Source organism: Apodemus sylvaticus, chromosome 2, assembly GCF_947179515.1.
Source record: "Apodemus sylvaticus chromosome 2, mApoSyl1.1, whole genome shotgun sequence".
Classification (NCBI taxonomy): Eukaryota; Metazoa; Chordata; class Mammalia; order Rodentia; family Muridae; genus Apodemus; species Apodemus sylvaticus.
Window position 1 is genome coordinate 159,177,192 of NC_067473.1, and position 72,089 is coordinate 159,249,280.

The following is a 72,089-nucleotide window of genomic DNA, read 5'->3' on the forward strand; positions in this document are numbered from 1 at the left end:
TCAGTCCAATGGTTGGCTGTAAGTATCTGCTTGTGTCTTAGGCAGCTGCTGTTAGAGCCCCTCACAGGACAGCCATGCCAGGCTCAGTCTGTAAGAACGTTTTGGCATCAGCAATAGTGTCTGGGTTTGGTGTCTGTGCTGGGATGGAACCCAGGGTAGAGTTGTGTCTGGTTGGCCTTTCCTCGGTCTCTCCTCCACTTTTTGTCCCTGCATTTCACTTAGAAAAAGAACAATTCTGGGTTAAAAATCTTGAAGATGGGTGGGTAGCACCATCCCTCAACTGGTAGCCAAGTTTCTCTTCATTTAGTTTGATGTTGGCTACCAGTCTCCTATATATTGCTTTTAATGTGTTTACCTATGGGCCTTGAATTCCTGTTCTTTCCAAGACTTTTAGCATGAAAGGATGCTGAATTTTGTCATATGCTTTTTCAGCATCTAATGAAATGACCATGTGTTTTTTTTTTCTTTGAGTTTGTTTATGTAGTGGATCACAATGATGGATTTCCATATGTTGAAATATCTCTGCATCCTGGGGATGAAGTCTATTTGATCATAGTGAATAATCATTTTGTTGTGTTCTTTGATTTGATTGGCAAGAATTTTATTGAGTATTTTTGCATCGATATTCATAAGGGATACTGGCCTGTAGTTCTCCTTCTTTGTTGGATCTTTGTGTGGGTTTGGGATCAGCTTAATTGTGGCTTCATAGAACAAGTTGGGTAATGTTATTTCTGTTTCTATTTTGTGGAATAATTTGAAGAGTATTGATGCTACATCTTCTTTGAAGGTCTGATAGAATTCTGCACTAAAACCATCAGGTTCTGTGCTTTTTTTGGTTGGAAGACTTTCTATGACCCATTCTTTTTCTTTAGGGGATATGGGAGTGTTTGTAGTTGATCTATTTGATCCTGATTTAATTTAGGTATTTGGTATCTGTCTAGGAAATTGTCTATTTTCTCCAGATTTACCAATTGTGTTGAGTATGGACTTTTGTAGTAGGATCTGATGATTTTTTTCAATTTCCTCAGTTTCTGTTGTTATATCTATCTTTTAATTTCTACTTTTGTTAATTTGGATACTGTCTCTGTGTTCTTTGGTTAGTCTGGCTAAGGGTTTATCTATCTTGTTGATTTTCTCAATGAACCAGCTCCTGGTTTTGTTGATTCTTTGTATGGTTCTTTTTGTTTCCACTTTGATTGCTTTCAGCCCTGTCTTCTACTCCTCCTGGGTGAACTAGCTTCTTTTTGTTCCAGGGCTTTCAGGAGTGCTGTTAAGCTTCTAGTGTATGCTCTTTCCAGTTTCTTTTTGCAGGCATTCAGAGCTATAAGTTTTCCTCTTAGCACTGCTTTCATTGTGTCCCATAAATTTGGGTATATTGTACCTTCATTTCCATTAAATTATAAAAATTCTTTGATTTCTTTATTTCATCTTTGGTCAAGGTATCATTGAGTACAATGTTGTTCATCCTCCATGTATATGTGGGCTTTCTGATGTTTTTGTTGCTATTGAAGACCACTCCTATTCCATAGTGATCTGATAGGAGGCATGGGATTATTTTGATCTTCTTATATTTGTTGAGGTCTATCTTGTGACCAATTATATGGTCGATTTTGTAGAAGGTACCATGAGGTGATGAGAAAAAGGTATATTCTTTTGCTTTAGGATGATATATATATGTTAAATCCGATTAGTTCAATGCTTCAATTAGTTTCACTGTCTCCCTGTTTAGTTTCTGCTTTCTTGATCTGTTCTTTGGGGGAGTGGAGCATTGAAGTCACCCACAATTATTGTGTTAGGAGCAATGTGTGCTTTGAGCTTAAGTAAAATTCCTTTTACGAATGAGAGTGCCCTTGCATTTGGAGCATAGATGTTCAGAATGGAGAGTTCTTCTTGGTGGATTTTTCCTTTGACCAGTAAGAAGTGTCCTTCTTTGTCTCTTTTGATGACTTTAGTTTGAAAATCAATTTTATCCAATATTAGAATGGTCATTCCGGCTTGTTTCCTGAGACCATTTGCTTGTAAAATTGTTTTCCAGCCTTGTACTCTGATGTAGTGTTTGTCTTTGTCCCTGAGGTGTGTTTCCTGTAATCAGCAAAATGTAGGGTCCTGTTTATGTATCCAGTCTGTTAGTCTATGTCTTTTTATTGGGTAATTGAGTCCATTGATGTTAAGAGATATTAAGGAATAGTGATTATTACTTCCTGTTATTTTTATATTTGAGTGGTTACCTTCTTTTGGACTTGATGAAAGAAGTTTACTATCTTGTTTTTTCCAAAGTGTAGTTTCCCTCCTTGTTTTGGTGTTTTCCACCTGTTATCCTTTGGAGGGCTGGGTTTGTGGAACGTTATTGTGTAAATTTGGTTTTATCATGGAATATCTTGTTTTCTCCATCTATGGTGATTGAGAGTTTTGCTGGGTATAGTAATCTTGGCTGGTATTTGTGTTCTCTTACAGTTTTCATGAGATCTGCCCAGGATCTTCTATCTTTCATGGTCTCTGGTGAGAAATCTGGTGTAATTTTAATCAATCTTCATTTATAGGTTACTTGACCTTTTTCTATTACTGCTCTTAATATGTTCTTTGTTTAGTACATTTGGGATTTTGATTATTATGTGACAGGAGGTATTTCTGTTCTGGTCCATTCTGTTTGGAGTTCCTTAGGCTACTTGTATGTTCATGGGCAACTCTCTCTTTAGGTTAGGGAAGTTTTCTTCCATAATTTTGTTGAGGATAGTTTCTGGCTCCATTATTTGTAAATCTTCACTTTCATTTATACCTATAATCCTTAGGTTTGGCCTTCTTATTGTATCCTGGATTACCTGGATGTTTTGGGTTACAAGATTTTTGCTTTTTGCATTTTCTTTCACTGTTGACTCAATGGTTTCTATGGTATCTTCTGCATCTGAGATTCTTCCATCTCTTGTATTCTGTTGTTGATATTTGTGTCTGTGGCCCCTGATTTCTTCCCAAGGTTTTCTATCTCCAAAGTTGTCTCCCTTTGTGATTTCTTACTTCTGTTTTTAGATCCTGCATGGTTTTGCTCAGTTCCTTCAGTTCCTTTACCTGAACTGAAAACTGACAATTGTACAATGAATAACGTAGACATGAAAATAACTGCTTAATGCACAACAAAGGAATCAACACAAAGCTTACACTGAGGCTTCCCTCTGGAGAACTGCAAGTAAGGGAACATGCTTGAAGAATGGGAAAAGTGGGCTGGAATCATTATAATATTTCTTATGGAATATGGTACAAAGTGATTGTTTATATAATGAAACTTCTCTAAAGAATTTATGAGGTTTTAATACATTATTCCTCCATGTACTTAAAAGTCAAAATCAAGCAGTAAATTTATATTGCTTTTAAGAAATTACTGGATGATGAGTAGTCTCCATTAACCATACAGTGATTGACATAATGTAACAATTTACAACATAATTGAATGTCTAAAGATTTAGTTAGCAACATATATTTGATGAACAGTTACATATTCTTTCAGATAACTTCAGCCAGGATGTGAGCTTCCTGCGATCCACTTGGAAATGCCCCTGGGCTGTGCTTGGCTTACAATGCTATGGTACATGGCTTCAAGAGAGGAAGTGGTTCTAGGAAACAGGGATTTCTTTACACTTATAGTGTCGATATGCCTGGCAGCTTTTCAGAGTGGGATGTCTTCCACTTTAAGGTAGTAAAACCCCATTAGTGGACAGTTTGAGACACTTTGAATCCAGGTATCTATGTCCATTAAGTAATACCATTAAGTAATATCTTTGGAACAAACTTTACTATACCACTATCAAACAAAATTCCCATGGGATCTTATGTGCTGCTTTTATTGCCAAATAAAAGCAACTCAGTCTAGTATGAAATAAATTTGCCTAAGTCAAAGATAAGCAATAACTGAGAGAAAAGTTAGACTTGAAATAACCTAAATATTTCTTGATCTTAAGATGGTAATGTATCCAACATTACAGAGTGCAAACACACTCTTGATTTTAAAACTAAGGAAGACATAAATAAGCTTTGTTCCAAAACATAATGAAAACCACATTGGCCAAGTAGTCTTTTCTGTGTTGCATTCTAAGGATGGTTGAGCAATAATTCCTCCCAATGTTGCAAGGTGAACTTTAGTTTGAACTGGACTTGGTCTGGTAATCATGTTTAAAGCATGTCCTTGGCTAGATAAAAGAAAATACCTGAAAACTCCATGGTCTAGGATATAAAATTCTATGATTCGCCAAGTCCTGCTGAATCCCTGGCCTTATACCTCTTGCCCATGCCCACATTTACCATAAAATAGTCTCTCCTTGAGAGTAGATTCTAATGATAGTAAATGATATCAGTTTTCACTCTGTGAAGACAATGTGAAACTCCTAACTCTGACAGAGAAAAGCACTTCCCATGGTGGCTGTTTACTCTCTCAGGAGACCTTATCCACTGATCTTTTGGATATACTCAGGATAAAACTCTGTGTGTTTCCCCTGGGACTCTTCCTAATCTTGCATCCATGTTGTTTCACCTGGGCATAGAGAAGACCACAAAAACATCCCAGAGCTGTGAAACTTACATGATAAACTGTGTTCTTTGTGTGTTTCTTTCTTCAGAAATGAGAAACAGCAACCATGAGATTTCTGTTACAGAACTCATGATTACATTGAAATTAACCTGTATGGAATATAAAGAGTAAGCCTGCATATGACTAACAGAGAAGAATCACATTTTAAAACATCTGTTACTTTTATTCCACACAAATGATGTGCTCTCATTCTTAAACTTAACATTCCCAGTCGTATTACATTATTTAAAAAATAAAAAAAATGAAATAAAATAAAAAACTGTGATTTAAAAAACATCTACTAGGCATACCTACAGTCACCACTAGTAGGCAACTATCTAACTTTTGGTGGATGGGTTCATTGTATCTTGTTGGCTCAAAGGATTGCAGGGACAGGTGATTAAATTGCAGATACCATTCTTTGGTGAAATGCATTGGCTTCACACCACTCTTTTGTATATTCTGATATGATTCATTTTACAAAAATCACAATAAATTCCTTTGACTTAAAGAATTCATTTAAAGAACTTCTTTCTGGAATGGCCACCTGACCTCAGTAGAATCATATAGCATTTGGGAAGAAACATACATCCTAGTAAACCAGCACTGGAGGCCAGAATTGAAAAGATTTCCACAGCTACCATGTTTTTGCCTGTGGAACTCAGGTAAGTGGGTATAAAAGAAATCCACACACTACAGAAAACCATCATGCTGAATGTGATTGTTTTTGCTTCATTGAAGGTGTCAGGTAGCCTTCTAGCCAGAAAAGCAATAAGCAAGCTGAGACTGGCCAGAAAGCCCAAGTACCCCAGAACACAATAGAAAGCAAGGGTGGAACCCTCATTACACAAGAGGATGATTTGCCCATACTCTGACTGCATGTCAACATCAGGGAAGGGAGGATATGTTCCCAGCCAGATTGCACAGATGCACACTTGAATGATGGAACCACAGAAGACTATAGCAGTTGAGATTCGGGTCACCATCCACATTTGTAAAGTGCTTCCTGGTTTGATGGTTTTGAAGGCCATTACCACAATGAAGGTCTTTGCCAAGATAGCAGAAACAGCAACAGAAAATACAACCCCAAAAATCATTTGTCTCAAGACACAAGTAACTGTTCTGGGTTTGCCAATGAATGTCAATGAGCAAAAGAAACAGAGCATTAAAGAAACAAGGAGGACATAACTGAGATTTCTGTTATTTGCTCTGACAATGGGTGTGTCCCGATAGTGAATGAATAATCCTAAAATCATGGCTGAAAAGGCAGATAAACTAATGGCCAAAGAGACCAAAACCACTCCCAGAGTATCTTCATGGGATAAAAATGCTATAATTTTAGGGAGACATTGATTCTTCTGCTTATTTGAATACTGATTTTCAGGACATTTGAAGCATTGATCCATACCTGAAAATGAGGCAGATTGTTTTATTACACTCAACCCTTAAATTTCCAAATATACCTTTAAGACCTATATTTTGCACAGAGAAATAGTTGAATTCTCTAGAAAATGTCTGTGTATATATTCACTGAAACATGATATTGAAAAACAATTAATGAATAAGTTATTTTTTTCTGAGAGAAAATACAGATATACTGTACACATAATATATTTAGAACATGAGTGGACATGAACAATATGAGAGAATGAGAAATGTTGAATTGATGTTGAGGGGAAATCAGACAATATGAAAATCATATTTGTTTATGAAAGAAAGTAAAAGTTGACTTTGAGATTTTAATTTTTTCTCTTTGTTCCATTTGTTTAGCAAATATTGTTTATTACTTGAGAATATCATATATATGCATATCATGTATTTTAATCAAGATTACCTCAATTCCTTCACCCTGCAACTCCTTCTCTTTGTCCATCCAATAATCCTTTCTCCCAACTTTATTTCTATTTTGTTTTTTCTTTTTCCCTACTGAGTTCACTTCATGCTACCTGTATTCATAGCAATATAGAGCCATCGACCATAGCATGGACAGGACCACATATTTGAAACAAACAAACAGATGATGCTGATAGAGGATTTCAAGAAGGACATAAATAACTCCATTAAAGAAGTACAGGAGAAAAATCGACCATATAATTGGTCACAAGACAGACCTCAACAAATATAAGAAGATCGAACTAATCCCATGCCTCCTATCAGATCACAATGGAGTAAAAGTGGTCTTCAATAGCAACAAAAACAACAGAAAACCCACATACACGTGGAAACTGAACAATATTCTACTCAATTATACCTTGGTCAAGGAAGAAATAAAGAAAGAAATTAAAGACTTTTTAGAACACAATGAAAATGAAGACACAACATACCCAAATCTATGGGACACAATGCAAGCAGTGCTAAGAGGAAAACTCATGGCCCTGAGTGCCTCTGAAAAGAAAATGGAGAGAGCATACATTACCAGCTTAATGACACACCTGAAAGCCCTGGAACAAAAAGAAGCTATTTCACCCAGGAGGAGTAGAAGGCAGGAAATCATCAAACTCAGGGCCAAAATCAATCAAGTAGAAACAAAGGGAACAATACAAAGAATCAACAAATCCAGGAGCTGGTTCCTTGAGAAAATCAACAAGATAGATAAACCCTTAGCCAGACTGACCAAAGGGCACAGAGAAAGTATCCAAATTAACAAACTTAGAAATGAAAAGGGAGATATAACAACGGAAACTGTGAAATCCAAAAAATCATCAGATTCTACTACAAGAGCCTGTACTCAACACAACTGGAGAATCTGGAGGAAATGGACAATTTCCTTGACAGATACCAAATACCAAAATTAAATCAGGACCAAATAGATCATCTAAACAGTTCCATAATGCCTAAAGAAATAGAAGGAGTCATAGAAAGTCTTCCAACCAAAAAAAGCACAGGACCAGATGGTTTCAGTGCAGAATTCTACCAGACCTTCAAAGAAGAGTTAACACCAATACTCTTCAAACTATTCCATAAAATAGAAACAGAAGGAATCCTACCCAATTCCTTCTACGAAGCCACAATTATGCTGATACCAAAACCACACAAAGATTCAACAAAGAAAGAGAACTTCAGACCAATTTCCCTTATGAACATCGATGCAAAAATACTCAATAAAATTCTTGCCAACCGAATCCAAGAACACATCAAAACGATCATCCACCATGATAAAGTAGGCTTTATCCTGGGACTGCAGGGTTGGTTCAATATACGGAAATCCATCAACGCAATACACTACATAAACAAACTCAAAGAAAAAAACCACATGGTCATTTCATTGGATGCTGAAAAAGCATTTGACAAAATTCAGCATCCTTTCATGCTTAAAGTCTTGGAAAGAACAGGAATTCAAGGCCCATACCTAAACAAAGTAAAAGCAATATACAGTAAAACTGGTAGCCAGCATCAAACTAAATGGAGAGAACCTTGAAGCAATCCCACTAAAATCAGGGACTAGACAGGGCTGCCCCCTCTCTCCTTATCTTTTCAATATTTTACTTGAGGTACTAGCTCGGGCAATTCGACAACATAAGGAGGTCAATGGGATACAAATTGGAAAGGAAGAAGTCAAACTATCATTATTTGCAGATGACATGATAGTCTACCTAAGTGACCCAAAAAACTCCACTAGAAAACTCCTACAGCTGATAAACAACTTCAGCAAAGTGGCAGGTTGTAAAATCAACTCAAGCAAATCAGTGGCCTTCCTATACTCAAAGGATAAGCAAGCTGAGAAAGAAAGTAGGGAAATGACCCCCTTCACAATAGCCACAAACAGTATAAAGTATCTTGGGGTGACTCTTACCAAACATGTGAAAGACCTGTATGACAAGAACTTCAAGACTCTGAAAAAGGAAATGGAAGAAGACTTCAAAAAATGGGAAAACCTCCCATGCTCATGGATCGGTAGAATCAATATAGTTAAAATGGCCATTTGCCAAAAGCAATATACAGATTCAATGCAAAAACCATCAAAATCCCAACTCAATTCTTCACAGAGTTAGAAAGAGCAATTATCAAATTCATCTGGAATAACAAAAAACCCAGGATAGCTAAAACTATTCTCAGCAACAAAAGAAATTCTGGGGGAATCAGTATCCCTGACCTCAAGCAATACTACAGAGCAATAGTGTTAAGAACTGCATGGTATTGGTACAGTGACAGGCAGGAGGATCAATGGAACAGGATTGAAGATCCAGAAATGAACCCACACACCTATGGCCACTTGATCTTCGACAAAGAGGCTGAAAACATCCAATGGAAAAAAGATAGCCTTTTCAACAAATGGTGCTGGTTCAACTGGAGGTCAGCATGCAGAAGAATGCGAATTGATCCATCCTTGTCTCCTTGTACTAAGCTCAAATCCAAATGGATCAAGGACCTCCACATAAAGCCAGACACTCTGAAGCTAATAGAAAAGAAACTGGGGAAGACCCTTGAGGACATCGGTACAGGGAGAAAGTTTCTGAACAGAACACCAATAGCGTATGCTCTAAGAGCAAGAATTGACAAATGGGACCTCATAAAATTACAACGTTTCTGTAAGGCAAAGGACACCATCAAGAGGACAAATCAGCAACCAACAAATTGGGAAAAGATCTTCACCAATCCTACATCAGATAGAGGGCTAATATCCAATATATATAAAGAACTCAAGAAGTTAGACTCCAGAAAACCAAACAACCCTATTAAAAAATGGGGTACAGAGTTAAACAAAGAATTCTCGCCTGAAGAACTTCTGATGGCGGAGAAGCATCTTAAAAAATGCTCAACTTCATTAGTCATTAGGGAAATGCAAATCAAAACAACCCTGTGCTTTCATCTTACACCAGTCAGAATGGCTAAGATTAAAAATTCAGGAGTCAGCAGGTATTGTAGAGGGTGTGGAGAAAGAGGAACACTCCTCCACTGCTGGTGGGGTTGCAAATTGGTACAACCACTCTGGAAATCAGTCTGGGGGTTCCTCTGAAAACTGGGCACCTCACTTCCAGAAGATCCTGCTATACCACTCCTGGGCATATACCCAGAGGATTCCCCACCATGTAATAAGGATACATGCTCTACTATGTTCATAGCAGCCCTATTTATAATAGCCAGAAACTGGAAAGAACCCAGGTATTTCTCAACAGAAGAATGGATGCAAAAAATGTGGTATATCTACACAATGGAGTACTACTTAGCCGTTAGAAACAATGAATTCATGAAATTCTTAGGCAAATGGATGGAGCTAGAGAACATCATACTAAGTGATGTAACCCTGACTCAAAAGGTGAATCATGGTATGCACTCACTAATAAGTGGATATTAACCTAGAAAACTGGAATACCCAAAACATAATCCACACAGCAAATGAGGTACAAGAAGAAAGGAAGTGTGGCCCCCTGTTCTGGAAAGACTCAGTGAAGCAGTATTCGGCAAAACGAGAATGGGGAAGTAGGTAGGGGTGGGTGGGAGGACAGGGGGACAGAAGGGGGCTTGCGGGACTTTCGGGGAGTGAGGGGCTAGAAAAGGGAAATCATTTGAAATGTAAATAAAAAATATATCTAATTAAAAAAAGAAAAAAATTGAATGGCTTTAAAAAAGTTTATACTTTTCTGAACATAAATATTCTGTGTTTATGTTAAACATGGTATAAATTTTGTTCCAACTGTCCCCTCCAAAAAAAATACCTCTTTTAATAAACATTTTACATCTTAAAAAAAAAAAGTACAGGAGAACATGCGTCAAATAACCCTATTAAAAATGGGGTACAGATCTAAGTAAAGAATTTTCACCTGAAGAAATTCGGATGGCTGAGAAGCACCTTAAGAAATGTTCAACATCATTAGTCATTAGGGAAATGCATATCAAAACAACCATGAGATTTCACCTCACACCAGTCAGAATGGCTAAGGTTAAAAACTCAGGAGACAGCAGGTGTTGGCAAGGATGTGGAGAAAGAGGAACACCCCTTAACTTCTACTGGGATTGTAACATGGTACAACCACTATGGAAATCAGTCTGGCGGTTCCTCAGAAAACTGGACATGACACTTCAGGAGGACCCTGCTATACCTCTCCTGGGCATATCCCCAGAGGATTCCCCGGCATGCAATAAGGACATATGCTCCATTATGTTCATAGCAGCCTTATTTATAATAGCCAGAACCTGGAAAGAACCCAGATGTCCCTCAATGGAAGAATGGATACAGAAAATGTGGTATATTTACACAACGGAATACTACTCAGCAATTAAAAACAATGAGTTCATGAAATTTTTAGGCAAATGGTTGAAACTGGAAAATATCAGTGAGGTAACCCAATCACAAAAGAATGCACATGGAATGCAATCTCTGATAAGTGGATATTAATTAGTCCAGAAGCTCTGAATACCCAAGACAGAATTAGCTTAACAAATGACTCCCATGAAGAAGTAAGGTGAGGGCCTTGATTCTGGAAAGGCTTGACCTAGCATTGTAGCGGAGTACCAGGACAGAGAAAAAGGAGGGGTGTGATTGGAGAATGGTTGGAGAGAAGAAGCCTTATGGGACATATGGAGAGGGGGGAACCAAGAAAGGGGAAATCATTTGGAATGTAAACAAAGAATATGGAAATTTTTTTAAAAAGAAAAAAAAGAGAGAACATGAGAATTGCTGGTATAATTGTAGATGGAACAACCACTATGGAAATCAGTCTGGCTGATTTCTGGTTCCTCAGAAAACTGGACATGACACTTCCAGAGGACCCTGCTATACCTCTCCTGGGCATATACCCAAAGGATTCACTAGCATGCAATAAAGACATATGCTCCACTTTGTTCATAGCAGCCTTATTTATAATAGCCAGAATCTGGAAAGAGCCCAGATGTCCCTCAAAGGAGGAATGGATACAGAAAATGTGGTATATTTACATAATGGAATACTATTTAGCAATTATAAAGAATGAATTCACAAAATTTTTAGGCAAATAGTTTGATCTGGAAAATATCATCCTAAGTGAGGAAACCCAGTCACAAAAGAATACACAAGGAATGCAATCTCTGATAAGTGGGTATTAATTAGCCCAGAAGCTCTGAATACCCAAGGCACAAATAGCTTAACAAATGACTCCCCTGAAGAAGTATGGAGAGAGCGCTGATCCTGGAAAGGATTGATGTAGCGTTGGAGGGGAGTATAAGGACAGAGAAAAAGGAGAGAGGCGATTGGAGAATGAGTAGATAGAAGAAGGTTTATGGGACATAAGGGGATGGGGGATCTGGGAGAGGGGAAATCATTTGGAATGTAAGCAAAGAATATATAAAATAAAAATATGTTTTAAAAAAAGAGAGAACACGAGTCAACAGGTAGAAGCCCTTAAAAACAAACACAAACATAGCTTAAAGATATACAAGAGAACATGGGTCAACAGATAGAAGCCCATAAAGAGGAAATAGAAAAATCATATAAAGACATATAAGAGAACAAGAGTCAACAGGCAGAAGTCCTGATAGAGGAAACACAAAAATCCCTTAAAGAATTAGAGGTAATAGCACACAATGGAGTACTATACAGCCATTAAAAACAATGAATTCATGAAATACTTAAACAAATGGAAGGAACTGGAAAATATTATCCTTAGTGACATAACACAATCAGAGAAGAACACTCATGGTATGCATTCACTGATAAATGGATATTATCCCAGAAGCTTGGAATACGCAAGACACATTTCACATACCAAATCATGCCCAAGAAGGAGGAAGAACAAAGTATGGATTTTGGGGCCCTTTACAGAAAGAAGAAAATGTACCCACAGAAGGAGATACAGAGACAAAAGTTGGAGTAGAGTCTGAGGGAAAAACCATCCAGAGACTACCCCACCCAGGTATTCATCCTATATACAGTTACACAACCAAGACACTATTGTGGCTGCCCACAAGTGCTAGCTGACCAGAGCAAGATATACCTATCACCTGGGAGGCTCTCCTAGTGCCTGACACATATAGAAAGGGACACTCTCAGCCAGCCATTAAATTGAGAACAGGATCCCCAATGGAGGAGCTAGAGAAAGGACCCAAGACCTGAAGGTGTTTGCAGTGCCACAGGAGGAATAACAATATGTGTCATCCAGTACTCCCAGAGCAACCAGGGAGAAAACCATCAACCAAAGACTACAAATGGAGTTATCCACAACTCCAGATGTAGGCAGCAGAGGATGGTCTTGTTAGACACCAAAGGGAGGAGAGGCCGTTGGTCCTGGAAAGACTTAAAGCAGCAGTGTAAAGGAATACCAGGACAGGGAAGCAGGGGAGGGTTGATTGGGGAAGAGGACATGGCTTATGGGATTTTCAGGTGAGGGGGGAACAGGAAAGGGGACAACATTTGAAATGAAAATAAAAAATATATCTAATAAAAATCATGCATTTTAAATTTCAATGAACCTATAGTGCTAAAGACAGATAAACTATGTTGCATTTTAAAGGATACATAGGTAAACAATCTCTGTTGTAAACTTCTTATTCAAATGGAGATTTTAATTTATGTTTGTACTTTAATGAACTTTTAAAAAAAAAAACGGACTTAGTTGAAAAAAAAACATGTACTCTATTTGCTTAGAAATATTGCAAAACACTAGGAAGGCCAATACTACATCAAAGCAGGAGGTGAGAACAAGATGGGAAGGAGAAGAACAGCACAGTAGAATAACTTAGAAATTATAAGTGTACTTAGAGATTAAAAAGGAAATTAGAAATTGGGAAGAATTTTTTAAAGAGAGCTTTTTTGAAGTAGAGAATTATTTGGAAAAGAACTTCGAAATAAATATTAAAATCACTTTTCACAGTGTCCCTTTTTCTTCCAGAGACTTTCCTTAGCAGGCTCCAAGTCTCAGCCTCCCTTCATGCAGAGATAAGAAGGAAGGCTACTTTACATAATCCCCAATTGTTTTATTATGAGGTTCTAAATGCCAGAGGCTATAGTTTCTGGCCCCTAGAAGAACTGAGAGACAGGCAAAGTACTGCAAAGTAACTTAGAATTAAGTCAGGTAAATGTTTCATTATTGAAAAGCATCTATAAATATCTCACAAGACCAAGATTTGCTCTCCATCCACCACTACTGAACTCTTTACCACCTCAGCTACCTCCAAGGGAGAACTAGACTGTCAGAGCAGGTCTCTAACAGGAACACCTAGAAACTAAAACTTTCTAACATTTACTGACTTCTATGTTAAGAACAGTGATATTTTCTTTTGATTCTTTCATTTTGTTTTTTATCCAAGGATGTATCTAGAAATAATGCTGAAGCCAATACATTTTAGCTGAATAGTTTTCCTTAGGGTGAAAAACACTTGTTTTGGACGAGTTCCTTAATATCCTGGATTAAACTCTGATTAGAAGTTTATCACTGGAAAAAATTTTATGGTGACAATGGCGTGATCTGTGGATACATCTGAGTCTAGGGCTGCATATAAGACTTTAGGTTCTATTCCCAGCACAAAAATGTGTTAAACATATGATAATGATAGAAATATTATTCTCAGAATTTTTAGTAAACTAGAATCATATCACCCAATTAAAATCCTGATTTTCAGTATATGTAAACTTGCAAATCACTCACAGCCCTCCCTGCACATGACTCACATCCCCACACATCACTCATATCCCCACACATCACTCACAGCCCCACACATCACTCATAGCCCCACACATCACTCATATCCCCACACATCACTCACAGCCCCACACATCACTCTGAGCCCCACACATCACTGACAACCCATTCATCCTCTGGGATCTCTCAGTACTTGGTTCTGCTGTGGCCTGAAGCAAGCTGACCATACCAAGGACTGCATAATGAGAGCCCCCTCAAGAATCAAAATATTTCAAATGGAAATGTTTAGTTCATATAGGAAAAACTTATTTAATCATAAAGAAATAGTTATGGAGTTTCTACAATTCACCAAAGGAAGTAAACCCTGGGTCCAGTGCCCCAGGGTTCCAGAAAAGGACTGCTGTATCTGCCATCATGTCACTCTGATACATTCTTTTTAGCAGTTGCTCTCACTTGACAAGTCTGTATCTTGTCTCAACAGTCTCTGGGTTTTATGACCTGAGCATTTTATATGGTTTCTCGGAAGTCTTATTTCCATTTAAAGAAAAAAAACATTGCTTATATTAATATTTATTGTAAGCATGACATAAGGCCATGCTCTATAATGCATCCCATATGTTAGGGTATACAGGGAGCACTAACTGTTTACAGTATACACAGAACACTAACCTTATCCATTAATACTGCTATAGCTGTAATAGAACCAGTAGTGAAAATCAGGGAACCAAAGAAAAGAAACTTAAACTCAAAGCAGATGTGCAAAAGACAAAGCTGGACCAGATACAGGAGAATACTCCTGTGGTCATAGTCACCCAGAAGGCTCAGCCTGGAGGATTGCTGGAACCCAAGAGTTTGAGATCAATATACACAACATAGCAAATAAAACAAACAAATAAATAAATATCAGTAACAAAAATGACTGGGTTGAGATCAATGTGTTTGTTTGTTTGTTTGTTTGTTTGTTTGTTTTTAAGACAGGCTTTCTCTGTTCAGCCCTGGTTGTCCTGGAACTCACTCTGTGGATCAGAATTGCCTTGAACTCAGAGATCCACATACTGAGAGTTGGCACTAAGAACTTTGCCACCTCCACCCAGCATTAACTTGTTTTAAAGTACTGATAGTCAGCTACATAAATATAACTGTGTTTTCAGGTGTTGTTTTTTCACCCCTATCTAGTGGTACATCATTTGCACATTCAGAACTATTTCTAGAAATTTCCACATTTAGAACCATTTTATAAATACCTGTTTCATTTGTAATCTCTCCATCTGGACATGCGACACAATCATAACAACAGAATGCATACAAACTGACTTCTATTTTCCTAAATCCAAGTAGACAATTTCGTTTGCAACCAGACAAAGGAATCTGTATAGGAGACATGAGAGGAGCACAGGCAGTCAGCTCAGGACATTCAGAATTAGCATCAAGATGGTAAATTTCAGCAGAACATATGTGTACTATATGAAAGAAGTGCCAGACTATAAGAGAGTATGAAGCCAAATTGCCTGTTTCTCCCTATCCCTAATTCTCTTTTTGAATTGCTGCTTCATTTCATTTCTTTGTTTGAATGATTGTCTTGCTTTTATTTATTTCATTTTATTTATTTCATATATTTTGATCATGTCCTTCCCTTCTCCCATCTCTGTCCAGGTCCTCTCCCTCTCTCAACCTGCCCCAATTTGAGTTCTTTCTCAAAGAAACAGACTGAAGTCCCCAAAACTCAACTAAGCATCAAAACCTTGAAAATAAAATACAACAGCACAAAAAGCAAAAGAAATAAAAACAAAACTGTAACCAAATAAAAGTATGTAAATACTATGGATTCCCTTCTTGTGCTGCCCAACTACTCCTGGATATGAGACCTGTCTTGGGGTACTTGATGTACCCAGTGTTTTGCATTGGAAAAAACTTATCAGGTCTCCTGAGGACCATAATGTTCCACATTACTACATATCACCTATTTTTATCACATCACAGAGATGTTCATTGTGAACAGTTACAACAATAACAATATGACTGTGCATATAATTTTACACTGAAATACAGAAATATCTGTCACATGATATTTAATCACACTGTGAACCCTGAGATTATATTATTTACTGAAAAAAATCTATTTCTAGTTGTGGTACGGCTCAGTTCCAGAATATATCCTTAATCCCAACTAAAGAAGGTAAGTTCCTTTGTAGAATAAAGCACCCATGATTGAAAGTAACTTCTAACTGAGAGGCAGACAAAGTGACAAATCAGAGAATGATTTGAAAGAATGAGTCAGAGATAGGAAACACCCAACTCTCATTAGAATAGACAAGAAAGAAAGGCAATTTGCTTGGGGGCTAGCTTCTACAATCAGGTACTGAGGTGGGACAAAGTGACAGATGAAGAGCAAAGGATGAAGGCCTCTGGCCATTAACACTCTCTTATTGTTCTGGGGCCCAGAAACAGATGGCTTCTGACTATTTAATTATCTCTATTCTGGTGGTAGAAGCTGATGGCTTTGGACAATTAACTTGGTTTTGCTTATCCTGGGGCAAAAGCTGATGTCGTCTTGCAATTTACTCCTCCTGCAGCAGAATTTGATTAAGAAAAGACACTTAGTAACTTGGACTCACTAGACATTGACTCAGTAACCTCTTGCTGGGCAGGCAAGAGGCTCAAATTTGATAGCACTTTCCTAGCCAGAAAGAAGGAAAGAAAAAAAGAAATGAAAAAAGGAAGGAAGAAAGGAAGGAAGGAAGAAAGAAACAAAGAAACAAACAAAGAAACAAACAAAGAAACAAACAAAGAACAAACAGAGGGAGAGAGGGGAAGAGGGAGGGAGGGAAGGAAGAAAAAGGAAGGAAGGAAAGTAGGAAAGAATTGGTGAAGGAAGGAAGAAAAGAAAAGAAAAAAGGAATGGAAGAAAAGAAGAGAAATTAAGAAAGTCAAAGTAAGGGCACAGAAAAACAAACACATTGGGAGAAGCACAAAAAGGCTACTAAAAGTCTTTATTATTGCATTCAGTATTTTTATAGATTTTCTGTAACAAAAATCTAGGTAAAAAAATTACCTCATATACAAAACGTAAAAAAAAAAAAAAAGGAATTACAGCAGAAAGGATATAAATTCAAAGCACTTTTTCATTGTATCAGTTCATTATGAGTTAAAAGTAACAGTTTCATATAGCCTTGCTTTTCCACAGTGAACACCTATGGAATATTTCTTAGATCTATAATTGAATAAATGTTTTCTCATTGATCATTAATTTTTTTCCAATCCGTTTTTTTTTAACTAGCAAAATTTATCCAAGAAACAAGAAGGTATAAAGAGCTCTATTTGCAACTTTTATTTTATAGGGCCCATGAGAATACTTATATCAATTTAGGAGCTCTTTAAAATCATGATCAGCAATTAGAAAATCATCAATTCATCAAAACAGCTTTATTACATGAAAGTGTATCTTCATATTGATTCTGAAGGAAATGTACTCTATAAAATGAGTAAATATACAAGAAATTAAGCTACATAATACTGTGAGTAAAGAGGAGCAATATCTAGGTCAAAGTATCTACGTGCACCCAGATGCTCTCAGAGTACACCCATTACAACCACTCAAAACTGTGGACTATCTCCAGAAATTTTACTCACTTGTCATAGCATTTCCTAGATGGCTTCTGTTAGAAACATAAAGGAATAGTGCATGAGGTTTGGGGGGGGGCAGGTGAGTTTTACTTGCACAACTTGTACAGAGACAGGTTGTAGAGAGTACAAGCTAGACACAGGTAATGACAGAACCAGGAGAACTTGAGAAGGAGTCAAAAGATTAGAACATATTGCCAAAATTAGTATGAAGCAAAGCAGAGCAAATTCAGTCAGAAACTGAGAGAAGTCAGATTGAAACAGTCAGCTTGAAGAAAACATTGAGCCAGAATACCTGAGTTGAACCAGCCAGCTAGTACTCAGAAAGAGGTAGAAATTGGGAGCTTCTTTAGCTTTAAGTCTCAAAGGCTGTAAATGTTCTAGAACTAGAATAGACTATAGGAGTCTAGAAACATCCTGAAGTAGAATTAGGATAGCAGGTGGAGGCAGTAAGCCTCAGAAATGACAATTAACTTCATAAAATCAAATTTGTATTTATAAGTCCTTATTTGGGGAGACTGGATTCATCCACTTGTGTTTATTTTATTTATTTACTGAAGGCAGTTACTTCCACTAAAGCCTTGACCACTATGATCCATTCAAATAGCTGTCCAAGATGTTGTTTCTTTTTTCGTTTTTCTTTCTAGATAAACCATGGGTGCATCTGATCATTACAAGAATGAAACCATCTGAAGAATTAATCCAAAATGAATCAGTAATTCTTACAGCGATTTGTAGGCAGAAAGTTCTGGTATTCAGCATTACAAAGGACAAAATAAGGGCACTCTCAGCCTGATGGCACTCAGCATTCCCTGAACCCTATTCTCTGAGGAATTCCACTCTGAGAACAACATACAGTGCTTGTGGGACCATGGTGTGTGTAGCTTAGCTGGGCAAGGCTACTCTGGAGACTCAACTCCATAATCCTGTGGCCATCAGTCACATGTGGCATGCCCTACTCCCTAGTGTTCTGGCTGGACTCCACCTCTGCACTCACCTGGCTACAGGCAGGCTTTCCCTACCAGGTAACCCTGCTTACTATAAATGGATACTTCCTGCCCCTCCTAGTTCTCTTTTATCCTTCCCCCTCTCTCATCTCTCTCTCTCACGTGGTCATGGTCATCCCTCATCTCTCTATCTTTGCTTTTTCCTTTTCTCATTTTCATCTTTTAATAATAAAACATAAAACTATGAACTGTCTCTTTTATTAAACCTGCAATGTAAAAGCACAGAGCAAGCGTCAGCATTTCCAGCTGACATGGGAAAGAATCCAAGCCAGACTCCACTCAGCCTGCTGAGCCCCCTCACAGCTAAATAGCTTCACCTATAACAGGTATTCAGGGCTGGGCTAATGGCCATGCCCACTAGCCCTGCAGCTCCTGTCCTGTCAGCCTTCAGTATGTTTGGTCCTGCTGGTGTTCCTATCCCCTCAGGATCTGCATGCCAGAGGTCTCCTATGAAGGACCTCCTGCCGCCATCACCTCCACAGTCTCTTCCTTTTTTTCTCCACAACTGCTGACTTTAAAGATACTCACCTGATTGTTGTATACACCCAAATTTATGAGTCTGTCATTTAGGGAAAGATGCTGAACACTGTGAGATTCTAACAGAAACTCGCCAACTTTCACTTGAGCTTTGGTACCATTCTGCTGAGGATGGTAATTAAAGATATCAATCTTGGTTGCTGAATTTTCCTGGTTCACAGTATTCTCCTCATTGATGTTTCTCCCAAGTTTGCCCTTTTGTAAGAATGGATGGAGCTAAAAGAGAAAATAACTGTCAGAAGTTGCAGTATAACTCACTGGGATGCAAATAAACCTGGTTACTATAATTGCCCACTTTTTCCCAAACTGTAAGTTCCTGTAGCTTTGAATTTTGTTTCATTTGTCAAATATTTATCATAAGCCTAGTGCATGTAAGGATATATGAAGACATTAACATAGTTATATGCTTTTCACCAAATCTATCACCACTATTCATGTTTTATTTCTGAACTTTTCTCAGTCACTCAGTGATGACTCTGGCAGACAGATTCTAAATTTTGAAATCTACAATTTGAAAAATTATAAAAATAAAAACGATTTAAATGTGTTTTAAACTTTTACATAAGAGTTTTTCAGAGAAGAAAGAAGAGGCGGCAGCGGCAGCGGCAGCTGCGACAGTGCAGCAGTGGCTGGTCCAGCTGAAGGGCCATCATCAGTGGAACCAAGGCGACACAGGGTCCAGTTAGCCCCTGCGCCCACGACCACTGACCTTCGCTGACCAGCCGGGCTGCAAGCAGCTGCGGTTTTGTGGCGCCTTTCACTGCACGGAAGCCACTTCAGAACTCGGCCTCCCGCCAGTCAGGAGAGGCTCACCTCCATCTTGGTTTAGGACTCCAGAGATATCGGACAGACTGTGGTACACAAACATAATCCGAGGCCAATACCACAGGGGTCTGAACCCGACGGCGTTGGCCTGCACCCAGGCCCTGGGCTGTTCGGGGGGCCATCGGGGTGCCAACCCAGCCAGGAGGTTTTTTGCCCTGGCCTGCGCACGCGCCGCCATTTTGCCTACAGGACAACAGAGAGCTCTGGCGAGCAGAGCTGTAACAGGCATAGCCTGAGGCTAGCAAAGCGGGGGTCTAGGCCCCAAAAAGCCCAGGACCGACCCCAAGAACTGGGTGGCTTGGTGGGCCATCTGTGTGTCAACCCGCTCAGGAGGTTGTTAGCACAGCAGACTCTCCCAGCACTTTCGGGGCGCGCGAGCAAGCACGCCCGACATCCTAGTCACCTGGCAGACCCAATTAACAGTCATAGCCCTAGGGGAACTTTGCTCGGACCTTGGCCTCCCAGGCTTTTGCCTGGACTCAGAGCCTGGGCAGCAAGGCTAACCTTGTGTGCGCCAGCCCGGTTGGGGGATCGGCTGCCCAGCGGAGTGATCAGAACACAGGGGAGGTCCCGGCAGCATACACTGTCGGCGCTCCCTGGGGGTGCACACGGGCTCCATCTGGTCCACAGACACAATCTGGGGCAAGGCCTCAGGAGGGAGCCCTCAGCTCAACTCTCTCTGCTTCCAGATCCAGATCAACCTGGGCGGAGGCAACACATCTCCAGGTCCTGCAAGAGGCTAGAGGGGCTTCCAGGCGGTCAGCTGGGAGAAGTCGGTGTGCTCTGGTGAATCCAGCAGGCCCCAGCAGGAACCTTCGGGTGACTGCTTCGGGATCTGAACAGCCTGGGCAGCAGCACCCTGTCTACAGGCAGTGCAGGAGGTAAGCTGTGCACCAGAGGCAAACTGGGAAGGGGCAGCTTGCACTGGTGAGTCCAGCACTGACAAGACAAACTAACACAAGTGAGAACTAGATGGCAAAAGGCAAACGCAGGAACGTCACTAACAGAAATCAAGGCAATATGGCAATATCTGAACCCAATTCTCCTCTACCAACATGTCCTGGATACCCCATCACAACAGGAAAACAAGATTTGGATTTAAAATCACTGGTCATGATGCTGTTAAAGGAACACATGAAGGACATACTTAAAGAAATTCAGGAGAAAATGGATCAAAAGTTAGAAGCCCTTGCAAGGGAAACACAAAAATCATTGAAAGAATCCAGGAGAATACAAAAGCCAACAATGAGGAAACACAAAAAACACTTAAAGAAATACAGGAGAACTATGGTCAACAGGCTGAGGTCATGAAAGAGAAAACACAAAAATCTCTTAAAGAATTACAGGAAAGCACAAACAAGCAAGTGAAGGAGCTAAGCAAAACCATCCAGGATCTAAAATCAGAAGTAGAAACAACTAATAAAACTCAAAGGGAGACAACTTTGGAGATAGAAAGCCTTGGGAAGAAATCAGGGGGCAGAGATGCGAATATCAACAACAGAATACAGAAATACAACAACAGAATCAACAACAGATGCTGAAGATTTCATAGAAACCATGGACTCAACAGTTAAAGAAAATGCAAAATGCAAAAAGCTTGTAACCCAAAATATCCAGGAAATCCAGGACACAATGAGAAGACCAAACCTAAGGATTATAGGCATAGATGAGAGTGAAGATTTACAACTTAAAGGGCCAGCAAATATCTTCAATAAAATTATGGAAGAAAACTTCCCTAACCTAAAGAGAGAGATGTCCATGAATATACAAGAAACCTACATAACTCCAAACAGACTGGATCAGAACAGAAATACTTCCCGTCACATAATAATCAAAACACCAAATGTTCTAAACAAAGAAAGAATATTAAAGGCAGTAAGAGAAAAAGGCCAAGTAACATATAAAGGAAGAGCTATCAGAATCACAGCAGACTTTTCACCTGAGACTATGAAGGCTAGAAGGTCCTGGGCAGATCTCATGCAGACTCTAAGAGAACACAAATGCCAACCAAAACTACTATATCCAGCAAAACTCTCAATCACCATAGATGGAGAAATTAAGATATTTCATGACAAAACCAAGTTTACCCATTATCTAGCCACAAACCCAGCCCTACAAAGGATAATAGGAGGAAAACACCAATAAAAGGAGGGAAACTTCACCCTGGAAAAAGCAAGATAGTAACCTTTCATCAAACCCAAAAGAAGTTAAGCAATCAAATTTAAAAAATAACGTCAAAAGTGATAGGAAGTAACAATCACTATTCCTTAATATCTCTTAACATCAATGGACTTAATGCCCCAATAAAAAGACACAGACTAACTGACTGGATACGCAAACAAGACCGTACATTTTTCTGCTTACAGGAAACACACCTCAGGGTCAAAGACAAACACTACCTTAGATTAAAAGGCTAGAAGACAATTTTACAAGCAAATGGTCTCAGGAAACAAGTTGGAATAGCCATTTTAATATCAGATAAAATTGACTTTCAACCCAAAGTCATCAAAAGAGACTCTGAGGGACACTTCTTGCTGGTCAAAGGAAAAATACAAGAAGAACTCTCAATCCTGAACATCTATGCTCCAAATGCAAGGGCACCCTCTTTCGTAAAAGAAACTTTATTAAAACTCAAAGCACACATTGCACCTAACACAATAATTGTGGGTGACTTCAACACTGCATTTTCCTCAATGGACCGATCAGGAAAACAGAAACTAAACTGGGACACAATGAAACTAATTGAAGCTTTGGACCAATTAGATTTAACAGATATATATAGAACATTCTATCCTAAAACAAAAGAATATACCTTTTTCTCAGCACCTCACGGTACCTTCTCCAAGATCGACCATATAATTGGTCACAAGACAGACCTCAACAAATATAAGAAGATCGAACTAATCCCATGCCTCCGATCAGATCACTATGGAGTAAAAGTAGTCTTCAATAGCAACAAAAACAACAGAAAACCCACATACAGGTGGAAACTGAACAATATTCTACTTAATTATACCTTGGTCAAGGAAGCAATAAAGAAAGAAATTAAAGACTTTTTAGAACACAATGAAAGTGAAAACACAACATACCCAAATCTATGGGACACAATGAAAGCAGTGCTAAGGGGAAAACTCATAGCCCTGAGTGCCTCCAAAAAGAAAATGGAGAGAGCATGCATTACCAGCTTAATGACACACCTGAAAGCCTTGGAACAAAAAGAAGCTATTTCACCCAGGAGGAGTAGAAGGCAGGAAGTCATCAAACTCAGGGCTGAAATCAATCAAGTAGAAACAAAGAGAACCATACAAAAAATCAACAAAACCAGGAGCTGGTTCTTTGAGAAAATCAACAAGATAGATAAACCCTTAGCCAGACTGACCAAAGGGCACAGAGAAAGTATCCAAATTAACAAACTTAGAAATGAAAAGGGAGATATAACAACGGAAACTGAGGAAATCCAAAAAATCATCAGATCCTACTACAAGAGACTGTACTCAACACAACTGGAGAATCTGGAGGAAATGGACAATTTCCTTGACAGATACCAAATACCAAAATTAAATCAGGACCAACTAGACCATCTAAACAGTCCCATAATGCCTAAAGAAATAGAAGGAGTCATAGAAAGTCTTCCAAGCAAAGAAAGCACAGGACCAGATGGCTTCAGTGCAGAATTCTACAAGACCTTCAAAGAAGAGTTAACACCAATACTCTTCAAACTATTCCACAAAATAGAAACAGAAGGAACACTACCCCATTCCTTCTACGAAGCCACAATTACACTGATACCAAAGCCACACAAAGATCCAACAAAGAAAGAGAACTTCAGATCAATTTCCCTTATGAACATCGATGCAAAAATACTTAATAAAATTCTTGCCCACCGAATCTAAGAACACATCAAAACGATCATCCACCATCATCAAGTAGGCTTTATCCCGGGAATGCAGGGTTGGTTCAATATACGGAAATCCATCAATGCAATCCACTACATAAACAAACTCAAAGAACAAAACCACATGGGCATTTCATTGGATGCTGAAAAAGCATTTGGCAAAATTCAGCATCCTTTCATGCTTAAAGTCTTGGAGAGAACAGGAATTCAAGGCCCATACCTAAACATAGTAAAAGCAATATACAGCAAACCGGTAACCAGCATCAAACTAAATGGAGAGAAACTTGAAACAATCCCACTGAAATCAGGGACCAGACAAGGTTGCCCCCTTTCTCCTTATCTTTTCAATATTGTACTTGAGGTACTAGCTTGGGCAATTCGACAACATAAGGAGGTCAAAGGGATACAAATTGGAAAGGAAGAAGTCAAACTATCATTATTTACAGACGACATGATAGTCTACCTAAGTGACCCAAAAAAACTCCACTAGAGAGCTCCTACAGCTGATAAACAACTTCAGCAAAGTGGCAGGTTATAAAATCAACACAAGCAAATCAGTGGCCTTCCTATACTCAAAGGATAAGCAGGCTGAGAAAGAAATTAGGGATATGACCCCCTTCACAATAGCCACAAACAGTATAAGTATCTTGGGGTGACTCTTACCAAACATGTGAAAGATCTGTATGGCAAGAACTTCAAGACTCTGAAGAAGGAAATGGAAGAAGACCTCAAAAAATGGGAAAACCTCTCATGCTCATGGATCGGAAGAATCAATATAGATAAAATGGCCATTTACCAATAGCAATATACAGATTCAATGCAATACCCATCAAAATCCCAACTCAATTCTTCAAATAGTTAGAAAGAGCAATTTTCAAATTCATCTGGAACAACAAAAAACCCAGGGTAACTAAAACTATTCTCAGCAACAAAAGAAAATCTGGGGGAATCAGTATCCCTGACCTCAAGCAATACTACAGAGCAATAGTGTTAAAAACTGCATGGTATTGGTACAGTGATAGGCAGGAGGATCAATGGAACAGGATTGAAGATCCAGAAATGAACCCACACACCTATGGCCACTTGATCCTCGACAAAGAGGCTGAAAACATCCAATGGAAAAAAGATAGCCTTTTCAACAAATGGTGCTGGTTCAACTGGAGGTCAGCATGCAGAAGAATGCGAATTGATCCATCCTTGTCTCCTTGTACTAAGCTCAAATCCAAATGGATCAAGGACCTCCACATAAAGCCAGACACTCTGAAGCTAACAGAAAAGAAACTGGGGAAGACCCTTGAGGACATCGGTACAGGGAGAAAGTTTCTGAACAGAACACCAATAGCGTATGCTCTAAGAGCAAGAATTGACAAATGGGACCTCATAAAATTACAAAGTTTCTGTAAGGCAAAGGACACCATCAAGAGTATAAATCGGCAACCAACAAATTGGGAAAAGATCTTCACCAATCCTACATCAGATAGAAGGCTAATATCCAATATATATAAAGAACTCAAGAAGTTAGACTCCAGAAAACTGAACAACCCTATTAAAAATGAGGTACAGAGTTAAACAAAGAATTCTCGCCTGAAGAACTTCAGATGGCAGAGAAGCATCTTAAAAAATGCTCAACTTCATTAGTCATTAGGGAAATGCAAATCAAAACAACCCTGAGATTTCATCTTACACCAGTCAGAATGGCTAAGATTAAAAATTCAAGAGATAGCAGGTGTTGGAGAGGGTGTGGAGAGAGAGGAACACTCCTCCACTGCTGGTGGGGTTGCAAATTGGTACAACCACTCTGGAAATCAGTCTGGCGGTTCCTCTGAAAACTGGGCACCTCACTTCCAGAAGATCCTGCTATACCACTCCTGGGCATATACCCAGAGGATTCCCCACCATGTAATAAGGATACATGCTCTACTATGTTCATAGCAGCCCTATTTATAATTGCCAGATGCTGGAAAGAACCCAGGTATCCCTCAACAGAAGAGTGGATGCAAAAAATGTGGTATATCTACACAATGGAATACTATTCAGCCATTAGAAACAATGAATTCATGAAATTCTTAGGCAAATGGATGGAGCTAGAGAACATCATACTAAGTGAGGTAGCCCAGACTCAAAAGGTGAATCATGGTATGCACTCACTAATAAGTGGATATTAACCTAGAAAACTGGAATACCCAAAACATAATCCACACATCAAATGAGGTACAAGAAGAAAGGAGGAGTGGCCCCTGGTTCTGGAAAGACTCAGTGAAGCAGTATAGGGCAAAACCAGAATGGGGAAGTAGGAAGGGGTGGGTGGGAGGACAGAGGAAGAGAAGGGGGCTTACGGGACTTTCAGGGAGTGGGGGGCTAGAAAAGGGGAAATCATTTGAAGTGTAAATAAATTATATCGAATAAAAAAAAAGAGTTTTTCAGAAAAGCCACAATTTTTCACCACTATACATAACTCAAGAAAGTTCAAAAAAAATAAAATTTTCAGATTTTAAAATATGAAATTTGTAAATAAGGAAGGAGGCAAAAGAAGAACACATGTGGTACAGAAATGTATAGGAACATGTGATAGAGACCTGCAAAGGTGGATTAGAGTCAGAAAGAATAGAGTAGGGTAAGTTAACCAAACCTGAAGATTATGAAGATGTCATATATAGCTACAACTTTAAGCTAGTTACAAAGTAAAATGCAATATAAAAAGAATTTAAACAGAGGTATTACAGTTTATTATATATAAAATATCCTTGTGGCAGTTAAGAAACCCCCAAAAGACCCCAAGACAATGCAGGTTATGATCATTGCCTTTGGTTACACATACATACCCGACAGTAAGAAAATACTGCTCAAGACACCACACACTTTGCTGCAGGACACAGCAGTGAGGCCAGAACTAGTGTGAAAACTTTCTCCCTGTTGTCTATTCTGCTTGTCTGTCTCTCTGGCACATTTCACTCTGGTAGAAGATAAACTACAAGCTGCTGAGGAAGTAAAGTAGCAGAGGCTTTTCCAAGCTGTAGACCTTGCATTCTATAATGCCCACTTTCCAGACATGATATGAATACTAGGAAAATACTGGCACAACTGTTATGGGAATAAACAATTTCTTGCTCATGGTATATGAGGATGTCCTTACAAGACAGACTTATGCCTGTTACTACAAATGTATTTTAGATCAATGTCTTGGGAGATCAGAAGTCCTATGGGTGTGCCTACTACTTCTGTTTGGCTAAGAAGACACTTTATTGAATTTCATCCTGAATATTTATATACATAAAATCCTGCTAATGTCAGATTATATCAGAGAATTTCTCTATGCCATGAATATTGATTGTTCATATTGAAATAGGACAGCCAAGAGAGGATCCCAAAATCATAGAAACCATTGGGAAAGAGGGGCTTAAGAGAATGAACAAATCAGATTCTGGTTAGGAGGTCCATAAAATACTGTCTTTTAGGCATGACATGGTCATGGTACTCAGGAGCTTATAGTAGCTAAGTCTGCCTGTATAGAAACAGAACAAGATCGAGCCGATAAAAATGTTTATCTTCAGATGAGTGAGGAAGTTTACAGGGTCAAGCCCATCACATGAGGAATGTAAGTATTTAAAAGATTCTAAAGGAGAGGAAGTCATTGTCATTAGAAATACCAACATTTTTGAATTCCTTCTGCCTCATTGCATAACTGCATATTCATGCCCATATGGAAGGCCCTGTAGGTCATAAATCTAGTGGGTCATGAAAGAAAAAACAAATCAAAAGATATGAATATAGAATAGGGAGATAGTGGGAGACCGGAAGATCTGTGAGTATGCAGAAGAGCTATGAGACGTAGAGAAATGGGTGTGAAGAAAAGCATTTGCTATTTGTATGCTTGTTGTACCTGTCAAAGAATACATTACTTTAATAGACTATATATGGTAGATATACAAAAAACTACATCTGACCTTATAATTTAAACTAAAAACAAACAAAAAAAAAACCCAATTCTCTGAAGAATTAAGTGAAAACTATCCCTTCCTTAGAGAGGAGGATGTTTTACTTTTAAGGTTGAATCAGCAAAATTCTCTCCTCTTAAAGTGAAGGGAAAATGAATATGATCACATTTAAAAATACTCGGGAGTAAAATTTTATTCATGTTATAGTCTTGTAGAAAAGTTAAAGGAAACTTTCACAGAAAAGGAAAATTTTGCTATCTAGAAAATGAAACTGACATAGAGACAAGAACAGCAAAGAAGCAGAATAACACAGTTAAATTAACATTGTATCTTCTTTATCTTTGTGCTAGGTTATAATTTGCTCAAAACCACAAAGTGAATGTAATACCACCTGGGTATATCTTTAGATGAATGAAACACTTGACAACACTGCTACAACAGATAGAAAAGAGAAAGCAGAAGAGTTCCCAAATGTGTCAGCATTACTGATAAGCAGTACTTGCTAATGTGTCTTGAACATGTTTGAAAACCACCAGAATATTTTAAGTATAACTGATATTCTTAGAGAAAAAGTTGAACGGAACATATTCAATTGAATCTAAAGAAGTCAGATTAAAAAGATCAACAAAAGGGGTCAACTACCACATATAGAAAAATCTCACATGATAGACATTATTGAAAAGATTAATAGTGAATTAATAGTGAATTTAATGTGAGTACACTAAATGCATGAATTTAAAAGAGAAACAAATTAGAATAAAATACAACACTCAACCAGACCAAAAAAAAAAAAAAAAAAAAAAAAAAAAGCTGTCAAGAATTGACTGTGTGATAGTTGACAAGAAATCCACAGAGAGAGTCAGTGTCCCTGACACAAAACATGCAGGAAATATGGGGCACTGAGAAAGAACAAATTTAATATAATTAAAAATCATGAGAATAGAACAAGGAAAAGATCCTAGCTCAAAGGCCCATATTTAACACACTCAAATAAGAAAAATTACCCAATTCCTAAAACAAAGAAAAAGAAAACCGAAAAAATTCCTATAAATGTACAAAAAGTAGATAGAACATAAAATAGATTGGATCAGAAAATAAACTCAATTTTCTATACAATAATCAGAACACTGAATATATAGAACATAGATTAATAAACGGTTCAAGGAGAAACCCAAGTACATATACAGGTAGACGTATTCAAATTGCACAAACATCTCAGTGGAGACACTAAAACTAGAAAGGTCTAGGCAATTACATTGTGGAGTCTAAGATACCACAGATGCCCAGATCACTATACCCAGCAAAACTTTCAATCACCATTGCTGGAGAAAACAAGATATTCTGTGATAAACAAAAATTTAAACAATATCTGTCCACAAATTCATTGCTACAGATGGCACTAAAATGAAAACTCCAACCCTAGAAGATAAAATACACCAATGAAAACATAGGGAATACATAACTTCACAGCAGAAACACCAAAAGAGGGAAGTATGCAGAAAAACAAACACACATACACTCATACTCACACATACAACCACTTCTGGCACCCGATAAATACAAGAAACATCATTGATATCTCTCAATATCAATGGACTTAATTCCTCATTAAAAAGATACAGGCTAACAGAACTGATATGAAAACAAGATCCAACCTTTCAAAGCATATATGAAACACATCTCAAAATCAACATAGTAGTTACATCAGATTAAAGGGTTGGGGAAAGGGTTTCTAAGCAAATGGACCTAAAAGTCAATGTACAATAGATATTCTAACATCTGATAAAATAGACTTCAAAACAAAATTACTCACAAGAGATGGGAAAGAACATTCATACTCATCAAAGTACAAATCCATCAATATGACATCCCAATTCTCAACAACTATACCACAAACATCTAAACCCAAGTCTGTTAAAGGAACACCAGGAAATCTTAAATCACACATCAATCTCACATATCTGTAGTGGGAGACTATAATATCCCACCCACTATCACCAATGCATGAGTCAACCAGATAAAAGCTCAATAAATACTGGAGCTAAGAGATTTTATTAATAAATTGGAATTTACACAGTAAGTTAGCTGAAGAAGATCAAAGAATGCAGACAAGAAAATAAAAATTCAAGACATCATTATTACAGATAATGTGATAGTGTACATAAGCAAACCCCAAAATTCTACAGGGAACTTGTATGGCTGAGATCACTTTCAGCAGTGTGTCTGGTTACAAGATTAACTCAAAGAAATAGTTAGTAGCCTTTCTATATACAAATGACAGACTGAGAAATATATCATCAGGGAACCAACACTCTTCACAATAACCACAAAATATAAAGCACTTTTGGGTAGCCAAATCAAGAAAGCAAAAGACTAGTATGAAAAAAGTTTAAGTCTTGGAAGGAAAACGAGGAACATATCAGAAGAAGGAAAGAACTCCTGCCCTCACGAGTCAGGAGAATAACATAATAAACAGTAAAAGAACTTCCAGCGGTAACACCATGCCCAATTTTAAAGTCTACCACAGTGCTATGGTAATGAAAACCACAAAGTATTCTTTTCCCAATTTGTTGGTTTCCGTTTTGTTCTTTTGATGGTGTCCTTTGCCTTACAGAAACTTTGTAATATTATGAGATCCCATTTGTCAATTCTTGATCTTGGAGCATAACCTATTGGTGTTCTGTTCAGGAACTTTCCCCCTGTGCCCATGTCCTCAAAGGTTTTCCCCAGTTTTTTTTTCTATTAGTTTCAGAGTGTCTGGTTGTATATGGAGGTCCTTGATCCACTTGGAGTTGAGCTTATTACAAGGAAATAAGAATGGATCAATTCGCATTCTCCTGCATGCTGACCTCCAATTGAACCAGCACCATTTGTTGGAAAGGCTCTTTTTTCCACTGGATGCTTTCTGCTCCTTTGTCGAAGGTCAAGTGACCATAGGTGTGTGGGTTCATTTCTGGGTCTTCAATTCTATTCCATTTATCCACCTTCCTGTCACTGTGCCAATACCATGCCGTTTTTAACACTATTGCTCTGTAGTATTGCTTGAAGTCTGGGATACTAATTCCCCCAGAAGTTCTTTTACTGTTGAGAATACTTTTAGCTATCTTGGGTTTTTTGTTATTCCAGATAATTTTGAGAATTGCTTTTTCGAACTCTGTGAAGAACTGAGTTGGGATTTTGATGGGGATTGCATTGAATCTGTATATTGCTTTTGGCAAGATGGCAATTTTAACTATATTAATCCTGCCAGTCCATGAGCATGGAAGATTATTCCATTTTCTGGGATCTTCTTCGATTTCCTTCTTCAAAGACCGGAAGTCCTTATCGTAAAGATCTTTCACTTGTTTGGTTAGAGTCACACCAAGACACTTTATATTGTTTGTGGCTATTGTGTAGGGTGTCATTTCCCTAACTTCTTTCTCAGTCTACTTATCCTTTGAGTATAGGAAGATAACTGATTTGCTTGAGTTGATTTTGTAACCGGCCACTTTGCTGAAGTTATTTATAAGCTGTAGAAGTTCTCTGGTGGGTTTTTTTGGGTCACTTAAGGATACTATCATGTCATCTGCAAATAGTGATAATTTTACTTCTTCCTTTCCAATTTGTATCACTTTGACCTCCTTATGTTGTCTAATTGCTCTAGCTAGAACTTCAAGTACTATATTGAAAAGATATGGAGAGAGAGGGAAGCCTTGTCTAGTTCCTGATTTTAGTGGGATTGCTCCAAGTTTCTCTCCATTTAGTTTGATGTTGGCTACCAGTTTGCTATATATTGCTTTAACTATGTTTAGGTATAGGCCTTGAATTCCTGTTCTTTCCAAGACTTTTAGCATGAATGGATGCTGAATTGTGTCAAATGCTTTTTCAGCATCTAATGAAATGATCATATGGTTTTTTTCTTTGAGTTTGTTTACGTACTGGATTGCATTGATGGATTTCCTTATATTGAACCATCCCTGCATCCCTGGGATGAAGCCCACGGGATCATGGTGGGTGATCATTTTGATGTGTTCTTGGATTCCATTGGCAGGAATTTTATTTAGTATTTTTGCATCGATATTCATAAGGGAAATTGGCCTGAAGTTGTCTTTCTTTCTTGCATCTTTCTGTGGTTTTGGTATCAGCGTAATTGTGGCTTCGTAGAACGAGTTGGGTAGTATCCCTTCTGTTTCTTCAAACTATTATGGAATAGTTTGAAGAATATTGGTGTTAGGTCTTCTTTGAAGGTCTGATAGAATTCTGCAAGGAAGTCATCTGGTCCCGTGCTTTTTTTGGTTGGGAGACTTTCTATGACCCCTTTTATTTCTTTAGGGGTTATGAGACTGCTTAGATGATCTATTTGGTACTGATTTAATTTTGGTGTTTGGTATCTGTCTAGGAAATTGTCCATTTCCTCCAGATTCTCCAGTTTTGTTGAGTATAGACTTTTGTAGTAGGATCTGATGATTTTTTTGAATTTGCTCAGTTTCTGTTGTTATATCTACCTTTTTATTTCTAATTTTGTTAATCTGGATACTTTCTCTGTGCCCTTTGGTTAGATTGGCTAAGGGTTTATCTATCTTGTTGATTTTCTCAAAGAACAAGCTCCTGGTTTTGTTGATTCTTTGTATGGTTCTCTTAGTTTCTACTTGATTGATTTCAGCCCTGAGTGTGATGATTTCCTGTTTTCTACTCCTCCTTGGTGAATTCACTTCTTTTTGCTCCAGGGCTTGCAGGTGTGTCATTAAGCTGCTAGTGTATGGTCTCTCCACTTTCTTTTTGGAGGCACCCAGGGCTATGAGTTTTCCTCTTAGCACTGCTTTCATTGTATCCCATAGATTTGGGTATATTGTTTCTTCATTTTCATTAAATTCTAAAAAGTCTTTGATTTCTTTATTTCTTCCTTGACCAAGGTATCATTGAGTAGAGTATTGTTCAATTTCCATGTGTATGTGGACTTTCCATTGTTTTTGTTGCTACTGAAGACCACTTTTACTCCATAGTGATGTGATAGGAGGCATGGGATTATTTTGATCTTCTTATATTTGTTGAGGTCTGTCTTGTGACCAATTATATGGTCGATTTTGGAGAAGGTACCATGAGATGCTGAGAAAAAGGTATATTCTTTTGCTTTAGTGTGAAATGTTCTATATATATATCTGTTAAATCTAATTGGTTCAAAGCTTCAATTAGTTTCACTGTGTCCTTATTTAGTTTCTGATTTCCTGATTTGTCCACTGAGGAAAGTGGAGTGATGAAGTCACCCACAATTATTGTGTTAGGTGCAATGTGTGCTTTGAGCTTTAGTAAAGTTTCTTTTATGAATGAAAGTGCCTTTGCATTTGGAGCATAGATGTTCAGGATTGAGAGTTCTTCTTGGTGTATTTTTCCTTTGACCATCAAGAAGTTTCCCTCAGTGTCTCTTTTGATGACTTTAGGTTGAAAGTCAATTTTATCTGATATTAGAATGGCTACTCCAGCTCGTTTCCTGAGACCATTTGCTTCTAAAATTGTCTTCCAGCATTTTACTCTAGGGTACCGTTTGTATTTGACACTGAGGTGTGTTTCCTTTATGCAGCTAAATGTAGGATCCTGTTTACATATCAAGTCTGTTAGTCTATGTCTTTTTATTGGGCAATTGAGTCCATTGATGTTAAGAGATATTAAGGAATAGTGATTATTACTTCCTGTCATTTTTGACGTTACTTTTTAAATTTTATTGGTTAACTTCTTTTGGGATTGATGAAAGGTTACTATCTTGCATTTTCCAGGGTGAAGTTTCCCTCCTTGTGTTGGTGTTTTCCTCCTATTATCCTTTGTAGGACTGGGTTTGTGGTAAGATATTGGGTGAACTTGGTTTTGTCATGGAATATCTTGGTTTCTCCATCATGGTGATTAAGAGTTTTGCTGGATATAGTAGCTTTGGCTGGCATTTGTGTTCTCTTAGAGTCTGCATGAGATCTGCCCAGGATCGTCTAGCTTTCATAGACTCTGGTGAGAAGTCTGGCGTGATTCTCATAGGTCTTCCTTTATATGTTACTTGAACTCTTTCTGCCTTTAATATTCTTTCTTTGTTTAGTACATTTGGGGTTTTGATTATTATGTGACAGGGGTCTGTTTTGGTCCAGTCTCTCTGGAGTTCTATAGGCTTCTTGTATATTCATGGGCATCTCTCTCTTTAGATTAGGGAAGTTTTCTTCCATAATTTTATTGAAGATATTTGCTGGCCCTATAAGTTGTAAATCTTCACTCTTATCTATGCCTATAATCCTTAGGTTTGGCCTTCTCATTGTGTCCTGGATGTCCTGGATGTTTTAGGTTACAAGCTTTTTGCATTTTGCATTTTCTTTGACCATTGATTCCTTGGATTCTATGTTATCTTTGACATCTGAGATTCTTTCTTCTATCTCTTGTATTCTGTAGTTGATATTTTCACCTATAGCCTCTGATTTCTTCCCAAGGTTTTCTATCTCCAACGTTGTCTCCCTTTGTGATTTCTTAGTTGTTGCTACTTCTGCTTTTAGATCCTGGATGGTTTTGCTCAGCTCCTTCACTTGCTTGTTTGTGTTTTCCTGTAATTCTTTAAGACATTTTTGTGTTTCCTCTTTCATGACCTCATCCTGTTGACCAAAGTTCTCCTGTATTTCTTTAAGTGATTTTTGCATTCCCTCCTTATGGCTACTATCATTTGACCCATATTCTCCTGAATTTCTTTAAGTGATTTTTGGGTTTCCCTTGTAAGGGCTTCTAGCTTTTGATCATTTTTCTCCTGAATTTCTTTAAGAGATTTATTTATGTCCTTCATGTGCTCTTGTAACAGCATCATGACCAGTGATTTTAAATCCAAATCTTGCTTTTCTGGTGTGTTGAGGTATCCAGGACTTGTTGTTAAAGGAGAATTTGGGTTCAGATGCTGCCATATTGCCTTGATTTCTGTTAGTAACGTTCCTACGTTTGTCTTTTGCCATCTAGGTCTCACTGGTGTTAGTTGGTCTTGTTGTCAATGCAGGACTCACCCATGCAGCCAGCCTCCAGATGGACTGCTGGCCCTCTGCATTGCTTGGGGACAGGGCGCGTGGCCCAGGCTGCTCCCAATCCAGAAATGGTGACAAGTAACAAGGTGAGTTCTTGGGGTTGGGGGTAGAATGGTCAAATGAATATCCCTGAGAACGCAAAAGATTTGTTGGGTAGATGAGAGGGTTTGTGGAGATAGGAACAGAAAGGAAAAGAAATTGTGAAGGGCGGTATATAGGGAGAGGGTATGGTCAGAGAGACACACAAGAGATGGAATACTAGGGCATTTAGAGTAGATGTCAAACCTAATGAAATGGAACTTCCTGAAACCTATGAAGGTCACCTTAGTGAGAACTTAGTAATGGAGAATATGGAACCTGAACTGGCCATATTCTGTAAGCAGGCAAGGCTTCCAGTGGTACATGTCTGACACCAACCCATTCATCAAACCTTGGACTCAACAATCTGTCCTGACTACAACATGGACTGGGGCAATGGTGGCTCAGAATGTGTGGGACTGATCAACCAATGAATGACTGGCTTAATTTGAGGCTCAGGACATGAGAGGGAACCCATGAAAGATACAGCCTGGATGGCCAGGAATATGAGGCTGTGTGGTGCAGACACCTAAGGTAGAACCAAGTACAATAGACCACAACAACAGCAACAAGTCAAAGAAGTAGGCTGGAGAACAGTCATGGATGATAATGTCTAGTCTCATAAAAGCTATGTCTTCTTCAAGGGTCTGTTTATGAAAACAAACTTTTGGCATCAAATGTACTTAAAATCCTTAAAATATGCAACAGTTATACTTGTACAAATCTTCTCTGTTGTATATTATCATTATTTCACAGAACATTAAAAGGAGTAATAAAAGATGTGAAAATTAAATAACTTAAATATTGTTGTTTCAATTTGCTTAAACTAGGAATATCATTTTCTCAACAGCATGCATATATTGTTTTCTGATGGAAACGTTAGCTCAACTTTAAACACTATGACATGTTTTTTCTATTTCTTTATGCTACTTTATGCTCCTGAATAAACATGAATATGTTGAGAAGGAGATAGTAACAGAAAGAAGCATGCTAGCAAAAGAAATGTTTTTCTTACCCTATGTTAGATCGTGAATCAAAATGCAGAAAATAAAACCCAGGGCCCAATACTCTAGGAAAGCATAAACATATGTTACCTTCCATGGGAGAGGGGCATGGAGTCCACCTTTATCGAATGAGTCTCCATTCATTCTGAGTGACAGCTCCTCATGAAGTGCCTGGGCAATGGCATACACAGCTTCGTGGACTTTGTAGCTCAAGGGCAAGGTATTCATATCCCAAACATTCAGAGATCGTGTGCTCAGGCTGCCATTTTGTTCACATTGACTTAGTTTCCTGACTCCACGCTCATAGAAAGGTGGACATTCAAATAAGATTGACCACACATCCTGGATAAAGATATCACGAGGGTATTTTCTAGGGTGAACACTTCTTTGAAAATCCTTGAATCCCAGAATTTCATCCTTGTGAACCGAAAATGATAATGCTCCACCAAAGGGTGTATAAATTCGATTTTCTTTAAAGGGTAATAGGGTAGTATACCAATCAGAGGTTGTGATCCAGATATTATCAAAAATAGCACAGGAAATGATGAGAGAGAGAAGTGTCAGAAAATCATGAGTGTCACCAAATGCAACCACAACACGTGTCATTGTGAGATGTACTATTAAATGGTACCAGTGTACTTTATCAAAAGAAGGAAATACTGGATCCTTTTCTGCAAATGCAACACAAAGTTCATGGTTGATCAACTCCTCTGTGATTTCCTTAATGAAAAGTTCCCCCCTCATATCATCTGGAACCACCAGACCAACCCAGACCCAAGTGAAGTAGAGCAGCAGTTGAATAATTCCCTGGTACAGAGCTGCAGTGTGCACAGGAAACTGGTAAGGAGACTGGAGCTGGACTCTGGTCCCGATACTTGGGTCAAAAGGAGAGTAGCTGATCTAAACAGAAAGAAAGTTACTACATAAGCCAATAAAATTAGGTTTATTTTCAAATGATTTGTTTTACCTTTTCTGCTTATGCACTCTAGGAGAAACTGAACAGTTAAATAACTTTACTAAGGAATACCAATTTGTTACCTATGTCATTTACTTTTCACTGCATACACAAAATGTACCTGTTCCTTTGTCCTTTTATAGAACATATGAAAAAAAGGCCACAGAGTGTCTATCTCCTGATCTCCACTCAGGTAATACCAGTCAAACACAAACATTTGCAAATCTGTCAATTCAAACCTTTCATCTTCCTGATAATAGAAGTGGAGAAACATTAACAATAAGGCCTATTTACTTGATGTCACAAATCCAAAACAAAAACAAAACAAAACAAACAAACAAAAAACTAGAATCTATGGAGCATCATAAAAGAGAATGTGGAGTGACAGCACCTCACAGAGTCTGCAGGAAACTGAACAGGCCTGGATGAGTTTGCCTCAGAGGAAGGGGTCAAAATGGAAGGTCACAATGGCAAGAAACTGAATAGTTAGGTAAGAAGAGGTTTGGCTCAGGTTGTTTATGGAGGGAAGATTTAGTTTACTGTTTTGCTGTCTAGAAGCTAAACTCAACATCAAATTATAATTATAGAGTCCAGTAGGCCAAAGCCAGGGCTGAGGAGACTGAAGAACAATGTATAATACTATACATGCATGAAGATGTTATGACAAATCCATTATATTGTAGGATATTATATATGTATATATGTATATATACACATGTATATATATAATCATGACACTGAAAGGTGGCTCAGCTCACTGGGTTTGAAATGCTTGCTTTATAAGCAGAAGGACCTGCAGTAGAACCTTCAGAATCCCCATAACAAGTCAGACATGGCTGTGTGTCCTTGTACACTAACATAGCAGGGTGGACACAGGTAAATCCATAGAGCTTTCTGGCCAATCAGCTCAAAATCTCAAGCTTCTGATTCAGAACTCTGATTTCAAACAAAAGTGGAGAAAGTGAGGAAGAAAGAATATCAGTTGTCCTGATATGCCTACCTATACAGTCCTACACACATCATATGGGAGACACATACCTCACAAACACACATACACTCATGCACACCCACATGAGCATGCACACACACACACATACACACATACACGCACATGGTCAAACACAAGCAATCACTCATGCACACATACACAAACACACAGGCAAACACACTGAAAAAGAGAGACAGGGACAGACACGGAGACAGAGACAGAAAGGGGTAGAGGGAGACTCAGAGAGAGACAGAACAAACAACTATGGCACCTCCATCAGGTCATGATTCCTCAGTATTAGAAATCAAAGAGAATAAGAAAAATGGCATGAGTTATGTATGCTGAATAGAGTAACCAATATTAACAAGAAATCATAAACAATGCCCACATAAGCACGTACATGCAAAAAGAGAACCAATTCTGAATCTAAATAGAACTTAGCAAACAGGCATTAGGTGGAGAAATTTTAAAATGTGGAGAAAAAAACTGAAAGTAAAAACAGATAACTAAATAAACCTGCTGAAAATTACTATCCAAGTAAGTCAAATGATAACCCACCACAGAACAACCTTTGTGAATTTTCTTCAACTCAAGAATGTGCTCTGAAAAAGTGAAAATTAATCAAGAAAGAAAGATGTAAGACTCAGCATACAGAGGACTTAAAACACCCAGAACTAGTTGAGAATAGACATACAGCACTTAGGCTGGAGAAGACAAGAAATTGAAATAAGGGATTATCTGTCACAGGTAAAGTTGGAATGATTTGCACATATTAGGGATTCATTTACATACACTAGAGATGGTGTACTTATTCTACACAGAAAAACGCTAACATAAATGCCAACATGATAAAACCAAAGAAACATGAGTAGAATATGGTCTACAATACAGCACTGCCAGCTCCACAGTTCATGCTTAAGAAGTGTGAGGGGATTACTAAAAGAAATGATAAAAATGTCTCAGGACATTGTGAGTATATTGAACTTGTGTTAGGCTATGTGTGTAAGTTTCAGTAACCACAGGCAGCCAGCTAGCCTTAGGTAAAAGAGAGTAATTTGAATTTCAACTATTAAAAAGGAGGATACCATGAATTTTACACGAAGATAGATAGAACTACAAAATATCACCCTGGTTGAGGTAATCCAGACCCAAGAGGACATACTCCAAAGGTATATACTCAGTGATAAGTAGATATTAGCCAAAAAGTACAGAATTCCTTTGAATTAGAATTAGCCTAAGAGACAGGGCCCCAAGTAGAGGGATGGCATCACTGAACTACCCTCAAGCTAGTACAGCTGTCCTCTGAGAGGTTGTGCCAGCACCTAGAGAAGACAGAGGCAGAATCTCACTGCCAACCATTGGGGACCCCAGTGGAAGAGTTAGGGGAAGGACTGAAGGAGCTGAAAGGGATGGCAACACCTTATGAAGAACAGTATCAACTAACTGGACTCCTCAGAGATCCCATGGACACAGCTATATACATGGGTGGTTCCATGACTCCTACTACATATGTATCAGAGGAATGCCTTATCTGGCATCAAAGGGAGGGGAGGCACTTGGTGCTGTGGAGGCTTGTTGTAAAGGAGGATGCTAGAGGAGTGAGGCCAGAGTGGTTCCAGGGTGGTTGCAGAATTACCCTCCTAGAGTCAAAGGGGAAGGGGGATAGGATGGAGGGTTTGGGGAGGTTAGACTGAGAAAGGAGAAAACATTTGAAATGTAAATAAATAAAATGACAAATATTAAAAAAAATAACTCATAAAATCTTATAAAACAAAAATTAGTCATGCATGATGGAGTATGATTAAAATCCCAGCCCTGGGCAAGCAAGGGCATGAGTATCTCCCTAATGCTATCTTGGGCTGCAAAGGAAGTTCAAGACTGGGCAAATTTGCATAGTGAGAACGTGTCTAAAAATAAACAAATAGGTAAAAATTGATAATAAAAATGAAACAGCATGGCAGCCTCATTCATTTTACTAATATTTAAGTTACTTCACTGAGGATAGAAGGAAACATTAAAAACTGGATCGCTGTTATTTGCAAACTTTCTAAGTAAAACCTTTCCAAGTTTATTACTAATTAAGATCCAGTTGTCTTATAAATACTACTCCTCTAGCATTGTTTATAAGAAATAATTGCTGATCAACAGAAAGATTTTTAAACAAAGACAAAAGTAAACACTTTCCTATCAACTGGAGAAAATTACAAACAGTCCAAATGTCCAGCCCGAGTAAATCTGACCCACACTTCTTAGTATAAATGAATCTTATATGGCAATCTGAGCTGATACCACAGTAAAATAATCAGACATATGTTCATAGTAGTTACTGTGTACATATGTGCATAGAATTATTATAGCCTTCATGTTTTGTGATGCTCTAAAACTGGATACAAACAAAAGTATTAAAAATGGTAAATAGCAAAAGAAATGGAGTGGAAAGAATATAGGTTCTCATTACTTTTACTTGTATTTTTTTCAATTTTAAAGTTTTGAAATTAAATTTCTTTTACTAACATTATTTCATGTTAAGAAAAATTTATACTTCAGAATTAAAATTGATAATAAAATAGTAAATTATTAAGCAGTCCCATACCTCATCAATAATCAATAACTGGATTAATTAGCATTTAATACTATCTTACTATCTTTAACCTAGGAAACAAGATACTTTGTGTACCTGTGGGACATTGTAGAGACTTAGAACTCGGGAGATCTGAGCTGATATTCCTGTTGAAATGCCTCCTATCACTGCAACCAGCTTATCAGTCTTCTCAGGCCTGCATTTGTAGTTAGGAATTGGGGGGCTCTCTCCTGAGAGTAAAGCCATAGAACTTTCCATGGCCTTTGTTTCAAAAAAGTCAACATTGAAGAGATAGAATCCCAGGGACATATTGAATAGAATATTTGGCTCCTTGTTGATTTTTTCTATAGCAAAAACCATTGCCAACATGTGCTGATAATTTTTGGTGAGATTTCTGGGAGGAAAAATTGGAAAGATCATTTTTCTCTTCTTTTATATTAATTAAAAATATTAACTGATTATTTTAATTAATTTGTGCTCTTTTATATTAATTTAAAAAATATAATTATTTATATTAGTCTATATATTTAATATAATAAATAAAATATATTTACATTCTTTACCTCCCTCTCTTTTCTCTATTTAGCTCCTCTCATTCTACCTGTCAAATTCTGCATTTTCATTTATAAGAACTTAATTCATATGAAATTGTATATGATATTCCAAGAAACAGGCAGTCTACTCAATATTAAATATATGGAGATAAATGTGCTAAAAAAGAAGATTCATAGTACAACTTGTTATTAAATCGATTATTTTTGTTTTTGAATTTTTTTGAGACAGCATCTCACTTATTCAACCAAGTTTTAATTTAAATCCTTATGTAATCTAGGTTAAACTCAAGCTCACAATGATCCACCTACCTCTGATTCTCAAGTTTTGGGATTAAACTTTTGCACCACCACATACTATGTACATTTTTCAAAATTTATTGTACAATTTGTGTCTGAGAAATATAATGGAAGAGTAAAGCACGTGGGAAACAGCAAATATTAAAACTTAGTTTTCATGCAGTCTTCGAAGAATAAGATAAACCTCAGGAAAATACACAGTGCTTGATCACTAATAGCAACTGAGAAAAATAGTGTCAAGTGTGAATTTAAACAGGAAAACTAAAATCTTCTCAATGCACTACACTAAATAACTAAAAAGGCAAATTGCTTTTGACAGCAATGTGTTTTCAAAAGCTTCTTACATATTTAAGAAAATTCAGCATGTGTAGGGGAGAGACACACAGAGTGAGTCATGGCTGAGTAGCTATTGGCATTTGGTGGCTACTTGGGAAGGTACAGTCAGTTTCATTAGGAGGTTTGTCTGGTAGCTTGTCTAGACTCTAGATAATGCCCTATACTCCTGCAGTACAGGCATGCCTATATGAACTCAATTCATTAAAACTGAAGAGAGACTGAGAGAAAGAAAGACAGAAAGACAGAGAGAACCCTTGAAGTTGAAGGCAGGAGACATCGTAAGGGAAACAGCAGACTACAGTCAAATCAATATGTCTTGTTTATATGTATGAAATCCTGAAACTCTATTTTTTTTAAATAGAGAAATCAAACACTTACACAATAAAAGCTTCTGGTATACCCATTGTATCATTAAAGCCAAATTTAATTCTATTGTCTCTAGCAGTCACTCTGAGGGAAAAGAGTCCTCCAATAACAAAATGCCCATCTTGATAGTAGCCAGGAGAAGCAGGTATACTTAAGGAGAAACAAGAAATTTGTTCCTGGAATTCATTGAGGACAATCAGGAGAGAGAAAGCAATGAGTAATTCCATAACATTGATAAATAATTGATAAAATCCAGATATCTGTTCAGTAGAGAATCTTAGACTACTCATGCCTGGGAGCACACCAACAAACTGGTAAATGATGTCTGGTTGATCCATGTGGATCAAGGTTATTAAGCATTGTTTTGTCCTGGTTCAGGCCCACCAGTATCCAAACACTCCCTCAGTTCCCTGGAGTCCAATCTGCTTTATACCTTTTTAGCCCTAGATTATGTCCCCTTCACAGAGTCACTGTGCGTCTCCAAGGGCTCAGAAATCTCTCATTTGGCACCTGGGAATCCTGATTCTCAGTAGGAAAACACACAATTAAGAAAAAGTGTGAAGTCCACTAAAACACCTGTGGGGTGTGTACACTCACTGAGCTGAGACTAACCAGTGGGAAAAAAATTAAGTCATGAAGAGCCATCTGAAGGAGGCATCAAAGGGCTCAGTGTTTGTTAGGCAAGAACTAGAGTCTGAATTATTTAACATCAATATAATTTTAGAGTATTACTGTATGGAAAAGAAATAGTGCTACATTAGAAAATATTATTTCTGATTACTATATTGGGTCAAATATCAACTCCTATTTTTATTGGATATTTTATGTATTTACATTTCAAATGTTATCCCCTTTCCCAGATTCCTCTCCAGATCTGTCCTATCCTATTCCCTCACCCCATACTTCTATGAGTGTGTTCCCCAACCCACCCACCTACTCCCACCTCACTGACCTGTCATTCTCCTACACTGGGCAATCAAGCATTCATTGGACCAAGGGCCTTTTTTCCCATTGATGCCAGACAATGTCATCATTTGCTACATATGCAACTGGAGCAATGAGTCCCTCCATGTTTACTCTTTGCTGGATGGTTTTGTTCCTGAGAGCTCTGGGGAGTCTGCTTTTATTGTTGTTCTTCCTAAGGGGTTGCAAACTCCTTCAGCTCCTTCAGTCCTTTCTCTAACTCCTCCATTAGGGACCCCATGATCAGTTCAATGGATGGTTGTGAGTATCCACCTCTGTACATGCCAAGCTCTGGCAGAGACTATCAGGAAACAGCTATATCAGGATCCTGTCATCATGAAATTAATGGCATCCACAATAGTGTCTGCATTTGGTGACCGATTGTTAATACTTGTTTTGATATATGTGGTGATAGTGTGTAGGTTTGTGTATGGTGTGTGTGTGTGTGTGTGTGTGTGTGCACATTCATGATTTTTTTTGGCTATGCTACCATGCAATGTTTTATTTCCTGCATTTCCGTGCATGTACTTAATGTCCTTGGATTAGAGTTTTTGTTCTTGTATACTGTGTAAAGATGGATTTGTGGATGGATGTTTAGTTTTAGATTTCTCATGAAATATTTTCTTTTCTCCATCTATGGTGATTGAAAGTTATGCTGGGTATAGGAGCCTTAACTACCATCTGTGGTCTCTTAGAGTCTCAATGACATTCATCCAGGCCATTCTGTCTTTTAGAGTCTCTGTAATGATGAAAAGTATAATTCTAATAGGCTGGAATTTATATGTTACATGATCATTTTTCTTTGCAACTTTTAATATTGTTTCTTCTGTATATTTATTATTTTCATTATTAAGTGATAGAGAGATTTTAATTTCTGGCTCAAACTATTTGGTGTTCTGTAAGCTTCTTTTACCGTTTTAGACAACTCTTTCTTTAGGTAAGCTGAATTTTCTTCCATGATTTTATTGTAAATATTTTCTGGACATTTTATCTGTGAATCTTTCCATGTTTGCCTATTATTCTTAGGTTTTGTCTTTTCATTCTGTCCCAGATTTCCTGGAACTTTTGTGTGAGAAACATTTTATGTTCAATATTTCCTTTGAAAAAATGTATCATTTTTTATCATATCTTCTATGCTTCAGATTCCCTCTTCAGTTTGTTGAATTCCATTGGTAATGATTGCATCTGTAATTCCTGTTTGCTTATAATATTTTCCATTTCAAGAATTCTTCCACTGTGTGAGTTTTTTTTATTGTTTTTAAAATATCCATTTTCAGGTCTTGAAAAGTCTTATTAATTTCCTTCACCTATTAGTATTTTACTGGATACATTAAATGTATTTAATAATTTTCTGTTTAAGGGGAATAAAAAAGACCATATGTTAGGAGGGGAGAGAGAGAGAGAGAGAGAGAGAGAGAGAGAGAGAGAGAGAGAGAGAGAGAGAGAGTAAAACAGAAAGTAAAAATGATGGGAGGGGTATCTCTGAGACAAGCAAGCAATCAAGAGCAGTGGAAAATCCCAGGATTCAATGAGAGTGACACTGGCTAAGTCTCCTAGCAAGGGAGATATGAAGCCTAAACTGGACATCTCCTGAAACCAGACAAGCCTTCCATAGGAGGGATTGGAACACCAACACAGTCACATGCACTTCAAACTACATTTTATCCTGCCTAAAATATGAGCTGGGATAAGGATGGCAGAGAAATTATGGGAGGGGTCAACCAATGACTGGTCCAAGTTAAGGCCTATGCCATGAGAGGAAGCCCATTCCTGACACTTCCTAGAGAGACAGAATATAGAGACTATATGGCCCAGAGACCAAAAATAAAAACAAATATAAATGGCAAAATAAACCCAACAAGAAATCCAATAAAAAAAAAAGAAACCCGAAGACAAGAAAATGATTCCTAATGATAACCTACTATATGTATAGATTGGTGTACATCTCAGTTGTTATGGGAGAGGTTTTACCTTGCAACTAATGGAAACACAAGCAGAGATCCACAACCAGTGCCTAACAGGAGCTTGGTGAATCCTACAGAAGATGGGAAGGAAAGGTGGCAAGTTAGAGGGAACAAAAATACCATAATAAAAAACTCACAGAATAAACTAACATTGGCTCACAGAGACTGAACAAATAACTAAGCAACCTGCATGGAACTGACCTAGACTCTCTGCATATGTTCCATTTCTGTAGCTTCATCATCCATGGACTCCTAACATTGGGAGCAGGAGATGTCTCAGACTCTGTTCCCTACAAATAGGACCCTTTCCCCCTACGGAATTGTCTTGTGTAGCCTTAGTAAAAAGGGAGGTATCTATTCTTACTGTATTTCATATGACATTACTTGTTAATAACCATGGAGGGCCTGCCATTTTCTAATAAAAATGAAGGAGGAGTGGAGTGAGGTAGTGGTTAGAGTAAACTCAGAGGAGAAAAAAAGATGAGAAATTGATGTAGAATATTTAATAAATTGATTAAACACAATATCTATAGTTTTTATTGCTTCTGGTGCCTTTATAACAAAAACTTTGGCATGTTTATTTTGAAATAATTATGAGTAAATTTGTTTTCCTTACTTCTCTCTCAAATATGCTTATAACTGACAAGGTACTTATATGGATGCTGACTTAAGAAATTAATGGGTGGAAGGAGAGAAGCCCCGCAGCCATATTTGCTGTCTGCAGGGACACAAAAGGATCACTAGGTACTGTAACACACTGAGCCTTAGATTTCTGGTGGTGCAAACCGCCAGGGGTCTGCCTGCACTCAGGAACTGAGCACCTAGGAGGCTTTTGTCTGCCAGCCTGCCAGGCTTGGGAAGCTGTGGAAGGAGAGAAGCCCCGCAGCCATATTTGCTGTATGCAGGGACACAAAAGGATCTCTAGGTACTGTAACACCCTGAGCCTTAGATTTCTGGTGGTGCAAACGGCCAGGGGTCTGCCTGCACTCAGGAACTGAGCATGTAGGAGGCTTTTGTCTGCCAGCCCGCCGGGCTCGGGAAGCTGTGGAAGGAGAGAAGCCCCACAGCCATATTTGCTGTCTGCAGGGACACAAAAGGATCACTAGGTACTGTAACACCCTGAGCCTTAGATTTCTGGTGGTGCAAACTGCCAGGGGTCTGCCTGCACTCAGGAACTGAGCACCTAGGCGGCTTTTGTCTGTCAGCCCACAGGGCTCAGGGCCAGTGTCCCGCCCAGGAAGCTGTAGAAGGAGAGAAGCCCTGTGGCCAAACACTCTGTCTGCAGGGACACAAAAGGTTCACTAGGTACTGTAACACACTGAGCTGTAGATTTCTGGTGGTGCAAACCACCAGGGGTCTGCCTGCCCTCAGGAACTGAGCACATAGGCGGTTCATCTGCAAGCCAGTCCATCTTAGGACCTGTGTCCTATGTGAGAATCAACAGAGGGAGTGACCCCCACCACAACTTCTTCCCTCCATAATAGAGCAGACAGAGAACACCTGGTTGACCTTGACAACCTAAGTATAGCATTGCTTGAGGCAAGACAGAAAAGGGCTCCAAAGGCACAAAAGAGGAAGCCAGCATATCAGTTATCTGCACCAGAAGAAACCCAGTCATCCAGTGTTGCAGAAATAACCTTAAAGATCCACAGTAGGTTGAAGCTCCAGCCAGTGACAATAAGACCATCTAACTCCTGGGAGAACCAGATGGCTAAAGGCAAACTTAGGACCATTAGTAACAGAAACCAAGGCATTATGGCAGCATCTGAACCCAATTCTCCAAAATTAGCAAGTCCTGGATACCCCAACACAAGATTTGGATTTAAAATCACTGGTCATGATGCTAGTACAGGAACACATGAAGGACATACTTAAAGAAATTCAGGAGAAAATGGATCAAAAATTAGAAGCCCTTACAAGGGAAACACAAAAATCATTGAAAGAAATTCAGGAGAATACAAAAGCCAATAAGGAGGAAACGCAAAAATCACTTAAAGAAATACAGGAGAACCTTGATCAACAGGCAGAAGTCATGAAAGAGGAAACACAAAAATCGCTTAAAGAATTAGAGGAAAACACAAACAAGCAAATGACAGAACTGAGCAAAAATTTTCAAGATCTAAAAACAGAAGTAGAAACACGTAAGAAAGCACAAAGGGAGACAACTTTGGAGATAGAAAACCTTGGGAAGAAATCAGGGAACATAGATGCAAATATCAACAACAGAATACAAGAGATAGAAGAAAGTATCTCACATGCCGAAGATACCATAGAAACCATGGACTCAACAGTTAAAGAAAATGCAAAATGCAAAAAGCTTGTAACCCAAAATATCCAGGAAATCCAGGACACAATGAGAAAGCCAAATCTAAGGATCATAGGTATTGAGAGTGAAGATTTAAAACTTAAAGGGCCAGCAAATATCGTCAACAAAATTATGGAAGAAAACTTCCCTAACCTAAAGAGAGAGATGCCCATGAATATACAAGAAGCCTACAGAACTCCAAACAGATTCGACCAGAACAGAAATACCTCCTGTCACATACTAATCAAAACCCCAAATGTACTAAACAAAGAAAGAATACTTAGGGCAGTAAGAGAAAAAGGGCAAGTAACATATAAAGGAAGACCTATCAGAATTACACCAGATTTCTCACCAGAGACCATGAAAGCTAGAAGATCCTGGGCGGAGCTCATGCAGACTCTAAGAGAACACAAATGCCAGCCGAGACTACTATACCCAGCGAAACTCTCAATTACAAGAGATGGAGAAACCAAGATATTCCACGACAAAACCAAATTTACACAATATCTTTCTACAAACCCAGCCCTACAAAGGTTAATAGGGGGAAAGCACCAGTACAATGAGGGAAACTATACCCTGGCAGGAGCAGGATATTAAGCTTCTTTCATCAAACCCAAAGAAGATAACCAATCAAATTTAAAAAATAGCGTCAAAAATGACAGGAAGTAACAATCACTATTCCTTAATATCTCTTAACATCAATGGACTCAATGCGCCAATAAAAAGACATAGACTAACAGACTGGTTATGTAAACAGGACCCTACATTTTGCTGCTTACAGGAAACACACCTCAATGTCAAAGACAAAAACTACCTTAGAGTAAAAGGCTGGAAGACAATTCTACAAGCAAATGGTCCTAGGAAACAAGCCATAGTTGCCATTCTAATTTCAGATAAAATTGACTTTCAACCTAATGTCATCAAAAGAGACATGGAAGGTCACTACTTGCTGGTCAAAGGAAAAATCCAGCAAGAAGAACTCTCAATCCTGAACATCTATGCCCCAAATACAAGGGCACCCTCATTCATAAAAGAAACTTTACTAAAGCTCAAAGTAAACATTGCACCTAACACAATAATTGTGGGTGACTTCAACACTCCACTTTCACCAATGGACCGATCAGGAAAACAGAAACTAAGCAGGGAGACAATGAAACTAATTGAAGCTTTGAACCAATTGGAGTTAACAGATATATATAGAACTTTTTATCCCAAAGCAAAGGAATATACCTTTTTCTCAGCACCTCATGGTACCTTCTCCAAAATAGATCATATAGTTGGTCACAGGACAGACCTCAACAAATATAAGAAGATTGAAATAATCCCATGCCTCTTATCAGATCACTATGGAGTAAAAGTGGTCTTTAGTAACAGTAAAAACAACAGAAAGCCCACATACACATGGAAACAGAATAATACTCTACTCAATGATACCTTGGTCAAGGAAGAAATAAAGAAAGAAATCAAAGATTTCTTAGAATTTAACGAAAATGAAAGCACAACATACACAAATCTATGGGACACATTGAAAGCAGTACTAAGAGGAAAACTCATAGCTTTGAGTGCCTCCAAAAAGAAATTTGAGAGAGCTTACACTAGAAGATTAACAGAACAACTGAAAACCCTGGAACAAGAAGAAGCTAATTCACCCAGGAGGAGGAGAAGACAGGAAATCATCAAACTCAGGGCTGAAATCAATCAAGTAGAAACCAAGAGAACCATACAAAGAATCAACAAGACCAAAAGCTGGTTCTTTGAAAAAATCAACAAGATAGATAAACCCTTAGCCAGACTACCCAAAGGGCACAGAGAAAGTATCCAAATTAACAAAATTAGAAATGAAAACGGAGATATCACAACAGAAACCGAGAAAATTCAAAAAATCATCAGATCCTACTACAAAAACCTGTACTCAACACAATTGGAGAATCTGGAGGAAATGGACGTTTTCTTAGACAGATACCAATTACCAAAATTAAACCAGGATCAAATAGACCATCTAAACAGACCCATAACCCCTAAAGAAATAGAAGGGGTCATAGATAGGCTTCCAACCAAAAAAAGCACAGGACCAGATGGTTTCAGTGCAGAATTCTATCAGACCTTCAAAGAAGACTTAACACCAATACTCTTCAAACTCTTCCACCAAATAGAAACAGAAGGAACACTACCCAACTCCTTCTTCGAAGCCACTATTACGCTGACACCAAAACCACACAAAGACCCAACTAAGAAAGAGAATTTCAGGCCAATTTCCCTTATGAATATCGATGCAAAAATACTAAATAAAATTCTTGCCCACCCACCTCACTTCCAGAAGATCCTGCTATACCACTCCTGGGCATATACCCAGAGGATTCCCCACCATGTAATAAGGATACATGCTCTACTATGTTCATAGCAGCCCTATTTATAATTGCCAGATGCTGGAAAGAACCCAGGTATCCCTCAACAGAAGAGTGGATGCAAAAAATGTGGTATATCTACACAATGGAGTACTATTCAGCCATTAGAAACAATGAATTTATGAAATTCTTAGGCAAATGGATGGAGCTAGAGAACATCATACTAAGTGAGGTAACCCAGACTCAAAAGGTGAATCATGATATGCACTCACTAATAAGTGGATATTAACCTAGAAAACTGGAATACCCAAAACATAATCCACACATCAAATGAGGTACAAGAAGAAAGGAAGAGTGGCCCCCTGTTCTGGAAAACTCAGTGAAGCAGTATTCGGCAAAACCAGAACGGGGAAGTGGGAAGGGGTGGGTGGGAGGACAGGGGAAGAGAAGGGGGCTTACAGGACTTTCGGGGAGTGGGGGGCTAGAAAAGAGGAAAACATTTGAAATGTCAATAAATTATATCGAATAAAAAAATTAAAAAAAAATTCTTGCCCACCGAATCCAAGAACGCATCAAAACGATCATCCACCATGATCAAGTAGGCTTCATCCCAGGGATTCAGGGATGGTTCAATATACAGAAATCCATAAATGCTATCCACTACATAAACAAACTCAAAGGAAAAAACCACATGATAATTTCATTAGATGCTGACAAAGCATTTGACAAAATTCAGCATCCTTTCATGCTAAAAGTTTTGGAAAGGACAGGAATTCAAGGCCCATATCAAAACATAGTAAAATCAATATACAGCAAACCAGTAGCCAACATCAAACTAAATGGAGAGAAACTTGAAGCAATCCCACTAAAATCAGGGACTAGACAAGGCTGCCCCCTCTCTCCATACCTTTTAAATATAGTTCTTGAAGTCCTAGTTATAGCAATTAGAAAACAGAAGAAAATCAAAGGGATACAAATTGGAAAGGAAGAAGTAAAATTATCACTATTTGCAGATGATATGATCGTATACTTAAGTGACCCTAAAAACTCTACTAGAGAATTCCTACAGCTCATAAACAACTTCAGCAAAGTGGCTGGCTACAAAATCAACGCAAACAAATCAGTAACCTTTATATATTCAAAGGATAAGCAGACTGAGAAAGAAATTATGGAAATGACCCCCTTCACAATAGCTACAAACAACATAAAGTATCTTGGGGTGACTCTAACCAAACAAGTGAAAGACCTATATGACAAGAACTTCAGATCTCTGAAGAAGGAAATCGAGGAAGATCTCAGAAAATGGAAAAACCTTCCATGCTCATGGATTGGCAGGATTAATATAGTTAAAATGGCCATCTTGCCAAAGGCAATCTACAGATTCAATGCTATTCCCATAAAAATCCCAACCCAGTTCTTCATAGAGTTAGAAAGAGCAATTCTCAAATTCATCTGGAATAACAAAAACCCAAGGATAGCTAAAACTATTCTCAACAGTAAAAGAACTTCAGGGGGATTCAATATCCCAGACTTTAAACTCTACTACAGATCAATAGTGATAAAAACTGAGTGGTATTGGTCCAATATCAGGCAAGCGGATCAATGGAACAGGATTGAAGACCCAGAAATGAACCAACACACCTATGGTCACTTGGTCTTCAACAAAGTGACTGAAAGCATCCAGTGGAAAAAAGATAGTCTTTTCAACAAATGGTGCTGGCTCAATTGGAGGTCAGCATACAGAAGAATGTGCATCGATCCATTCTTATCTCCTTGTACCAAGCTCAACTCCAAATGGCTCAGGGACCTCCACATAAAACCTGACACACTGAAACTAATTGAAAAAAAAAAACTGGGGAAGACCCTGGAGGACATGGGCACAGGGGAAAAGTTCCTGAATAGAACACCAATAGCTTATGCTCTAAGATCAAGAATTGACAAATGGGACCGCATAAAACTACAAAGTTTCTGTAAGGCAAAGGACACCGTCAAATCAAAACAACCCTGAGATTTCACCTCACACCAGTCAGAATGTCTAAGGTCAAAAACTCAGGAGACAGCAGGTTTTGGCAAGGATGTGGAGAAAGAGGAACACTCCTCCACTGCTGGTGGGATTGCAAGATGGTGCAACCACTTTGGAAATCAGTCTGGCCGTTCCTCAGAAAACTGGGCATGTCACTTCCTGAGGACCCTGTTATACCACTACTGGGCATATGTCCAGAGGATTCTTCAGCATGCAATAAGGACACATGCTCCACTATGTTCATAGCAGCCCTATTTGTAATAGCCAGAAGCTGGAAAGAACCTAGATGTCCTTCAATGGAGGAATGGATACAAAATATGTGGTATATTTACACAATGGAGTACTATTCAGCCATTAGAAACAATGAATTCATGAAATTCTTAGACAAATGGATGGAGCTGGAGAACATCATACTAAGTGAGGTAACCCAGTCTCAAAAGATCAATTATGGTATGCACTCACTGATAAGTGGATATTAGCCTAGAAACTTTGAATACCCAGGACATAATCCACACATTAAATGATGTCCAAAAAGAATGGAGGTGTGGGCCCTGGTTCTGGAAAGACTCAGTGCAAGAGTATAGGGGAATTCCAGAACAGGGAAGTGGGAAGGGGGAGATGGAAGAATAGGGGGACGGAGGAGGGCTTATGGGACTTGCGGGGAGTGGGGACCCAGAAAAGGGGAAATCATTTGCAATGTAAATAAAAAATATAAATAAATAAAAATAAAAATGAAAAAAGAAAAAAAGTAAAAATAAATAAAAAATGCAAAAAAAAAAAGAAATTCACAAGGAACCAATAAAGCTTTAAAATAAAAAAAAAGAAAAGAAATAATGAATTCATGAAATTCTCAGACAAATGGATGGAACTGGAGAACATCATCCTAAATGAGGTAACCCAGTCTCAAAAGAGTACTCATGGTATGTACTCATGTATAAATGGATATTAGCCTAGAAGCTTGGAATACCCAAGACACAATTCACATATCAAATGATGCCCAAGAACAAGGAAGGAGTGTCCCCTGGTCCTGGGAAGATTTAGTGCAGCAGTGTAGGGGACTACCAGGACAGGGAATTGAAGGGGAGGATTGGGGAACAGGGGGAGGGAAGAGGGCTTATGAGACTTTAGGGGAGGGGGGATCCAGGAAAAGGAAAATCACTTGAAATGTAAATAAAGAATATATCAAATAAAAAAAAGAAAGAAAGAAAAAATTAATGGGTTATGAGATCTTAAAGGCTTTATTTCTTTGCTTCTTTGTTTGCTTGTTTTTGAGGAAACTTAGGGTCTTTTTGATATGAGATAAAGCCATCTGCAAATAAAGATATTTTGATTTTTCTTCCTAATGCTAGGGCTTTCCTTTTTTCTTCAGTTCTATAACTCTCATTGAAAAGCATTGTAAACTGCCACTAGATGATGAAAGATGGGGGAAAAGGCCCTAACCAGATGCAAAAATCCCAATGCAAAAGTACCAGTAAGGTGAGAATGACTTAGACAAAATTGTAGACCAGGAATTCTAAGGAACAATTATAAGTGTGCCCAAAGAAATTAATAAGGGCAACAATAGGAAGCTGAAATTAAATAGTTAAATGAGTAAAGAACATGAAATGGAATACAATAAAGATAACTAGATGGAAAGAACATGGAGTGTACCATGTTCTATAAGATAGAATGAACATAATTTGGAAGAAAGTATAGTGACTGGGAATTGACCAGAAACCATCTAGGGCAAAGACTCAGGTGAGTGTGTTCCACAACTCAAAGAGAATTCAGTGCTGGTGCAGGATAGATGAGACATGTGAGGGCACCTCCACAGTATGAGGCAGAAGCTATGGCCTCAAGTAAGGAAAGGGTCCTGGCCTAAGGTAAAGGGAAGAGGTGTCAGAGTTGGGGGATTCAGTAACAAATGGCAGTAGTTACAAACCTAGGGAGGAGAAACAAACTAAGCCAGAGTAAGGCATCTAGGTATGATGAGAGAGAAACTAGGGGTAGAGTTTGGATTCTTAAATACAATTCTCAGGTAGGAAAAGAAGATCTCACTCTTAACTGAACTCTCTGAATTTCTGAACATTGTAAATGCCTGACTGAAAAATAGAATGGTGGTTTAAAGAATCACCAAAAAAATATTCTAGAGTAATTACTCCAAATTAGAATGATTTAAAAGAATATAAGCAAATATTGAAAAGAATGGTTAAAACTATGGTAGCATGTGGGACATTAAACCATGCCAGAAGGTTGGTTAGGTAGAGCAGATCACAATTGGGATACCCAGTGGGCCCATACCTGAGACTTAGGTGACTCCCAGCCTCTGCCAGACTCCTGGCTTGTAACATGTGCCATGGTTCTCACATAGAAGAAAGTGTCCTATGGTCATGTAGGCTCAAGATAGAGTTCCCCATGCTAATGAGGTACCGAGAGGCACAGAGAGCTTAGCCAATAAGTTTCCATTACCAGATATTCCTCCCTGCAACAAGTATTTAATCTCAGGCCCACCCTGAGAAGTCAGGTATGGTTTTACAGATGCATTTTCCACATGAAAATAAACTGATTAGAATCAGGAATTGTCTCTTTTCACCAAGATCTGCTGTGGGAGACATGAAGACCTTTGCCTACAGATCAGCAGTCTAATCTCCATTAGAAGGCCAATCTGCACTTCTAGCCACAAATAGCCACCAAGCCTGCCTCTGCAAAGGTAAAAACAATCCCTTTTACTAGGAATGAGAGCTCCCTTTTCCCTCTGGCCATGGACAAGACACTTTCCCCAGCTCTCAGTCCCCCCTCCCACACACCCACCACTGCACTCCCATTTCTATACTAATATAGAAAGAGGAGAGCTTTGTAACACAATTAAAACACCCAATCTGCATATTTTAGATGCAAAGAAGGAGACCAATACCAAAACAAAAGCGTAGCAATAGTTATCAATAATGTAATAGTAGAAAATTCCCCAAATCTACAGAAGGAGATGTTCAATTAAGTAGAAGAGGCTTACAGAAAACAGACAGGACCAAAAAAGAAATTTCACATGATATACTATAGCTAAAATACTTGAAATATAAAATAAAGGGCATTAAAAATCTGTAGCAGTTACAAGTAAAGTCACTTATAAAGACATGTCCATCTGAAAAACAACAGAGTATACATTAAGTAGAAACACTTGAAGCAGAAGGGTCTGGAAGATGAATTCGAAATTCTGAAAGATCACAACTGCAAACAAGGATTTTGCATAATAAAACTATGCCTTATATTTGAAGGAAAAATACAAACATTCCATGATAATAATACACAAGAATTTATGTTACCTAAATATCTCTATACAGGATTCCTGAAGTAAAGCTTAAATCTGAAAAGAATGATTAGCATACACAATAGGCCTCCAAGGATAAATGAACACTATCAGGAGAGTTACTAAGAAAAGGTCCAAGAAAACAATACAAAATCACAAGTGACAGGAACATAAACTACTATTGACTACTATCACTAAAAGTTAAATGGTCTCAATTGTCCAACTGCAAAAAATGGAGACTAGCAGGATGGCATAAAAACAGAATTTATCCCATTTATAGAACCATAAAATATGTCTTACAACCAAAGATAGATACCATCTTAGAGTAAAAGGATGGAAAATTATTTTTAAGAAAATAGGAATAAGAATCAAGCAGGCATGGCTAATGTAATATCTGATAAGACAGACTTCAAACCAAACTACTCAGAATAGATAAGAAGGATCTCTTCATATTACTGAAAGGAAGAGTCCCTGATGAGACTATTAAAATTTAGAACACCCCTGCCACTGCCCTATTCCTTCACAGGTGGTTGACTGATACAACTTCTGCCACAGGGAAGACTCCATTTCCTGATACTTTCTAGAGAACTGGCAGCAGCAGGGCATTCCTTAAGAACCACCCTGTACTTCTAGAGGCCCAGAGCTGCTCTACCCCCACCACCCACCACTGCCCCGTTCCTTCAGATTTGGTAGACCCATGCCACTTCTGCTATGGGGAAGAGCCCACTTCCTGATACTTTCTAGAGAACAAGCAGGAGTAGGGCATTCAAGAACCAGCAGCAGCAGGACATTTGAGAACTAACATCCTGCAGGGCATTCAACCCTTGCCAAGTCTGCCACAGGGAAAAGCTCATCTCCTGATACTTCCTGGAGAACCAGCTGTATGCAGGGCATTTGAGAGAAAGAGAATCCCAGGAGTACAGAAAAACAGGCCTGCAGAACAGAGAAGTTAGAGTGAGTAAGACCAGCTAACCAAAAATAACTATATGGCCAAAGGCAAATGCAAGATTATTACCAATAGAAATCAAGACAACAAGGCACCATCAGGACCCAGTTCTCCCAAAACAGCAAATCATGGATACTCCATCACATCAGAAAAGCAAGAGCTAAATTAAAAATCACATCTCATGATGCTGATGGAGGACTTCAAGGAGGACATAAATAACTCCCTTAATGAAATCAGGAGAACATGGTTCAACAGGTAGAACCCCTTAAAGAGGAAACACGAAAATCCCTTAAAGAAGTACAGGAGAATATGGATCAAAAAGTAGAAGCCCTTAATGGGAAAACACAAAAATCCCTAAAGAAATTTGGGAGAACATGGGTCAACATGTAGGACCCCTTAAAGAGGCAACACAAAGCTTCCTAAAAGAAACACAGGAGAACAGGGGACAACATATAAATGCCCTTAAAGAGGAAACACAAAAATCCCTTAAAGAATTTCAGGAAAAAACAAACAAGGGAAGGAACTGAACAAAACTGTACAGGATCTAAAAATGGAAATAGAAACAAGAAAGAAATTGCAAATTGAGACATCTTTGGAGATAAAAAAAAAAATCCTTGCAAAGAATTCCAAAGTCATAGATGCAAGCATCAACAACAGAAATCAAGAGATAGAAGAAAGAATCTCTGGTACTGAAGATTTCATAGAAAACATTGACTCAACAGTCAAAGAAAATGCAAAATGCAAAAAGCTTGTAAGGGAAAACATTAAGGAAATCCAGGGCATAATGAGAAAACCAAACCTAAGGATTATAGGGATAGAAGAGAGCAAGGATTTACAACTTAAAGGCCCAGTAAATATCTTCAACCAAATTATAGAAGAAAACTCTCCTAACCAAAAGGAAGGGATGCCCATAAACATACAAGAAGCCTACAGAACTTCAAACAGACTGGACCAGGGCAGAAATTCTTCCTGTCACATAATAATCAAAACACCAAATGTGTGCAATAAACAAAGAAATAATATTAAAAGCAAAATATTAAAAGGTCAAGTAACATTTAAAGGCAGACCAATTAGAATTACACCAGTCTTCTCACCAGAGACTTATGAAAGCCAGAAGCTACTGGACAGATGTCTTACAGACCATTATAGAACATAAATGTCAGCACAGACTACTATACCCAACAAAACATTCAAATTTCAAAACGACAAAACAAGACATTCTCTGACAAAAGCAAATTTGGACATTACCTTTCCAGAAATGCAGCTCTACAAAGGATAATGTGTGGATTATATCAACAGAAGGCAAGAAACAATACTGTAGAAAAAGCAATAAGGTAATCTTTCAACAAACCCAATGGAAGCTAGCTAAGTAAACAGTATTTCATCTTTAACTAAGAAGAAAACAGTAAGCAACAATCACTTTTCTTTAATATCTCTTAATATCAATGGCCTCAATTCCCCTATAAAAAGACATAGATTAACAGACTGGATATGTAAACAGGACCCAACATTTTGCTGTGGACAAGAAACCTACCTCAGTGACAAAGACAGTCACTATTTCAGAGTCAAAGGTTGGAAAACAATTTTCTAAGCAAATTGTCCCAAGAAACAATTTGGAGTGGCCATTCTTATATTGGAAAAAAATGACTTTCAACCAAAAGTGGTCAAAAAAGAGGAGGGACACTTTATACTGGTCAAAGGAAAAGTCTTCCAAGGTGAACTCTCAATTCTGAACAGATATTCTCTGAATGCCAGGGCACCCACATTCATAAAAGAAACTTTAATAAAGCTCAAAGCACAAATTGCACCACACACAATAATAGTGGGAGATTTCAACACCCCTCTGTCTAAAATAGACAAATCATAGAATCAGAAACTTAACAGAGATACAGTGAAACTTACTGAAGTTGTGGAACAAATGGATCTAACAGCTATTTATAGAACATTTCACCCTAAAGCAAAAGAATATACCTTCTTCTCCGCACCTCATAGTATCTTATCCAAAATTAGCATAAAATTGGTCACAAAACATGCCTCAACAGATACAGAATTATTGAAATTATTTCATGGACCTTATCAGATCACCACAGCCTAAGGCTGGTCTTAAGCTCAAACAAAAACAATGGAAAACACATACACATGGACTTTGAACAATGTTCTTCTCAATGAAAGTTGCTCAAGGGTGAAAGAAAGAAAATAAAGACTTTTTAGAATTTAATGAAAATGAACACACATCATACCAAAATTTATGGGACACAATGAAAGCAGTGCTAAGAGAAAAACTCATATCTCTGAGTGCTTTCCAAAAGAAAATAGAGCTTATACTAACAGCTTGACAGTACACCTGAAAGCTTTAGAACAAAAAGAAGCAAATATGCCCTAGAGGAGTAGATAGCAGGAAATAATCAAACTCAGGGCTGAAACCAACCAAATGAAAACAAACAAACAAAAAAAAACTATACAAAGAATCAACAAAGAGACTGAAGTAAAGGCCACACAAAGACTGCCCTACCTGTGGATTCATCCTATAAACACTCACCAAACCCCAACACTACTATGGATGACAAGAAGTGTATACCAAAAGAAGCATGCCATGGTTGACTCTAAAAGGGTCCTGTCAGAGCTTTAAACATATAGTGGCATATGCTAGCATTCAACCATTGGACTGGGAATGGGGTGCCCTGTGGAGGAGTTGGAGAGCAGACTGGAGGAGCTGAAGGAGTTTACAGCCCCATGTGAAGAACAATGATGTTGGCCACTTAGATGCCACAGGACTACCAGGGACTAAGCCAACAAGCAAGGGGTACACATGGTTCCAGCCAAAAATATGGCAGAGGAATGCCTTGTTGGGCATCAGTGGCATTAGTGGTCCTTGGCCAGGTGAAGGCTCAATAGATGCCACAACAAAGGGAAATCAATGGTGGAGGGAGGTGGGAGTGGGTTCAGTGGAAGGGCATATAAGAGGAGGCAGGGGGTGGGAGAAGGGGGTAGGGGGTTTTGAGGGGGGAAATCAGGAAAGGTTTTACCATTGGAAATATAAATAAAGATGATATTCAATAAATAAAATTTAAAAAAGTATTTGGGATATCACGAAAAGACCTAACCCAGGAATAATAGGAATAGAAGAAATTGAAGAATCCCACCTCCATCACCCAGAAAACATTTTCAACAAAATCATAGTAGAAAATGTTCCCAACAAAAAGAGATGCCTGTAAACATACATAGAACACCAATGAGAATGGTCAGGAAATAATAAAAATCAGGGCTGAAATCAATTAGTTAGAAACAAAGAAAACAATACAAAGAAGCAATGGAAAAAAATCAACAAGAGAGGGAAACAATTAACCAAACTAACCAAGATACACAGAGCCAGAATACCAACAAAAAAATCAGAAATGAAAAGAAAGACATAGCAATAGGCACTGAAGCAATTCAAAGAATCATTAAGTCTTACCTCAAAAGCTTCTACTCCAAATATTGGAAAAATCTTAATAAAACAGATAATTTTCTAAACAAATACCGCTTATCAAAGTTATATCTAGATCAGGTAAACTAGTTAAATAGCCCTTTAACCACCAAAGTAAAAGAAGTAGATATTAAAAGCTCCCCACCCCAAAAAAAGGATCCATTGATATGATTTTAACACAGAATTCTATCAGACTTTTAAAGAAGAGCTAATTCTGGTACTCCTCAAAATATTCCATCGAATAGAAACAGAAAGATCACTGCCAAACTCATTCTGTAGAGCCACAGTCACCCTAACACTTAAACCCACACAAAGACTCTACAAAGAAAGAGAATATCAGATCAATTTTACTTATGAACATTGATGGAAAAAATACTCAATAAAATGATAGCAAACTGAATCCAGGAATATTTTTAAAAATATCTTCCATCATGATCATGTAGGCTTCATACCAGGGATTTAGGGATTATTCGGTATATGAAAATACATGAATAATCCACAATATAAACAAAGTGAAAGAAAATTTACATAATCATCTCATTACATATTGACAGAGCCTTGGACAAAATGCAACACACCTTCAGGTTAAAAGTATCAGAGACATGAGGGATATAAGGCACATACCTAACCATAAGGAAAGTAATAGCAAGCCAATAGCCAACACCAAGCAAAATGGAGAGAAACTTAAAGCAATTCTACTGAATTCAGGGAGAAGACAAAGCTTCCCATTGTCATTCTATCTATTCAATATAGTGCTTAAAGTCCTAGCCACAGAAATAAGACAACTGAAAGCGATCAAGGGGATACAAATTGTAAAAGAAAAAAATCAAAGGATCACTATTTGTGATAAGAAAATATATATGAGCCACACCAAAAATAAGAGCAGAGAACTCCAGCTTATAAATAGATTCAGGAAAGTGACTAGATACAAAAATAGGCCAAAGAAGTCAGTATATCTCATTATACAAAGAAAAAACTGGCTATGAAAGAAATTTGGGAACAATACCCTTAACAATAACCATGAATAATACAAAATATCTTGGTGTTACTCCAAACACAGATGTGAATAATCTGTATGCTAAGAACTTTAAGTCCCAAGAGAAAGAAATGGAAGGAAATATCAGAAGATGGAAAGAACTCCCATGACTATATATTGGTAGGATTATGAATGAAAATGGCCATCATAACAAAAATAATCTTCAGATTCAATACAATACCCATCAAAATCTCAACCCAATTTTTTATAGACTTTATAAGATGATTTCTGAGCTTCATACTGAAAAATAATAAACTGAAGAAAGCCAAAAAATATTGAACAATAAAAGAACATCAAGAGAACTTATAATCTCTGACCTCAACTGCTACAGAGCAATACTGATTTTAACAAAACTGCCTGGTGTTGGTAGAAATTCAGACACATTAATCAAGGTAATCAAATCAAAGACTCAAAAATAAACCAACATACCTATCACACTTGATATTTTTGAAGAAGCTAAAGCCATACAATGTACAGCATTAAGCCATACAATGGAAAGCTTCTTCAATAAATGGTGCTGGTTTGACTGTATGTCTAAATGTAGAAGAATGAAAACAAACTCATACTTACCCCCCTCCAAAACACACACACACACACACACACACACACACACACACACACACACATTCAAGTGGATGAAATATCTCAACATAAAACCAGATACACTAAATCGCATAGAAAAGAAATTGGGAGGTACCATTGAATAAATTGTTACAGGAGACAATTTCCTGAACAAAACACCAATGACTCAGGATCTAGGATCACAAATTGATAAATGGAAACTAAAAAAATTGCAAGGTTTCTGTAAGGCAAAGGACACTGTCTGTAGGATAAAATGTTAAACTACATTTAAGAAAAGTATCTTCACCACTCCTACACATGACAGAGATCTAATGTTGAAATTTTACAAAGGACTCAAGAAGTTAAATAATGCAAATAACCCGATTAAAAAATGACACTTTATCCTCAAAAGAAAAAATTCAATTGGCCATGGAAAACTTAAAGAAACTTTCAAAATCCTTAGTCACCAGAAAAATGGAAATGAAAACAACTCTGAGATTCTGTCTTACACTGGTCAGAATTGCTAAGCTTAATAAATCAAATAATAACACATGCTAGTAAAACCACCAGTTCTGCTCAAATTCCAGGCAAAAGAGGGACCCTCCCAAAGCCATCAGGACAGAAGAACCAAGGAACAGGCAGGGACAGGATACTCCTAGTTTCCTTCTGTGACCCAGAGCTGATCATATTGCACAGCTGTCCATACACAACTTCCTCCAGAGAGAAATTGTCTCCCAGAAAGGCTGACACAGGATTCATGGAGGGACAAGCTACAGTCAGAGACATAAGACCAACTAACACCAGAGATAACCAGATGGCAGAAGTCAAGGACAACAATATCAGCTACAAAAACCAAGGCTACTTGGCCTCATCAGAAGCCAGTTCTCCCACCACAACAAGCTCTGGATACCCCAACACACTGGAAAAGAAAGACTCTGATTTAAAAATCACACCTCATAATGATGATAGAGGACTTCAAGAAGGACAGAAATACCCCATTAAAAAATACAGGAGAACACAGGTAGAAACTCTTAAAGAGGAAACACAAAAATCCCTTAAATAATTATAGGAAAACACAACTAAACAGGTGAAGGAATTGAACAAAACTATTCAAGTTCTAAAAATGTAAACAGAAACAATAAAGAACTCACAAATGGAGAAAACACTGAAGTTTGGAAACCTAGGAAAGAGATCAGGAGCCAAAGATGTAAGAATCACCAACTGAATACAAGAGATAGAAAAGAGAATCTCAAGTGCACAAGATACCATAGAAAACACTGACACAACAATGAAAGAAAATGCAAAATACAAAAACTCCTAACCCAAAACATCCAGGAAATCCAGGGCACAATGAGAAGACCAAATGTAAAGATTACAGGTATAGAAGAGAACAAAGAATCCCAACTTGATGGGACAGTAAATATCTTCAACAAAATTATAGGAAAAAATATCCCTAACCTTAGGAAACCGATGCCCATAAACATACAAGAATCCTACAGAACTCCAAATAGACTGGATCAGAAAAGAAATTCCTCTGATCACAAAATGATCGAAACATCAAATGTACAAAACAAATATTCAAAGCAGAAAGGGAAAAATGTCAAGTAACATATAAAGGCAGACCTATCAGAATTATATCAAAAGTTTCAACAGAGACTATAAAAACCAGAAGATCCTGGGCAGATGTCATAAGCGAATGCCAATGCCATCCCAGGCTACAATACCCAGCAAAACTTTCAATTACAGTAGATGGAGAAACCAAGATACTCCATGACAGAACAAATTTATACAATATCTTTCCACAAATCCAGTCTTACAAAGGATACCGAATGGAAAACTCTAACACAAGAAGGGAAACTACACCCTAGATAAAGTAAATAAGAAATCTTCTTTAAAGAAATCCAAAAGAAGTTAGCCACACAAATATAATTTTATGTCTAACAACAACAACAAAAAATAACAGGAAGTACCTCACACCCATCATAGTGGTTAAGATCAAAAACTCAGATGACAGTAGATACTGAGAAAGATGTGGAGAACACTCATCTTTCTCCACATTGCTGGTAGAATTTCAGACTGGTACAACTACTCTGGACATCAGTCTGGACATTCCTCAGAAAATTCAACATAGTACTACTTGAGGACACAGCTATATCACTCTTGATCATATACACAGAAGGTACTCCAACATGTAATAACATGCTCCAACATGCTCCACTATGTTCATAGCAGCCATATTTATAATAGCCAAAAGCTAGAAACCCCCCAGATGGCCCTCAACAGAGTAATGGATAGAGAAAATGTGGTACATTCACACAATGGAATACTACCCAGGCATTATAAACAATGACTTTATGAAATCCAAAGGCAAATGGATGGTTCTGGAAAATATCTTACTGAATGAGTTATCTCAGTCACAAAAGAAAAAAATGTGGTATATACCCACTGAGAAGTAGATATTAGGCAAACAACATGGAATAGCCATGATACAACTCATGGACCACATGAAACTTAAGAGGAAGACCAAAGAGTGGATGCTTCAGTCCTAGTTAGAAGGGAAAACAAAATTATCATGGGGAGTAGATGGTTAGAGGGACTTGGGAGGAAGTAAATAGGGAGAGGGGGAAACAGGGGAAGAATCAGGTATGGGAGGAGATGGAGAAGGTGGACAGAGGATCAGGAAATTGAACAGAGGTGTGTAACAAGGGAGGATAGAGAACTGAGGATTGCAACCAGAAAGTCCCAGATATCAGGAAAGCAAGTGCCTCCCAGTAAACTACAGTGATGACATTAGTTGAAATACCCCACAAATGGCAGAAAGAATCTGTAGAGACCATATGCAGAGGTTAGGCATGGCCCCCCAATGCCACTCACCCATCTCAAAAATTTTAATCCAGAATTTCTCCTGTCTAAAAGAGAAAGAGACAAAGAGTGGAACAGTCTGAAAGAAAGGCCATAAAGAGATTGCCCCACATACAGACATGAAACCCAGACACTATTGCTGATGCCAAGAAGTATTTGCTGACGGAAGTCTGATAAAACTGTCTCCTGAGTGGCTATGCCAGATCCTGCTCAATACAGATGCAGATGCTCATAGCCAACTATCAGACTGAGCACAAGAACATCAGTGGAGGAGATAGGGGAAGGACTGAAGGAGCTGAAGGGGCCTTATCTGGCATCCATGGGAGGGGAGGCCCTTGGTCCTGTGAAGACCTGATGCCCCAGTGTAGAGGATGCTAGAGCTATAAGGCAGAAATGGGTGGGTTCCTCATAGAAGCAGTATAAGGGGGATGGGATTGGAGGTTTGCATAGGGGAAACATGGAAATGGAACAATATTTGAACTGTAAATGAATAAAATATCCAGTTAAGAAAAAGAAAATGGAACAAAAGACATCACAAATTCTGTAGATAGATGGATATATATTGGGAATATCATATAGAATGAAGTAATTCAGACCAAAAATGACATACATGGTATGTACTCACTTAAAAGTGGATATTTGCAATAAAATAATGATGCCCATGGAGGGAGTAAGCAAAGATGCTTGTGGCTTCCTAGGAACCAGAAATTAAATAGTACTGGAAGGTGGAGGTCAGAAGAATACTGGGTGGGACAGGAGATAAGAAGAGGAGTTGAGAGGTTTGGAGACAGGTGTGAGGAAGGGCAGAGTGGTTGTCATGCTAATAATGAAAATGAAGGAAAATCTACAAGAGGGAGGCAAAAATTGCATCTCCGGGAAGATAAAGTGACCTGAGTTGGAGGAGGCATCAAAGAATAAGTGGGCAGTGACTTTAGCTGTTATTCATAGCATTAAGTATCAGGGGCCTGGGGACACTGACTCATGTGGCCAGGCAGGAACCCTTGCAGAGTGAGAGGTATGCCAACCCACCCACAAACATCTACCTAAAAATTTATCCAGTCTACAAGACATACAGGGATTCTTGATGGAGCAGAAACTGGGGTAATGGCCAACCATTAACTGACACAACTTGATGTCTGTCCCATGGACAAGCACAAATCCCTGACAATATTAATGATACTCTTATGTTTGCAGATAGGAGTCTAGCAAGGGTGTTCTGAGAGGCTCCACCCAACACCTGACTCAGATAGAGGCAGACACCCACAAACAAACAATAGATGGAGCTTTGGGACTCTCATGGAAGAATAAAATGAAAGATTGAGGCTCCCTCAAGGGATAGGAACTCCACAGGAAGACAATCAGAATCAACTGACTTTGACCTTTGGTTGCTCTCAGCGTCTGAACTACAATCAAAGAACACACAGGGGCTAGACTTAGGCCTCCCCACTCATCTTTACCAGGCCCTGCTCTTTGAAAAAAGAAGGGGAGAAGGAATAGAGGAAAGATTGTGGGAGGGGGTGAACCTAATCAGGTCAGTAAGCAGGATATAAAGTGATTAAGTAAAAAAAATTAATTAATTAAAAAACTTAAAAAAAAAAACAATGTCGCACCTTGGGAAATCAGAAAATAGCAAAAGCAGGATGGTTATGCCTGCTTTCTACCTGCCTTTCTTCCCTAACGGAATCCATAACCCTGAGCCCAGTCCCCCTTATCCCATCAAGTGCTCTACCCATAAAATATTACTGCACAGGCCTTAAAAGTTCCCCCTATTTTCTTACCAGTAGGTTGTATGTTATTTCCTAAATTGCACATTTTTATTCCCTTTCTGCCACACCAACTCCAGTGTCGTCTGTGTGACATGACAGTACGTCATTAAGGCAGACGGGAGAAAAATGCCCCTCGGGGCTAGGCTCCCTGGAGGTCCCTGGCAGTGTGCCCACCTCTGGCCTAAGAAAAGGCCTTGATGTTCTCTAAGGATATTGCGCTTCCTGGGTTATGGTTTTTTCACTTTGTCTTTCTTCTTCCTACTCTTAATTCTTTATACAGCTCGATCCCAGCCTACAAGCTGGTTAATTGATAAAGGAGAACTTGGTATTACGATGGAAGGAAAAAGAGGATGTGGCGATTACGCCTATCGCTTCCAGTCCTAAACTCAATGAACTCATGTTGAACCTCAGTGAAAGAAAGTCTTGGAATGCTCTTTTAACAGGGTCTGTCTTTATTATTAGCCTTAGTAAAGGTAATGATAAATAGTCTGTAACAAGAAGAAAAACAATATGAAAAAGTATAGGACTACTGATGGGCTATTGCTTTATACAGGTACTTATGATAAGAAGGTAATAGATGGATTAAAAACATTGAAGGTTAGAAGGTCCTATAATTTTCTTGAGATTATGGACATAGATTAGCTTGAGCCAGACCACTGTGGTGTTTGCTGTCCAAGGCAGTAGAGAAGGCTCTTGTAATGTATGTGTGTTCATTTTTAAAGCATTTTGACTTTTGATGACAGAAGAAGGCTTTAAGCATGCAAATTGGTCTGAAGGTCTAAGTTCTCCTGTTGATTATTAACACAACTTTAATAAGTAACCACAAGTTAGAATCGAACACTATATGTCTGAGGTTCATGATCATAGTTTGCTTTTGATCATGGTTCACAGAGTAAGAGTTCCTGTGGGCATCATGTCATGTCTACTTGCTGTTCTAATTAAGATGGAAATGTACCTTGTTTAGTAATTGTTTGAATGTTTCTGGAGATGTGCCAACCTCGATCTGTTCCTCAATGTATTATAAATATGCCTGACTAAAAAGTAAAGTTGCAGCAGATTCAAACCGCTCTCTGGTGTGTCTGTCTGTCATCTCGCCGAACCTGTGCCTTCCTGAATCCAAAGCCCTGATTTTCCCTCGGTCGTGACTCTCCCGGCTGGGTCAGTCCTTGGCACCTTTCCCCAATCTATCTCTTTTTCTGACTAAGAAAAACATGGATTTCTATTTCTTTATTTCTGAATAACCTTGTATCTTATGAAACTAAATGAATTTGTTAATTCCTTTTTCTTATATCTAGCACCATTTATATATATGAATTCAGGTTGTCCTCATATAACCAATCACATCCTGCTTGGAATTAATTAAATGAAAATTAGTATGTGAATGAGAAAAACACCAAACCATGAATCAAAGCAACCATTTTTCAAATACATTAGTAAGAAAACCATGCAAACCTGTTACAGCAAAGCAGGGACAATCCTGGGACAGGTCTTAAGTATTATCTGATTACACTCTCAGCTTCACAGGACCACAATCTGTCCTCAAGCATTCATCCATGGGATTTACATCTAGTGTTGAAAATAGAAGGTGAGTTTCTCTCACCTAAAACTTGAAGCATTTGATACAAATGATTGGAAAACAACAACTCTAAAGGAGTTTGCCTGACTCCAGATGTGTGAACACATACCTTGAACAGCAGCCTATATCTGGGAATTCTACTTAGTTTCTCCTGTAGGAGTTTGCAAGCGTCAAGTTTTAAGTTGAGGTCTGATCCATTTGAAATGAATTTTTGCACATTGAAAGCTATGCATGTAACTTAATTCTTCTACACATGGATATTCACTTTTCTTATGACTAGTTGAAAAACAACTGCATTTTTCCAGTAAGTATTGTGTGTGTGTATATATATATATATATACACACACACACAATATATATATTGCCATATATATATATGGCAAATATAAGATAGCTGTAGATCTGTTTGGCCATATTTGGATCTTATATTATGTTTCATTGATTTCTATATCTATTTTTATGGCATTGCCAAGATGTTGTTGTGACTACGGCTCTATAATATATCTTTTTAATTAGATATATTCTTTATTTACATTTCAAATGTTGTCCCCTTTGTGGTTCCCCCTCCCCCCAAAAAATCCCTTAACCCATTCCCTCTCCTCTACACACCAATCCACCCACTCACACTTCCCTGTCCTGGCATTCCCCTATATTCTGGCATCTAGACTTTTCAGGAAAAAGGGCCTCTCCTCCCTTTGATGTCCAACAAAGCCATACTCTGCTACATATGCATCTGGAGATATGGGCCCCTCTATATGGACTTTGGTTGGTGGATTAGTCCCTGGGAGCTCAGGGGGAACTGGGTGGTTCAAATAGTTGTTCCTCCTATGGCAAGGCAAACCACTTTAGCTTTTTGGGTCCATTCTCTAGTTCCTTCATTGGGGACACTGTGCTCAGTTCACTGGTTGGCTGAGAGTGTCCCTCTTTGTATTTGTCGTGTACTGGCAGAGCCTCCCACATGAAAGAAATATCAGGCTCCTGTCAGCAAGCACTTGTTGGCGCACACTATAGTATCTGAGATATGTAACTGTATATGAGATGGATCCCTGGGAGGGGCAGTCTCTAGATGGTTTTTTCCTGAGGCTATGCTCCACACTTTGTCTCTGTATCTCCTCCTGAAGTTATTTTGTTCCCACTTCTAGGAGGATCAGAGTATCCATACTTTCTTCGTCCTTCTTCTTGCACATCATTTGGTCTATGAATTTTATCTTGGGTATTCCAGGTTTCTGGGATAATATCCACTTATCTGTGAGTGCATATAATGTGTGTTCTTTTGTGATTAGGTTACCCCACTCAGGATGATACTTTCTAGTTCCATACATTTGCTTAAGAATTTCATGAATTCAATGTTTTTAATAGCTCAGCAGTATTCCATTGTGCATATGTTTCACAATTTCTCTGTCCATTCATATGTTGAGTAACATCTGGGTTCATTACAGCTTCTGGCTATTATAAATAAGGCTGTCATGAACATAGGTGGGCATGTGTCCTTATTACATAGAGAATACTCTCGATATATGCCCAGGACTTGTATGGCAGGGTGCTCTGATAGCATTATCCCAATTTTCTGAGAAACTGACAAAATTATTTTCAGAGTGGTTGTACCAGCTAGCAATCCCATGAAGAGTCCAGGAGTGTTCCTCTTTCTCCACATCCTTGTCAGCACCTGCTGTCTCCTGCGTTTTTAATCTTAGCCATTCTGACTGGCGTGAGGTAAAATCTGAGGGTTGTTTTGATTTGCATTTCTTTGACAACTAAGGTTGTTGAACATTTCTTTAGGTGCTTCTCAGGCATATAATATTCCCCAGTTGAAAATTCTTTTTTAGCTCTGTACCCCATTTCTAACAGTGTTATTTGGTTCTCTTGACTCTAACTTCTTCCATTCTTTGTATATACTGGATATTAGCCCTCTGTCAGATGTAAGGTTGATAAAGACCTTTTCCCAATTTGTTGGTTGCTGTTTTGTGATAGTGACAGCTTGCTTTGCCTCACAGAAATTTGTAATTTCGTGAGGTCCCATTTGTCAATTCTTGATCTTAGAGCATAAGCTATTGGTGTTCTGTTGAGGATATTTTTCCCTGTGCCCATGTCCTCAAGGGTCTTCGCCAGTTTCTTTTCTATTAGTTTCAGTGTGTCTGGTGTTATGTAGAGGTTTTTGATCCACTTGGACTTGAGCTTAGTACAAGGAGATAAGAATGGATTGATTTGCATTCTTCATACTAATTGCCATTGGAACCAGCACCATTTGTTGAAAAGGCTAACTTTCATCCACTGGTTGTAGCTCCTTTGTCAAAGATCAAGTGACCATAAGTGTGTGGGTTCATTTTTGTGTCTTCAGTATGATTACATTGATCTACATGCCTATCACTATACAATACCATGCAGTATTTCTCACTATTGCTCTGTAGTACTGCTTGAGGTAAGGAATATTGATTTCACAAGAAGTTCTTTTATTGTTAAGAATAGTTTTAACTATCCTGGGTTTTTTGTTATTCCAGATGAATTTGAGAATTGCTGTTTCTAACTCTATGAAGAATTGAGTTTGAATTTTGATGGGGATTGCATTGAATCTGTAGATTGCTTTTGGCAAGATAGCCATATTTACTATATTAATCCTGCCAACCCATGACCATGGATGATATTTTCATCTTCTGAAGTTTCTTTAATTTTGTCAGAGAATTGAAGCTCCTGTCATACAGAACTTTCACTTGTTTGGACAGAGTCACATCAAGATTCTTTATATTGTTTGTGACTATTGTGAAGGCTGTAGCTTCCCTACTTTCTTTCTCAGCCTGTATATCCTTTGAGTATAGGAAGGCAAATGATTTGTTTCAGTTAGTGGAATATCTGACCACTTTGCTGAAGTTGTTTATCGGTTGATGGAGTTTTCTGCTGGACTTTTTTAGTTTTGTATTTTTTTAAGTACACTATCTTATTGTCTGCATACAGGGAATTTTTCCTTTCTAATTTTATCACTTTGACCTCCTTTTGTTGCCTAATTGCTCTAGTTAAAACATCAAGTACCACATTGAATATATATATATACAGAGAGAGAGAGAGAGAGAGAGAGAGAGAGAGAGAGAGAGAGAGAGAGAGAGAGAGAGAGCAGACTTGTCAAGTCCCTGATTTTAGTGGGATTGCTTAAAATCGCTCTCCATTTAGTTTGATGTTGGGTACTGGTTAGCTGTATATTGCTTTTATTCTGTCTAGGTATGGGCCTTGAATTCCTGATAGTTCCAAGACTTTTAACATGAAAGGATGCTCAATATTGTCAAACACTTTTCCAGCATCTAATGTGATGACCATGTGGTTTTATTCTTTGAGTTTTTTTTTAATACAGTGGATTACAATGATGGATTTCCATATATTGAACCATCCCTGAATCCCTGGCATGAAGCTTACTTGACTCTGGTGAATAGTGATTTTGATGTGTTCTTGGATTTGTTCGGCAAGAATTATATTGAGTATTTTTGCATAGATATTCATAAGGGAAATTGATCTGAAGTTTTATTTTCTTATTTGATCTTTGTGTGGTTTTTGTATCTGCATATTTCTGACTTTATAAAATGGGTTGTCAGTGTTCCTTCTGTTTTTATTTTGTGGAATAGTTTCAAGAGTATTGGTGTAAGGTCTTCTATGAAGGTCTGATAGAATTCTGCATTAAAACTATCTGGACCTGGGTTGTTTTTTGGTTGGGAGTTTTTAGTGACTGCTTCTAAACCTTTAGAGGTTATGAGACAGTTTAGATGGTCTATCTGATCCTGATTTAACTTTGGTATTTGGTATCTGTCTAAAAAATTGTCCATTTAAAACAGATTTTGCTGTTGTGTTGAGTATAGGCTTTTGTAATAAGATCTGACATTTTTTTTTAATTTCCTCAGTTTCTGTTGTTATACCTCCTTATTCATTTCTAATTCTGTTAATTTGGATACTGTCTCTGTTCCGTCTGGTTAGTCTGGCTAAGACTTTAGCTATCTTGTTGATTTTCTCATAGAACAAATTCCTAGTTGTGTTGATTCTTTTTATAGTTCTTTTTGTTTCCACTTGGTTGATTTCAGCCCTGAGTTTGATGATTTAATGTAATCTACTACTCTTGGTTGTATTAGTTTCTTTCTGTTCTAGAGGTTACAGATAGATGTACTGTATGTTCTCTCCATTGTCTTTTTGGAGGCACTCAAGGCTATGAGTTTTCTTTTATCACTGCTTTCATTGTGTCCCATACATTTGGTAATGTTGTGCCTTAATTTTCATTAAATTCTAAAAAGTCTTTGATTTCTCTCTTTATTACTTCCTTGACCCAGGTATCATTGAGTAGAACATTGTTCATGTTCCATGTTTACATGGGCTTTCTGTTTGTTTGTTTTTTGTTTGTTTGTTTTTTTGCTATTGAAGACCAGCCTTGATGTTTAGTTATCTGATACGAGGTAAGACTATATCTATCTTCTCATATCTGTTGAGGTCTGTTTTGTGACCAATTATATGATCCGTTTTCAAGAAGGTACCTGAGGTGCTGAGAAGAAGGTATATTCTTTTGATTTAGGTTCAAAGGTCCTTGAGATATCTGTTAAATCCATTTGGTCTTTAACTTCTGTTAGATTTACTTTGCCTCTGTTTAATTTGTGTTTCCCTGCTCTGACCATTGATGAAATTGGAGTGTTGATGTCCCCACAATTATTGAGTGAAGAATAATATGTTTTAAGCTTTTAAAAAAGTTTCTTTTATGAATGTGGGTGCCCTTGCATTTGGAGCATTGATGTTTAGAATTGAGAGTTATTTTTGGTAGATTTTTCCTTTGATGAGTATGAATTGTCCTCCCATGTGTTTTTTGATGATTTTGGTTGAAAGTTGATTTCATACAATATTAGAGTGGCAATTCAAGCTTCTTTCCTGTG

The 72,089-nt window shown here is 38.1% G+C and overlaps 1 protein-coding gene across 1 annotated transcript; it reads right to left on the minus strand.

The window, feature by feature from the left end:
* Positions 1 to 5,070: 5,070 nt before the first annotated feature.
* LOC127677650 (vomeronasal type-2 receptor 26-like) lies at positions 5,071 to 42,331 on the minus strand. The gene is made up of 6 exons (XM_052172685.1): positions 42,114 to 42,331; positions 40,645 to 40,942; positions 36,115 to 36,924; positions 19,266 to 19,490; positions 15,354 to 15,477; positions 5,071 to 5,963 (listed from the first exon to the last, which is right to left on the minus strand). Exons 1-6 carry the CDS (start codon positions 42,326 to 42,328, stop codon positions 5,071 to 5,073), a joined length of 2,565 nt encoding a protein of 854 aa, XP_052028645.1. The 5' UTR covers positions 42,329 to 42,331.
* Positions 42,332 to 72,089: the final 29,758 nt, after the last annotated feature.

Bases quoted from the DNA above. Each gene is read 5' to 3' on its own strand.
- LOC127677650 (XM_052172685.1), bottom strand. From the start codon at position 42,328: ATGGAATTACTCATTGCTTTCTCTCTCCTGATTGTCCTCAATGAATTC. The intron at 40,943-42,113 runs GTAAGTGTTTGA...TTTTCCTCCCAG, and splicing joins ATACCAGAAGCTTTTATTGT to AAATCTCACCAAAAATTATC. The intron at 15,478-19,265 runs GTGAGTATCTTT...TCTCCTATACAG, and splicing joins TGGGTGTATACAACAATCAG to ATTCCTTTGTCTGGTTGCAA.